Raw genomic sequence first — 53,666 nt, forward strand, 5'->3', positions numbered from 1 at the left:
ATCCATCACACATACAAACTAAATAACAATTTGAAATAAATCTAGCTTCCCTTACCTCAATCAAACTTGCACTACTCAAGATTACTCCGACCTTGCCTTGCACCGCAAGGAATTTCTAGAAACACTTATAAATTACCAATTAGTGATAGGAAACTACTTTTAGAACTTAAATGGAACTAATAATCAAGAGAAGGAGATTCCAAACACATGCAAGAGCGGAAATTTAGTGTGATCACAGAATTAGGGAAAACCTAGAGAAAAGGAACGAAACTTACCTGCTCAAATCGAGACATTGATCGGGCATATATGTAGACTTTGATGCTGTGATCCCCTAGGTACCTCCTTATCGTCAAACAGTGGATCAAGGAGTGAGAAAAAGTAGAGAGAAGTGAGGGAACTCAAGGAGGATAGTGTTCTAGAGAGATAGAGATGATTTAAATAATGAACCGAGTTTTAGAAAATTATATTTATATTATAAGATTATTTTAAAATAAAATACTCGGTCTCATTATTTTAATACACATATCTACTCTAATACTCTATTTTCTAGGTTCTTACAAAAATTATTTATACATTTATACAATTGTTATTTAAAATTTAAAAAATTAAAATAATAGTAAAATTTTATTATTTTTAATTTATAATTATTAATATTATTTTTTAAATAATTATTATATTATTCTTTTATTATTATTAATATTATTATTAACAATATTAATAGTATTTATAATTTCATTATTATATTATTATTAATAATAAAGAATGGAAATCAATTATGTAAAAAGTGAAATTGATTAAATCATTTATATATATATATATATATATATACAACTTGAAGTTGTAATTTAAAATAAAAAAAATAAAAAAAAAAATTATTATTATTATATTATTATTACTAATGTATAGGAGGGAAAAATGGAATTGATTCTACCTCTTATTAATATATATATATATGATAAAAAATAAAAAGTAATTAATTATATATGTATATATATAAGAAAAGTAAATAATTTTTATACATTACAAAAATATGACTATTATAATTATAGTTATTACTATTTTTATTATTAATAATATATATGTACATAAATATATATAAAATATCTTAAAATAAAATAAAAAAAATGATTTAAAATAAGAAAAATATTATTATTATTATCATTAAAATACTGATAATTATTTATTTTATTATTGTTATTATTAGAAATACAAAAAAATAGGTGAGGTGTTAATTACAATATTTATCTGCAGAAGTCTTTTGATTTTGAGAAGATGTAATTCTAGTGATCTCCTTCAAACCTGCGTTCTATAAAAATTCGTTGAAACAAACTCGGGAATGACCCCTCTCACTGCGTAAATATGTTGAAGCAAAGAGAGACTTACTCATCATCCACCTGAAGAAATATTTCGCAGCATGTTTTCTAATATGCTTCACCTTTGTTATATGCCAAACGTAGTCACCTCCTATTTCAGACTGTTAACACTGTGAGTGAAGGAAAGTAATAATTGAAAAATTTAAGGAAAATAAAGAGGTAAATGGATTTCCACACCTGCTTCTACATCACATTTTACAACATTTTTCTTAGATTCTACCAATATACATTTTGGAAACATAAAATTTACTTAGAATTTGGAATGTAAATTTGTATTAATGATTATACAATCCATAATATAATTTACATTTTAGTTTATCTTCAAAAATTACATTATAGATTATATAATTCAAAATATAAATTTATATTATAAATTATATAATTTATATTCTAAATTATCTTTCAAATTTACATTACTTTACTAATTTTGAATTCAAAATGCATATTTATATTTCAAATTATATAATTTGAAATGTAAAAATTAATATTTGTGAATTCCATAATCCGAAAAAGAAAAACTTAAACATCCTTTTCTATTGTTTTAATAGGGGTATAATTGAAAATTTAAAATGTAACGAGGATGAGTAAGAAACCCTAGGAAAAAATTCCGAAACAACAATTGTCTATTAAAGAAAAGAAAGGAAAATACATCATAGCCCTGTCAAGGTCAAGATGAAGAAAAAATACAATCAAAATTTCAAAAGTTTAAAATAAAAATAAAAAGAAATATGCTAAAAGAAATTTTCAAAATAAAATGTGTTCCAGTATTGTATCCAATAATCAGAGCACTTACATTTTGCAGAAAATTATTTTTTACTACACCTCATCAATTTCTTTCTGCAACCAATATTTTTTTGAATTCCATTTTTATTCTTATTTTTTTTAGGCTTAATACGTTATTTAGTCCCCAAGTTAAGAGCTGAATTTCTATTTAATACCCGGTTTTAAAAATAAAGACATTAGGTTCCCAAGTTACGAAAATTGTGTAAATTAAGTCATGTCCATTAGGGTGGTAGCAACGACGTTAAAGGTTAAAAGATGTGACAAATTATTTATCCAACGTGGCAAATGCACATATTTTAGGCTTGGCCAGGTATGAAAATGTCCTTTTTATTTGGAAGAACCAAATGCATACAGATTTGGCTCAACATTTTAATCTCCAACGAGCTTAGGGGAAGGAGGTGATGTGAAGGTTTGGAGCTGAGGTAGGGTGCCCTAAGTTGTTCGTCCTAACTCAGTCTCTGAAGTTCACTGTTTTTGAGGTGGGTGCCCTAAGTTGGGTGGTTGGGATTAAGGTGGTTTTGTAGGTGTTGAGGAAGCAATATTGTGTGGTTGGTGGAGGCAATGTCAATGAATCAATGCTCGTCTTGCTCATGGGGGACCTCACGTAGTGATTCATCAGGAGGAATGGTTGACAGCCAAATATGCTACTACGGAGAGCTTGCCGTATTAAGAGTCGCAAAAACTGTTAAGAATAAGAGGAAACATTTTTTGGGGTGCCCTAATTACAAGGTATTTTTTGTACGTTGTGTTTTGATTTTGGGGTACATTAGTTTGGTTTATCCTGAGATGCTTTGGGTTGGATGTTTTGAACAGCGGAGTCGAAACGAGGAAGTGCGAGGATGTAATTTCTTCAAATGGCGCACTGAAGATTATATAGATGAAAGGGATAGTACAATTGGATGGCAAAGGAGAAAGATAATTTGTATGGAAAAATCACTTGTGGTTTCTCAGAGAAGGGAGAAGGTGTTGTTGGGGTTTTTATGTTTGATGGGGTTGATTAACATCATCTTTGTATGTATTTTGTTTTAATTTTGTTCTAGTGGTGTTTGATGGGGTTATAATGTAATGTTTGTTAGTTAATGAAGATTGTGGTTGTAATGACATTGTTCGTGTAATGAGATTTTGTTTCTGTTATTGTTCAAGTCAATGTTATGTAATTTACATTGCCCTGTCCTTGACAGCCAGTGAATGTTATGAAGTGAATGAACATCACATAAAATTATAGACTTCCTTGATTTTTCATCAGCATAAAGGTATACAAACCATCAATATTAATAATGTGTTGAAAGCATCAATATTGACAATGTCTACAAAGTCATTAAACATCACATAAGAAGCTGCCAAAGCATCAATTTTAACAACCTGGCAAACATTGCAGGTTATAGTTTTAGAAGATAAAACATTAGAGTTGTTCCAAAATGATATCATACTGATGATTAAAGATCACTTAAGAAATTACATCACAGATAATCCATAATACATGACATCCAAAATATAGTTATATAGTGTAAAATACATCACATCCAAAATAATATTAAAGGTCAAACATGACCTGAATATGTCTTAGCAAAACTACTTAAAGTTGAAATTACATATCCAAAATACAAGTCAAAGTTGAACAATTTTTAAAGTGCTATTGTAGTGTGATCGGTCTGGGGTTCTTCAGTAACTTGACTTGGTTGAGTGAGTTGTGGTATAGCTTGGTGGTCTTCTTCTTGAGTAATCTGACTTGCTTGAGTAGGTACTGGTGTAGCTTCCTGGTGTTGTTGTTCAGTTGGTTGAGTGGAGTGTGGTGTTGCTTGCTGGTGATGTGCTTGAGGGCAATTAGTTCTTCTATGTCCTAGTTGTCTACAAATGCCACATCTCTTTGGGATTCCAGTTTGGCCAAGTTGTGTATCATCCCTTATTTGCTCCCAACTCTCCCATCTTCTTTTCTTTCTTGGTCTACCTGGCAACACCCTTTTCGGAGTAGGCAAAACATCAACATATTAAGTCCTTTCCTATAGTTCAGGTCCATTGACAGGGAAAATTAATGGAATGTAAGTTTCTTCATAAGTTGAGGTTCTAAACCAAATTGGGATGTAGTCTTCTACATTGATGTTTAAAAACCTCATGGCAGTCAGTGCATGACAACAAGGTATTCCTGTTACAGTCCACTTCCTGTAGCTACAATCTCTTTTCTCTACATCAACCACAAACTTTTCAACAATATTGGAAGTATGGCTGATCTCAAAAACTTGCATACCTGACCAACTGCCAAAGTATTCAAAAACAATATTAGGAAGAAATTTACAATGGAATCAGTCAAATAGAAAATGAGTAAGTGGTTTTGTAGTTTACTTACTTGGGTATCCAATATTGTGTCTTCTGTAACTCCTTGTGTAGTCTATTTTGAATTTTGGGACAAATGGGACCATGAAACAACCTTATATTCTCTCTATTGGATGCCCACCTCTTCATTAGGTAGCTACGAATCTCTTCCAACATAGTTATGATTGGTTTCCCCTTAACATCTAAGATGACGCTGTTAAAAGCTTCAAATATGTTATTGACAAGTGTGTCACAAACAGGTGTTCCAGAAAATCTTGACCTAGACCAAAATCTGCAACAAGAGAAACTTAAGTATTTGTAAAAGAAATATGCATTCAGCCAAATATGAAATGTAATGTGAACTTGAAATGTACTTGCCTTGGTGGAATATCTATCAAGTATTTAAAGGCTTCTTCGTTGACTTCATTGATCTGTCTCATCACTGATTCCCAAGCTTGGGGGTGTGTTGCTGTTGCTGCCTTCCATAGTAATTGTCTGAGATTTATGCTAGGATATTTCTTCCTAAAATTTGCATAAATGTGCCTTACACAGAAACGTTGGTCCACACCAGGTAAAAGTTGTTGTATAGCTGGTAGAAGTCCTTGTCACAGTAATGAATGAAAGTCAGTTTTATATTGGGATGGTGAACATCCATAATCAATGAAAAGGTACTTATTTACTTACTTTCTATTGATCTGACACAAAGGTACACCTTGAACATAATCCCCCTCCTCCAAGATCATCAATTAACCATTCTAAAAACCATGTCCATGTTTCCTTACTCTCTACTTCAACAATAGCATATGTCAAAGGTACCATCTGGTCATTACCTCCATATTTTCCTTTTAAAAAACATCCATCCAAATGTATAATAGGTCTACATGAGACAAAATTGTCCTTACATGCTTTGAAACACACATAAATTCTTTTGAATATAACCTTATCTTCATATCGTTCCACACTCAATTTCACTCTTGACCCAGGATTTGACCTCAGTAATTCTTGTGCATAATCATACAGTCTTTCATATTGTTGTTTGAAACAACCATCAATGTTGGTTGTTGCCATTGCTTTTGCCTTAGTTGATGTAGACCTTGAGACACCAATGTTCCATTTTTTAGAAAACTTACTGTGTAGATTTTTCAGATTTATATCTGGATTTGCTTTCATGCTCTTCTTTAATTTGCCACTTAACCATTTCGAGGTAACTAAACCAATGTTGAATTCTCTACTACATGTATGCCTGTCTATGATCTTCCTTAGTTGCCATGTACATTGGGTACTCCTATATGCACAATATGTATACCATAGACATTTCCCTTATGAACCACAACATTTAACACAAATTCTTCTCTTGTAATTCTTAGAAATCTTCAACTTCCTACCATTATGCACTCCATAAGTTCTAATTGCATCAGTGAAATCTCTTTTTTCAGGAAAATAGGTCCTCAGTTGCCGTTTATATTCTTTCATACTTACGGGCTCTGAGAAGATCCCAAAATCTCCATTTTGGGGACTTTCATCATCTAAGTCATCACTTCCATATATACTGCCACAACTATCAGATTCTCACTTACTATCAGATAAGCCCCTAGCTTGTGCATGGAAGTTTGAGGTAGTGCATCCACTTCCTGTACCCATTTCAACAAACACATTACCTTCGCAATTTTGCTGTTCAAGTTGTTCATCAACATCCACACCAACATCCACAAATTCATCTTCACTCAAACAAGCCTCTTCATTAGACCCTATCCAACTACTAACATCAAACTCCTCCTGCACTTCGTCAACACCTTTTTTCTCATGGCCAACTTTACCAACATCTCCAACTTCAGCACCTTCACCACCTTGTCCAACTTCACCATCATTACCACCTTCACCCTCTTCTCCAAGTTCAAAAACATCACCACCTTCACCCTCTTCTCGAAGTTCAGAAACATCTCCAACTTCTCCAACTTCAGCAACTTCAACACCTTCACCACCTTGTCCAACTTCACCATCATCACCACCTTTACCACCTTGTCCAACTTCACCATCATCACCATCATCACCACCTTCACCGTCTTCTCCAACATCTCCAAATAAACCATCTTCTGTCTCATCACTATCATGTCCAACATCACCAACTAAATCATCTTCAGCACCTTCACCTTCACCATCCTCACCACGTTCTTCTTCAATCCCTTCAACAAGTTTACCTTCACCATCCTCACCACGTTCTTCTTCAACCCCTTCACTAAGTTTACCTTCACCATCTTCACCATCCTCACCTTCTTCACCAACATCATATTCCAACATATTAATATAATCAGGTTCAGATACCATGTGAACCACAAACAAATGAGCTTTACCATTCAATAACGCAATGCTCACAATATGCATTGCTCCTATGTCATCACTTAACAATTCCAACCTATCTTCTAATACACGATCACCCAGGGAATACCACAACTCCTTAACATTTCTATATCCCATCTCCTTTAGTATGGCCAAGATTTCAAAATAACTCCATCTATCCATGTCAATGACCAAAGTACTGGTTTCACCTCCATGGTATCTAAATGACCCATCATTCAGAAACTTACCCCCATGGTGAAACACTACCTCAATATCAAGTTCAGTCATTTTGTTTATTTGACCAACTATTATATGCCTATATAAAACAAAGTGTCAGACTACATGCACTTGGTTAATGACCTTCACATGCATCTACTATCACTATTTAATGACCTCCACATGAATGTACATTGTAACCATGCCACGTTACTAACAACTATGACACCTGTAGCCATACAAAAGTAATCACACGCATTCAATGTATCACCTACAACATTCCATCTTGGCTTAAACCTTAAATCAATATGCATCAACCACAACTTAAACAACAACCACACAGTCAACAAAACCATATCCAAAATAGTACTACGCACTAACAGGACAAAAGCAAAAAATAGTCCCCACTAATTGGGGACCAGAACCAGACAAACAATACCACTACAAATCAAACGTTATTAGGGGGACCACAACACAACAACAGGGACCACAATACAACATAGTAAGGGGACAACAAGATAACATACTTCCATGGGGAAAGCAACTACATAAAAAACTCATAAAAAGCGTACCTTGGACCTTTCCGCTTCGAACAACTATCACTGCAACGTCAATCCTTTTGGCTAAATAATCTCCTTCACTAACCCTTTTCGGTCAACAATGTCTTTCCACACCGTAAACCCTTGCACACCTTCAATCCTTCGAGAACGTCAAAAATCCCCAATCTATGACCTCACTTCTCTAATCTTTTCATTCCAAATAAAGAAACCCTAGATTTTAATTTCCCCAATTTGATATGAGGTTTTTTTCATTTTCCCTGCCACGTCAAGTAACCTACCCCAAGTCATTGCCACGACCACATTTCTTGCACACCTCACATCCACACTCAGGTCAACATTTTCAATTTTAATGCCGTTAAACGATGAAGACTTAATTTACACAATTTTCGTAACTTGAAAATCTAATGTCTTCATTTTTAAAACCGGGTACTAAATGAAAATTCTTGGGACTAAATAACCTATTAAGCCTTTGTTTTATTTGTTGTTGTCTCCTTCATGGAGACTTTGTCTTTGTCAGATTTAATGTGGCTAGAGTGAATCCTGTCCTGAATGTTCCTCCTGCAAACCTATTTGGTTTCGCTTCAAAGCTTGGACCGCCGCTGCCACCATTCTCGTCACCAGGAACCGCTGCGAATCCCCGACTAACCATTCCTCCTTGTATCTACGTTGCCGGTTCTGTTCACCAGGGTGTTCACTGCTACTCACCACCAAACTGGATCTTCGACAAAAGCCACCGGACACCACCTCTGTTTGTACTTGCTACAAACTCGCCGCTATTGGACCCTGCATCTCTTTGCTGCATTGCGAAGTAGGAACCCTTGGCAGCCACTGCTATCTCCGGTGAGATTTAATCATCATCTCCATATTCTTTACTGTGTTTCTCTACGTCTCCCGCTCGTTAAGGGTTTGCCTCCGGTGAAACGTCGGCATGCCTTGCATGTTAACTAGGTTTGAGGGTATGGGAAGGTAACGAGTTGACTCACGATCTTGATAACATTGTTCGCAACCATTAGGGAGCAAGTTGTTTCTGACACTGATGCTGCTTGGAAGCAAAAGAGTAACTTTGAATGCTTCAAGATTTCTCTCTCTCTCTAGTTTCCCTTGTCTTCATCACATGATGGGTACTTCCATAGTCGCTAGCACAAACACAGATGACGCTGAGAGGCACAACAAGGGGACGCAGTTCTTGATTTTCATGAGGCACCTATGTAGGGCAAGTCAAGTGAAGAACTTTGACGAAACATTGGACTTGTTTCAAAGAATGGCCAGAATGAAGCCTGTGCCTTTTGTGAAGGACTTTACTTTATTGTTGGGTGTTATTGTGAGGTTGAGGCATTACACCACTGCCATATCTTTGGTTAAGCACATGTATTTTGCTCTAGGCATAGAACCCGATACCATTACTCTTAATATTGTGATCAACTGTCTTTGCCGCTTAAAGTTGATATCTTTTGGGTTCTCCGTCTTGGGGACCATGTTCAAACTTGGTTTGGAGCCCACTGTGATGACTCTTACCAATCTCATTAATGGGCTTTGTGTGCAAGGCAATGTGGCTCACTTATGGGGGTGTTGGTTAATGGGTTGTGTAAGACGGGAGACACTTTGGTGGCAGTTCGATGGCTAAGGAAGATGGAGGAAAGGAATTGGAAACCTAATGTGGTAGTTTACAACAGTGTTATGGATGGTTTGTGCAAGGATGGATTGGTATATGAGGCATTAAATTTGTTCTTTGAAATGGGTGCGAAAGATGTCTTGCCTAATCTTGTCACCTATACTTGTTTGATTCAAGGCCTCTGTAATTTTGGAAGATGGAAAGAAGTTGGTTCTCTTCTGGATGACATGATGAAAATGGGAATGAAGCCGGATGTCCAAACACTCAATAATTTAGTGGATTCTTTCTGAAAAGAAGGAAAAGTAATGTAGGCTAAAAGTGTGATTGGGTTTATGATTATAATGGGCGAGAAACCTGATGTCTTTACATATAATTCACTGATTCATGTTTATTGTGTGCAGAACCAATTGAATGAGGCCATGCGAATATTTAATTTTATGGTTAACGGGGGCTGTTTACCGGACATTGCAGTTTTTACTTCACTTATCCTTGGATGGTGCAAGAAAAAAAACATTAACAAGGGTATGTATCTGTTGGAGGAAATGGGAAAGATGGGATTTGTACCTGATGTTGTCACTTGGACCATTATTATAGGTGGGTTTTGTCAAGCAGGTCAATCATTAGTTGCGAAAGATCTATTTTTTAACATGCATAAACATGGTAAAGTTCCTAATATCCAAACTTGTGCTGTTATGTTGGATGGCCTGTGTAAAGGAAATCTCCTTTCTGAGGCAGTTTCATTGGTTGAGGCAATGGAGAAGAGTAATTTGGATCTTAATATTTTCATTTATACCATTTTACTTGACGAAATATGCAGTGCTGGGAAATTGAATGATGCATGGGAACTGTTTTCTAGTTTTCCTGCTAAAGGCTTGCAAATTAACATTTATACGTATACCATTATGATTAAGGGTCTCTGTAAACAAGGATTGTTAGATAAAGCTGAAGACTTGCTGATGAATATGGAAGAGAGCTGCTCGCCAAATAACTGCACTTACAATGTCTTTGTCCAAGGCTTGCTGACAAAAAAGGAGATTGCAAGGTCAATAAAATACCTTGCAATTATGAGAGACAATGGTTTTTCAGTGGATGCTGCCACCACAAAAATGATTATCAACTATTTACCCACTAATAAAGGAGACACTGAAATTCAAGAATATTTGTTTCCCAATAGATAGCACATTTCAAGAGTTTCACTAGAGCTTTATTCAAATCTAGTTCATTCTGGTTTCACAATTCTTATTTATAGGACCCTGAATTGAGAACTGGAATGGTCTCTACGTTAGAAATTAATTGTTAAGAATACAAAACCATTTCCGTTAAAGTACTTCCACCCGACAAATTATGTGAGTAGGAGAGCTGGTCCTTAAAATGTTATCATAACTTCTATAAATAAGGACTTGTGAGTTTGATCCTTGTTGTTTCTAGTCTTCATAATTAACTCGGGAAGTGCGTTTGTGCTCCGTCCACACTTCAAGCTCAAGAAGCTGTTGTTAAGGTGATTTTAGATGAAATTTTCTTTAGCTCCACTAAACAGCTTAAGCTTTTAAAGGGAATTACTCGTTGACATTTTTTTTTGGTAAGTTTGTTCATCTCGGCATGCACATTTATTTTGATATATCCTCAAGAGCATATTAAAATAACTTAGAATAAATAGACTTCTATGCAATTTAGATATGGAGCAGTATCCTTGCATTTTTATGGAGTTGGGTAGTTCTTTTTATTTGAGTATGTTTTCCTTCAAGTAAGTTTTTTGATGAAATTAGAGTAGGATATTTTGTTTTCCCACAACATTAGAGATAAATTTCTCAATGTTGCTAGGAAATGATAATTGACAGCCTAAAATTCTGCTAGAGTAAATCAGTATACGGATAAACTGTGTTTAGTTCATAACAGGACTATTCAATTTCTGGGTGAAAGGTCATAATTACGTAAGATTCAGTTACCCTGTTTTAGGTAATAACATAATATAAAATCAATCTAATTGATCATAACATCAATTGATCTTAATATTATTGGTTATTATGTTTATAGGATTCTAACGGTCTGCATCAAGGTGGTGCTTTATTAGTCCTTCATTATATGGAAAATATAGATTCCTAATGTTTTTGTCTTAACCATGTATGAACTATGTGCTAACATAGGCTCAAAATTTGTTACACTTTTATTGCAGGAGCTTGTTCCTTCAAGACTCCTATTTTACTGAACTGATTATCATTACACATGTCATAGGTAAAACCATGTTTTGCTCTCCCAATTTAAAATAATTTGTTATAAGGAGATATATTTATCCAATTGCTTAACCATTTTAAGAGGACTATACATGATTGCCTAGCATAATACGCATTAAGATATGCACTCTTTTTATGTCTGATGTGGTATTTGTGATGACTATTATTATACAGGTTCGGTAAAGAAGCTTCCTGTTTCTCTGCCCATCATGCATGATTGCTCAAAATGTAAAGATAATATCGTTGAGGAGTTTGAATCCACACTCTCTTATAAAAGACTCTAGGGTGACCACCAATGTGTCTAATTGAATTCTTAACCCATTTCAAGTTCTTTCACTGTTTAGAAAGATGCTTGGGAGGTAAATATTTATATTTATATTCATTTTTTTTGGGTTTGATTTGTCTAACTCCTTTTGATTTTTATTTTAAGAAAAAAATCAAATTCTCTGTAATTTAGTGGACATTATGTATAATAAGGTATATTTTCTAGCAAGTTGAACATGTTTGCTACATTTGGTTGTAGGAATGTGAATTACTTTATGTTGCTGAAAGACCAGAGGAACTTAGAATAAGAAACATTGTTGTGCCTCCTATATAGCTATTTGACCATCAGTTGGAATGGGTGAACTTTTGAGGTAGTTCCAGTGTGGCTATATTTTGTATTTTCTCACCTTAATTAACACAATGCCTTTCTTTGGTGTATATTTTGAGGGACTAGAGAGCTTTAATGAGATGAAACTTGTACATACACAGTTTCTTTTCCCTCTCTATTTCAGGACAATTCCAAATTTTTCCTTAACTCAAACAGTTCTTTTATAGAAAATTATGATAACTAATGCTTATGGTTTCTATCTTCATTTATTGTAGCATGACAATGTCATAATTGAGGCTAAAGAACATAATCCAAACAAATGTTGTTCTGTGCCAGGAATTACTGTAATCAATTGTTTCATCCAAATATCTCGTATGGTAGGGTGATAGGTCTTTGAAGGTTAAGTTAGGAAAAATAAAACATAAGTTAGTAAGAAGTGGTTAGGGGTACTAAGGAGGAGTTTAAACAACAGTTAGGGGAAGTTTTAATTAGTAGTTAAGCGGTTTTTGTCTCTTAAGAAGGGGGGCGTGTACTAGTTCTGATTGTTGAGTGTTTTATTTCTAAACAGGGACTGTCCTGTGTAGAAGGGGATGTTTTCCCTTGGAGGTTGTTGATTGTTTTTAGTATTTTTCTTTTTCAATAGGGTGGATAACATGGGTAGAAAAACTCTTCGAAGTTCAAGAGGTTACGTCTAGAGAGAAAATCAGATTGTCTTTCATAAGTATGGAAGGAGGAACTAGTCATTGGTTTTGGTTTTGGAGAAGAAAACCAAGGATCCTACTTAGGAGGAGTTGACGGAAGAGCTTATTAAGAGATTTGGGGAGAAGGAAAGATGTTCAGTGTTCGAAAAATTGGCAACTATTAAGTAGAAGGGCGAAATAGAAGAGTATATTCAAGAGTTTGAAATGTTGGTGGGATAAGCAACCAAGTTGACGGAGGAACAATTGATGGGATATTTCTTTGCAGGCTTACATTCTAACATAAGAAGTCAGATAAGACCACATAATCCCAAGGATCTTTTGAGGGCCATGGAAGTTGCTCGGGATTTAAAGGAGGTTTCGAAAGGGATTGGAATGGAGAGAGAATAATGGACAAAAGTTGAGGTTATCAATGATGTTATTAAGGTAACAAAGGTGTAATTTCCAGGGTAGAAACTTTAAAGGGGAATAGGAATGAACCAGGAAGTTCTAGTAATGTCAGTGGAGGCTATCAAAGTTGTTATCAAGGTAACATAGTTGTAATTTCTAGGTGGAAACTTTAAAGGGGAATAAGAATGAACCAGGAAGTTCCAGTAATGTCAGCACAACTAGAAGGGAAGGAGGAACCACGGTGGAATCTAGAGTTGGAAGCACTAATTCAAAGGGCAGCCGAAACAGGGGGATGAAGAATTTGCCTTATCCTGAATATATTAGAAGAAGAGAAGAGGAAAGATGATTCCATTATGGAGGACCTTATAGTCCGAGACATAAGTGCCATGAAAAGAATATTAGAGTACTCAAATGGAAGACGATGAGGAAGTAGCAGAACAAGAAGACGAAGAGAAAGAGTGATAAAAGATCAATTTCCCGACTTCAACTTTGCGGACAAGGTTGTTTAGACCCTGATAATATTGATAAGTCTTTGAAGGTTTAAGTTAGGAAAAATAAAACATAGAAGTTAGTAAGAGGTGGTGAGGAGGGGTTTAAATAGCAGTTAGGGGAAGTTTTAATTAGTAGTTATGCGATTTTTGTCTTTTAAGGAGGGGGGCGTGTACTTTGGTTGTTGAGTGTTTCTAAACAGGAACTATCTGGTGTAGAAGGGAATGTTTTCCGTTGGAGGTTGTGGATTGTTTTTAGTATTTTCCATTCAATAAACTACTACCTCACAATGAGGATTCATTTCTTGTCACTAAGAAACCTAACATAAGGCATCTTAAGTGTTAAGATTTTCTTTGTCAAGCTTCAGTTTATGTTAAATTTGGTTTTTGCTCTTTAAGTTGCGCATATAGACAAACAGGTTTTCCATAGATTATATGCACAAAAAAGGTTCTTAAGCTCTGTCCTTTGTTTTTTAAATAATATTATGCAAATGTGTGTATTTTAGTCTCTTATAGTTGTCCTTGTTTTAGTATACTTTATATGTCCTTTTAGGGATGAATTGCATTTTGGATAGACGCATATGTCTTGGTAATTGTTGGAAGTTCTATATCGATTAAAGAAAATGCTAATTCGTAGTATATAAGTGGGTGCAATTCTTATCTTACAAACCGATTTTATAAGGTTAAGTTAGGTTTAAAGTCCACTTCTTAATATGATATTAGAGTCATGGTTAGAGTTTATCCTTGCGAAAATTGTTGTTTGTTGCTTTTATTGTTTCACATACTATTAGACTAGTCATTAATGTCTAGTCTTACATTCCATATGCATATGTTTCGACATGAAGGGGTGCATCGACTAGAGATGATGGGATGCAACTTTTACCTTTACCTTACAAACAAGTAAGATTAAGTTAGGTTCAAAGTCTACTTCTTAACCATAATGATGAGGTGGTTCCAAAGGAATTTGAATCTTTGTGTTTCAGATAAATTAATTTGATATAGAGCTTGGTTTAGTAACTGAAGTGTATATTGTTGATTCATTATCGTTTCTATTTTTATAAAGGTTAAATCATTTTTGAGGTCCCTATTTTGGGTTACTTGTTTCAAATGGGTTTCTCAATTTTTTCAGTTATAATTGGGTTCTTCTTTTTGAAAAATTGATGTATTTAAGACCTTGCTATCAGGACCATAAAGGGTGTCACGTGTCACTGTCATGTCTATGTCATTGCATTAATATTAATTTGGTTTCTGTATTTTTTTTGTCTCAATTTGTCCTATGTTTTTTTTTAAATTAAACAATTTTGTTCCTCTTAAATTAAAACAAAATTTAATTTGTGTATAAATGTTATGCAAATATTTTTATTAAAATTGATATTTTTATTAAATATTTTAATAAGATTAAGTTTATTTATAATTATATTTAGTTAATCATATGTTCTTTAAATATACTTAAAAGAGTTAAAAAAAAGAAAATAGTGATATGACATGCTGATGTGAATTTTTCAAATGACGTAAAAAAATGAACAAATCGATAACGTGAAAACTTTTGTGAAACTATAGGAACTCTAAGTAAAATAAAAATTAGAGAAAATTCATGAAAATCATAATTTAATGTTGTATGTTATTTCTTTTTTTTATGCTCTTTCATGTTAACTAGGGTTTTCACATTAAAATTTGATGAAAACCCTAATTAATGTAGAAGAACACGAAAGAAGGAATAACATAAATGACCTTTAATTATGATTTTGACGAAATTTTGTCCCATTTTTTATTTTAATTAGGGTTTCACGAAAGTTTCCAAATCTCCAATTTTAACATAAATGACCTTTAGTTATAGTTTTAAGGAAGTTTTCATGTTGTCAATTTGTTTATTTAGTCACCTTATTTAAAAAATTGTTGTTTGTTGCTTCTATTGTTTCACATACTATTAAACTATTCATAATGTTTAGAATGTTTAGTCTTACGTTCGATATGTATATGTTTTAGCATGAGGGGTGTATCGACAAGAGATGATGGGATGCAACGTTTACCTTTACCTTACAAACAAGTAAGATTAAGTTAGGTTCAAAGTCTACTTCTTACTCGTAATGATGAGGTGGTTCCAATTGAATTTGAATCTGTCTCAAATAAATCAATTTGATATAGAGCTTGGTTTAGTAACTGAACTGCATGTTGTTGATTCATTATCGTTTCTATTTTTATAAAGTTTTGACGTATTTAGGTTCTTGTCATTAGTACCATGTGTCACGTGTCACTGTCATGTCATGTGTCATTACATTAATATCAATTTGATTCCTGTATTTTTATTTTGTCTCAATTTGTCCTATATTTTTTGAAAATTAAATAATTTTGTTTTTCTTAAATTAAAACAATTTAATTTGTATATAAATGTTATACAAATTTTTTTATTAAAATTGATTTATTTATTAAATATTTTAATAAGATTAAGTTATTTATAATTATATTTAGTTAATCATATAAATGTTAATTATGTTTTATAAATATACTTAAAAGAGTTAAAAAAAGAAAATAGTGATATTACAAGCTGGTGTTTCAAATGACGTGACTCATAATGTGAAAACTTTTATGAGACTCTAGTTAAAGGTAATCTTTGTTAAAATTGGAGATGTGAAAACTTCAATGGAACTCTAATTAAAATAAAAAAACTTTTATGTTACTTCTTTCTTTTTCATGCTCTTCCATGTGGTTTTCACCTTAAAATTTTATGAAAACCCTAATTAATGTAGAAGAACATAAGAAAAAGAGTAAGACAAATTTTCTCTAATTTTTTATTCTAACGAGGGTTTCATGAAAGTTTCTCATCTCCAATTTTAATAGAAATGATCTTTAATTATAGTTTTATGGAAGTTTTCACGTTATTAAGTTGTTCATTAAGCCATGTCATTTGAAAAATCCACGTATCACTATTTTTTTTAACTCTTATAAATATATTTAAATAACATAATTAATATTTAAATAATTAACTAAATATTATAAATAAATTTAATCTTGTTAAAAATATTTAATAAAAATATAAATTTTAATAAAAATATTTGTATAACATTTATATAGAAATTAAATTTTGATTTAATTTGGGTGAGACAAAATTGTTTAATTTTTAAAAAAATTTAGGATTAAATGGAAATAAAATAAAAATACAGGAATCAAATTGAGATTAGTGTAATACACGTAACAATGACACATGCACTCTAATATCATTATGTTATTATCACATGACAAAATGTCACTTTGACATGTGACCAAGTTTAATTTTTTAGAAATAAAATATAAAAAAATAAAAATATTTAAAGAAACTAGAAACTAATATCTGACACCTTCTTTAAAGGTGTAGTACATTACTAACTGTAAGTATCTGATTAAATTAAAATTTAAAATTTAAAATTTCAAATATAGAGACTCGGTTGAAAAAAAAATTTAAGAAATCCATTTGAGACAAGGAACCAGAAATAGGAACTAGAGATTTTATAAAATTTATTTTAGCAAGTATAATATCAAGGCTTGCTCTTGTGTAAAGTTATGCTATAAAATTTATTCCTAGTATAACGTTATTCCAATTGTGTACATTCTAGATGCCGATTGTTGTTTGCCTGGGATTATTTCCATTTATTTGGTATCATCTATGTTTTTGTTATTATGATAGTTAGTCCACCCATCATAATTTTATCATTATGGAATAATGACTATTGGAATAATTTTTCATCTTGATGTTCAAATCCTTTATCATATCACATTATTACTTTCTAAGGCAATTTACTTTGGATTTCTTTAACTTTTACTGCATAATTGAAATACTAACAGACAAATTTTCTTTTATTGTTTCTCCAAAAGTTTTGATGTCCTACTAAAAGTAAGGAAAATATTATATGAATATAGTCCCATTTAAATGTGAATTTCTGTAAGGCTTTCCCATAAAACAAAGTAAGAAACAAACAATACAGCACATGTATTTGATGCGCATAAAGTGCTCGTAAGAATTGCTAACTCAAATGTTTGAAATCTCACACAAATTACTCAATTTCTCCAACTGGGTCGACCCAAGTGGTGTTGAATTTTCACTCAGGATTGGTTGATATAGTTGATGGTGAACAGGAAGTAACACTTGCTACAATCTTGTTGTCTTTATCCTTTTGCCAGCTTGCTAAAGATGGATTGGTAGAGTGGATTGTTTCACATTGAACAGAGTCTTTTGAGAACACATCGTTCTGCTTCATCTGTGTTTCCTTGCTTTTTCCCCACAGCAGCAGGTACAATCCCCCCACAACCACCACTGATCCTGTAACACTGCACAGCATTCACACTTTAAGTGAAAAACTTGAAGGTTCTCATACAATTTCACAGCTAATTTAGTTGTTTAATTCACCTTCCAATGTTGGGACATTCATCTAGTATCAAAGGCTCGAGAAGGGTCACAATCACCACCATTAGAGGACTAAAAGCAGACGCAAATAGTGGTCCCTTCCTTCGCACACACCACGCTAAAAGGGTGTAACACACTCCAGAGGCCAAAATTCCCTGCAAAACAATAAATATAACAACCAGTTATACCTTGTAATTAACTTCATTTTAACCATGCAATATTTTGGTTGTATGTGTGTGCTGGTCATGGCAAAGCAGAGTGTTTAGAAAGCATAAAAAGCAAATATTTAATCAGTTACCGCAGAAACTGCTGTTACGAGCCTAAAGTTCCAACCAATTTTCCACTTGCTCCAATCTCTCTCCGTAAAGAGAACAAATGAAACGGATTGGATTGAGGCTGTTGAAGATGTCATAGCCGCAATCGAGTAGTGCCACGGAAATTTCTCGCTCATCTTTGTCTGCGACAAAATTCAATTTCTGACTAAGTTTAGGCAAAAAAGTGTTGGGTAAACGTTAAATGGATGGGGCCCACTTGTTGAATAAGGAAGCCAATGTTTCCTACTTTGTAAAGTGGAGGATTTTGAGGAAAGTGTTTTTCCTTGTCTGCTGAACCACCGAAAATCTGCACCAATGTCTTCTTGGAGTTTAGCTCTTTTATTGGTTATAAAAGGAGAGTAAGGTGTGCAAAGAAAAACACACCACCGAGAAAGAAGTAGGCATTCTTGCACAAGAGAAGAAAGAGAAGAATATTGTGAGTGTGTGAAAGAGAGAAAGCTAGAAGAGTGTGGTGTGTGTAGCGTGAAATTCCAGAGAAGGAAAAAGAGTGGGATTGTACTTTGTGTGTTGGGTTAAGTTATTGTGAGTTGTGATGATTGTGTGCATCATTGTGAGAGTGAAGAGTGTTTCTTGTATTTCTGAAAGCTTTTATTTTCAATAAAAGTATATTTGGTACCAACAAATTGGTATCAGAGCTGTGAGAACTTGAGTGTCCGAGAAATAAAAAAAGAGAGTGAGAAATGGCAAACCTTGCAAACAGTGTGTCCCTTCCTCAATTGACAAAGAAAGTCAACTTTGATAATTGGAGTGTGCAAATGAGAGCTCTTCTTGGATCCCAAGACGTATGGGATGTAGTGGAGAGTGGGTACAAAGAACCCACAGATGACGAAGGACAGACGGCTGCCCAACTTGCAGCGTTGAAGAAAACGCGTGTGAAGGATAAATCAGCTCTATACATTTTGTACCGAGCTGTGGATGAATCTGGCTTTGAGAAGATAGTAAATGCAAAATCTTCAAAAGAAGCGTGGCAGATTCTGGAGAAAGTATACAAAGGTGACAACCGAGTCAAGCAAGTCAGGCTCCAAACTCTCAGAAGCGAGTTTGAAAGTTTGAGAATGGAGGAAAAAGAAAGAGTATCCGAGTATATATCTCGGGTGGAAGCAGTGGCAAATCAAATCTGTAGAAACGGAGAGGAGTTACCAGCCAGTCGGGTTGTGGAGAAAATTCTGAGATCGTTAACAGATGATTTTGAGAGCATTGTGTGTGCCATTGAAGAGTCAAAGGACTTGTCAAAACTCTTGGTTGAAGAGCTTGCAGGATCTTTGGAGGCCCACGAACAACGGAGAAGAAAGTTGTATCAGCCACTTGATCAGGCACTTCAGGCAAAGTTTGATCTGAGGAGAGGAGCTCGGAACACTCAAGGCCGAGGTGATCCTGGAGGAAGAGGCCAAGGACGAAGAGGTCAAGGCCAAAGTGATTATGAAGATGAGGAAGAGCAAACCGGTCAGCAGAATTGGCGTGGCCGAGGACAATGGAAAGGCCGAGGAGATCGGTCAAGTGTAGAGTGCTTTAGATGTGGTAAGCATGGTCATTATGCATATGACTGTAGATCGGCTGAGTGCTATAATTGTGGTAAGCCCGGTCATATAGCAAAATATTGTAGGGCTGAGAAAAAGGAGGAGATGAATCTCCATACAGAGGAAGCGGAGAAAGAAAGTGAAGAGTTAGGAATTTTGTTGATGGCAAGGAGCCCAGACGCAGCGTTGCCGAGAAAGAGCCCGGACACTGCATTGAGGAGTTGGAGATCGAATGCTGAACTGCGTCCAAGTTACGTGAAGATGTGGAAACCGGATGCCGAGATGGGTCCGAGGTGTGAAGAGTTGTGGAGATCGGATGTCGAGACGAATCCAGATTATGCAAAGTCATGGAGATCAGACAGTCCAGAAAGGTGTTTGGTCAGTTTGTATAGCTCGAAGGAGCTTGCAGAGAGCGTGGTGGATAGCTCAACAGAAAGCACAATGGAGAGTTTGCTGATGATTTTGCCAGATAGTGTAGAGGAGCAGGTGGAGAGTCCGGAAAGTCCATCAGAGAAAGTGGGAAACTCAGATTATGTTTCTGTAGAGAAATTTCAAGAGGTTCTTGCAGAGCTCGATCGAGAGCGTCGAGCCCGTGTTGCCGCGGAAAATACGATATCCGAATTGCATGATTCATTAAAGCAATTAAAGATGATGGATCAGGATGCTACAGAGAAGCGTGATAAAATTGACCACTTGGGAGATGATATTTTTCGTGAGAAGAAAGAAATGATGAAGCAACTAGAAGAAAGTGCAACGGAAAGTGTCGTACTGCGATCGGAGGCTGAAAACTTCAGCAGTATGGCGAATAAAATAGATGAAAGTGTAGAGATGAATCCAATTAGTGAAAAATCAGTTATGGTCAAGAAGAAGAGAGTCAAGGTCAAGAAGAAGACTACCGAAGCAAAAGAGATGTTCGACAGGAAGAATCCAAGTAATAATGGAATGAGTAAATTTGGTATAGGATGAGAAAAACTCAAGACCCATTTACGTTTACGGGGGAATTTTGTTGGGTAAACGTTAAATGGATGGGGCCCACTTGTTGAATAAGGAAGCCAATGTTTCCTACTTTGTAAAGTGGAGGATTTTGAGGAAAGTGTTTTTCCTTGTCTGCTGAACCACCGAAAATCTGCACCAATGTCTTCTTGGAGTTTAGCTCTTTTATTGGTTATAAAAGGAGAGTAAGGTGTGCAAAGAAAAACACACCACCGAGAAAGAAGTAGGCATTCTTGCACAAGAGAAGAAAGAGAAGAATATTGTGAGTGTGTGAAAGAGAGAAAGCTAGAAGAGTGTGGTGTGTGTAGCGTGAAATTCCAGAGAAGGAAAAAGAGTGGGATTGTACTTTGTGTGTTGGGTTAAGTTATTGTGAGTTGTGATGATTGTGTGCATCATTGTGAGAGTGAAGAGTGTTTCTTGTATTTCTGAAAGCTTTTATTTTCAATAAAAGTATATTTGGTACCAACAAAAAGTTGTCTGAATTTGGAGAGATTTAGGATGTCTTTAAAATGTAAAGGTTTTGGTAATGTTATTAAGAAACAGTCTTGGTGTGTTCAGACTCATTTGATTATTGATCCTGAAAGTAACTGTTCTAAAATCTGTAGATTTGCATTAGTATCATAATGCTATTGTACTTTTTAACACACTTTTTGTAAAATCTCCAGAATGCTATTGAAGGCTATTATGAGTTGAACCTGGATTATCAACCACACTGAGTAACTCAAAGCGGCTCCAAAGGCTAGTATGCAGCCCCACAAGAGAGAACCTGTGGGGGCACCATCTGGTGATGGTGCATGGTGCAAGAAGCCAATATGTGATGACCAAAGGCATAGCTTTCTTCCTTTGTAGAAAGTGATGATCATGGCACCACCTATTCCTGTTAAAGTTCCCACCAACTTGGCCATGCCACCTGCTGTTCCAAGATTAGCCTTCTCAAGTCTGCATAATTTAGCAGGGATGGGGATTGTGATCCCCACCATTTTATCAAATGCTAGTCATAATAAACCTTTCTATTCGGTATAATTTGTTCAAAATTGAAAATCACCAAACATTAAACAACTTGAATACGGTTGAGTAAGTGTTATTTGTACTGATTTCTGATTATAATTGAAGATTTTCACAGTATAGTCTGCAAAATAAATATATATATATATATATAGTATTTTTTTAAATTTTTTTTCTTCTGAACTAGAAGTTTATTGTTTGATATGCAAGGTTACATGGAGCGTACCCGAGAGAAATAGACATAAGGTAGGTGACACCAGGGACGAGATTCAACATGGCTGAAACATATACTGCAGACGTCAAGGCCAACGATTTAACGTAGAGACCTTGTAGTAAGGATCCCCTGAAAAAGTGTAAATCATCATCTTACATATTTTGGTTAAATTCTATATTAAATGAATTAGGGCATTAGAAATTTTACCCAAATAACCCACAGAGAAAACCTTGGAATGCAACTTGCCCAGTAACATCTTGCAGATGTTTCCTGGTGAAACACGTATCAAAATAAAAGTAGATAGATTCAAAATAACATTAGCTTTTATTACTACATAAGATTATGTTATGTGCATGGGAAATGAAACTAACTGTTTTTGGTTCCTAACTCTTAACTTATTAGAGAAACACCTTTCAACGATGAGAGCTAGGGGAACAATGAAGGCAGTAGCAAAGATGAATCGGTAGGCAACAAGAATACTTAAGCTCATTCCATCATCTGCTACTATCTTTAACATGATATTCACCACTGCATATAGAGTCTGGAGCAGTATCATTAACAGTACAGCCTTCACATTACCTGTGCCTTCAACTTTGTTTAAATCATCCATATTCCAGCACCTATCACCAATATGCAATTTTCCAAAGTATGCAATACTCGGTGAAGCAATGCAGCATGAATAAGAATAAGAAGCATCAGCTTCTGATCCCACTTTTGTTTTCACAATACTAAACTTTGGCTAGTGTTATTCAAATTAAATAATGGGCAACAGATTTGTGAACTTCTTTTATGCAGAGAATATGTATCTTAGAAGAATGCCCCTTTGCTATATCTTGCAGACATGCAGTTTAGATTTGATAAGGAGACAAAATGAGTTCAACTTGTGGGAGTTTTTATTTGTTTTTGGTCCCTTCCTTTACATTTTAAAGTCTTTTATAAATTTTATTATATTTTTTAATATCTTTATTTGCAACACCTGATGACGTATGGTTGCCTTTTAGAAAGTTCCAAAAGGTCTGCAGGCGAGAGTTGTTCAAGTTATAACTCCTACGAAGTTTCTATGATGCCCTTCATCTTGAGCACTGGTTAATCACTGATTTCATAATCTTTGAAAACAAATTAGGCAAAAGAACCGAAATATACTTCGCATCTTGGTTTTAATTCAAAGTTTGTATTTGCCTATAGTTTTGAATTATATCTTATGGGGTTTTGCTTCCTGTACCCTATCATTTTCATCTTACACCCTATCAATTTATTTAATTTCCAATTTTGCCCCTATTTGGAAGTTAGTTCTGGAAAATGTAATCCGGAAATAGAAAATATATTCTAAGATTTTATTTCTGAAAAAGAAAAATATTTTTCCGATTTTTTTTTAGAATTGTCTTTTTGATTTTTTTTTGAATTTAACTTTCGGAATTTATTTTCCGGACAATGAGCTACGTCTTCCGGAAAGAAAATAAAATAACTTACCTCTTACTTTTGTTTTAAAATTATTTAAAAAGACGAAGTTACCTCTAAAGCTTAATAATATTTTTGTCCTTATATCTGTAATAATAATTCAATCTATAGATTTTGATTGAATATGATGTTTATATTTAAAAAGGAGAAACTGAGATTTATTAATATAGTTACTGATTTTGCGTGTTTATTGTCCACGCAGGAGCAAGGGAGGAATAGCTTTAATCTTTCAACTTCTCTCATAGGTGTTGATGTAGAGTGAATGTACGTAAAAGTCACTTAGACCACGAACTACATAAATAAAGGAAACGATAAGAGTAAAAACTCATAAGAAAAACTACCAAGAATATTTTTAGGATTTTAATTCTGCACTCCTCTTTGAAGTAATTTTCTCTTCTAGGCTTTAATTAGCATGATTCTAAATCACTATGCATACTCCACTCACGATTCCATCCATTCCATTGCATCAAATCCATCGTATCCGTTCTGCGCTATCCGTTTTGCATCAAAATGCAAAACTGGATTTGATGCAATGATACTGTGTTTTATTTGGTTCATATCCTCAAACACCTTTTTATTGTGTTTGACCTAAATTTGTTACCCATCTCTCCTAAAACAGATTGATATATATTAGGATTCATATTTTCAATCCTAAACTTGAGAATTTTTATTTTAATAAAAGTTGTATAATTTTTATTTTATTTCTTTATCTTTATATCTAATACAATAAACCCATATGTAAGTTATTTAAGGTATAATAGAATTGAGTAAGTGCTTTTTAGAATAGAGATAATAAAAAGAAACAGTGCAATATTTTATTAAATTTTCATACACTAGTAAAAAATGACGTTTTTAACTCATACATTATGACTCAGTTTTTATGGAACCGAAGCATATCAAATCGCAGTGACAGTTTGGTAATTTTAAAAGCATTATATGCCTCGATTGTTAAGCAACCGGTGTCTAAAAAAAATACTGGTTTGGTTGCAGAGTGAACCGAAGCATAACCCTCACGTAGCAATGAAACGGCCTCGGTTAGCAGATGGACCGAGGCATATTGGGCTTGGACTGTACAACTTAAATGGAGAAAAACCTAGTCTGGTAGCAAAATCTTTTCCCAAAAAACCTAACACCTCTCCTCTTCTCCTGCGTGTGACGACCTCCTCTTCTCCTGCGATGTGCGATGACAGTGGACGCGGCGAGGACGCGGCCGCTAGGACGCAACGACGACGAGGACGCAGCGGCGGCGAGGACGTGGCGACGAGAACGCAACGGCGACGAGGACACAGTGGTGACAGAGGGAGGTGACGGAGGGCAGATCTGCGCGCTTGGAGGGGCGGAGGGCAGATCTGGGCGCATGGAGGGGCAGAGGGCAGATATGCGCGTATGGAGGGGCGGAGGGCATATTTGCGCGTATAGAGGGGCGGAGGGAAGATTTGTGACGAGCGGAGAACCACCCGAGGATGGAGGATTCGTGGAAGGAGGGGGAGCAGAGGAAGTCAGTGACGGTAGCGAGGAGGGTGGGGACGGCAGAGGATATGAACACAGTGGCGGTCAGAGACTTGGAGGTGGCTCTTGAAGTGGTTGATGGTGGATGCTGGCAAGCTTCGTGGGGGAGATGGTGGTGGTCAGAGATGCTTCTATCGACGGTTTAGGTGGCGCGAAGAAGCTAAACTATGGCCTCTGACCACGCCGTTGGGGGAAGAACATTTTGTGTTTCACCATGTGCGAAGAGGAAGAACAAAGAAACCCTATTGTAATATTGTGTCTTGTTTGATTCATGTTGTTGTAATATTGTGTCTTGTTTGATTCCGGTTGTTGTAATATTTTGTCTTGATTGATTCCTATTATGGATTTCTTGTTTGTTTTAGATTCTTGAACTGAAACTGAGAAATCTTGGGTTTGTTTGGCATGACAGAATGAATGAAGAACCAGAGTCTAAAGTCTGAAAAAATAAAAAAGAATGAATGAAGAACCAGAGTCTAAAGTCTGAAAAAATAAAAAAAAACGCGCTACTGCCTCGGTTATCTAAGAACCGAGACATATTCCTGTGTCGTTTTATCTCGGTCTATAACCGAGACATAAAGCTTAATCTTTTTACGTCGTCCACATATGTCTCGGTTGTAAAACCGATGTCGATAAACATAAACAACCGGTGCCTTTTCTCTTTATTGTACTAGTGATATTTTCAGATCAAAACATGTATTATATATATATATATATATATATATATATATATATATATATATATATATATATATATATATATATATATATATATATATATATATATATATATATATATATATATATATACCTCCTTTCAAAAGATATTAATTATATATATATTTTTTTTATTCTTTTATTAAATCTTGTATTTTATAAATTTATATTATTAGTTTTTTTTGTCTTTTGTTAACATAAATAGTATGGGTGTACCATTGAAGGCAGAGGGTCTGAGCACATTAAAAAATGGTATGATTTGATATAATGATTTACGGTGTGTGGTCCACCCTTGTGTGTCTCGCCAAAGGCATTGAGAAGCTCAATTGAAACTTTATGTAGCATTTACAAAACCACAGAGGTTCACCTGTGTACAGAAACCAAGGCAATTCAGAAACCATAAAAAAAATAAGTTTGTCTTGTGATATAATTAACAAAAACACATTGAGCTTTGGTTTGTTTTGACACCATATTCATAAACAAGAGAATGGTTCATAAGTTGAAAGCATACATTCTAATGGTGTTTGTGCAGATTGCATATGCAGCTGTTAACATCATCTACAAGCTAGCCATAAACGATGGAATGAGCATGAGGGTAGTCACTGCCTATCGTCTGCTTTTTGCATCGCTTTTCACTGTTCCCGTCGCTCTTATATATGATAGGTTCTTCATTGCTTTGCCTTTTCTTTCTTTTACTTTCTCACCTCATCAATCTTACAATGTTTTAGACAATATTGCCGAATTGCTTTTTCCATCAGGAACAATAGCTCAAAGATTACTTCCAAGGTGCTTTTCTTGGGATTCCTCTGTGGATTGTTTGGGTATGCTGCTGATTCTTCATATAAGTGATTTCACTTTCATATATGTAAACGATGCTGATATATATATGATTATTTTTTTTTTCAGAGGAAGTTTATTCAGTAACCTTTACCTTGTGGCGATGGATTTGACATCAGCATCGTTTATGTTGGCTATGATCAATCTTACTCCTGGCATTACCTTCATTATGGCCTTATCCTGCGGGTATGCTCATACCTATCTTCTTCTCAGATCTTCTTACTATTTTTAAACAAAGTATTGATATAATAAAGATGAGCATTGCATAAGAAACATATATTATAAATCTCATACGTCCAAAATTAGATTTTTATAATTAGATAACTTAAGCAGTGCTAGAAATTGTGCCTTTGCTATCCTCGGAGTTCATCAATTTTCTCCAGATATCCGTTCTACAAATTTGGTTTGCACCCTAAAGCTGACATTCTAAACAATGATTGATAGAAGAGAAGCACATCTATTACCGATTCTAGAAAATTATTATACTTCAAAGGGTTTCCTCCAATTGAGATTCTCAAAATTCTGAAAAATATGCTTATGGTGTTGCATTTCAATACTACACAGAAATATTGAAATGTAACGTAAATTTTAGAATAATGTAGAAAGTCTAAGATATGAGATAAGTATCGATAATATTCTACATAATAAAAAATTTAGAACATTGGTAGTTAGGATTTTATAGAATAATCACATGGGTGAAACGAGGTCTATAAATTCGTGTACACTACCATTTGATGTAAGAAAACATCTAAAACAACATATTCCAACTATAAAATACACTTCTTCAAATATTACTTTTACATTCTACTATCTCAACATTTTCTCCATCATATCAACTTCAAAATACTAATCGTGGTACTAGATAAATTCAAGGGCTTTATATGCTTTTTAACAAGCAATTGATGACACAATCTTTCCAAGAATAAAACAAGCTTGGAATATAACACGAGGAGTTTCAAGGAAATGATGAGGTACACAATGTTAAACTTCATTCTCTAAGACAAGAGTTTGAATTAATAAGAATGAAAGAATCTGAGACCATTAAAGACTATTATTCTAGAATAAAAGAAATAATTATTCAGGTGAGAGCCTATGTGCAAAATATTCTTGACAAAAGAATTATTGAGAAAATTTTAATTTCTATTTTCCAAAAATATGATACAGTAGCAACCATGATTGAACAAACAAAAGATTTACCTACATTGTCAATAACACAACTAATGAACTCTCTTGGAGTTTATGAGCAAAGATTGAAAATGTATGAAGAAGACTCAGTAAAAAATGTCTTTTCAATCAAAACTAAAATTATAGTCTTATAATAAAGAATATGAAGAAAATAAAACTTGGTCAATTTCTAGAAACTAAAATAGGAGAAATTTCTATAAATAAAAGAAATTCTAGAAGCTTCTCTATGACCTGTTAAGAAAAAGACAAGTCACTTGGAAAAAGATTGTTGACATCATGAAAAACCTCAATGTTAGTACTGCATGAAATTTGGTCACATGACGAAGTATTGTCGTAATAAAAATAAACATTAAATAAACTTTACGAAGAACATAATAAGGAGTAAAGCCTATTCTATGCTAATAAAGAATCTCCCAGCAGAGAAGGAAACTAGTACTTGGTGTTGGCTACAAAATCAATGACAAGTACACCGGTCGTAGTGTAGCAAGTAATATTGTTATCTCCCAAGAGACTTATGTAACACTTGACAACTCTCGTAATTCACAACTTAATTATAGACAAAGATAACAAAAACACAAGAAACTCATTTTGTTTTTTTATCAAACAATTTATGTCTAAGGAAATGTAACATAAAATATTTACAATTTGTTAAGACTAGAATTTATCCACTTCATTCTTATGTATTAACGAACACCTCAATTCCATATTCAAATCAAAATCAACTCACTAATATACTTAAATCCTATCCCTGGTGACTTTGAGCCTATTATAACTCATCAAGTTCCAATCCCTTGAATCCTCAACAAGTAATCATGCATTAAGTTCAAAAGTCTTAAGATTACTAATAAGTCATGTTCTATCCCTAGATACAAGTTTCATTAGGTATCCAATTTCAATTCTATGTTCAAGTCATATTTCCCAATACATCAAAAGCCACAAATCAAGCATGGAACCAATCCACATCAAGCATTAAGCATGGGAATTGAATACTAACATGAATTGGAAAAGCATATGTTATTAACAACAAAAAATTACATAAGAGTTTCATGTTTTAAAACTAATCTCAAAAAATTGGAATGACCCTTTGTGGTGGACAACTTAGGGTTCTAAAAATTAAAGAGATAGGGAAGAAATGGAAACCAAAGAGCAGATGCAAGCCCTCTCCCAAGGTTCTTGGCAGTTGCTCCATGTTCCAATTGTGCCTCCCTTCGCATCAACACCTTCAATTCATAGCCTATTTTCCTCTTCAACTCCCAAAAGGGGGGAAAAGCTCCATGGATGAACCGAAGGAGGATAGGGAGAACTTCCTAACACTTCAAGCAACCTCCAAAAGCCTCTCCCAAGCACCCTAGGTGATTCTATTTGTGTAAGAATAAAGAATAATGAAAACCCTTGCAAACACATGATTAAATACCCATTTTCGTGTATCACAGTTGACAGATTCGCCTACCAGCTTCATTCTCGCCCAATGAGGCCTAAAAATTGATGCTCTCTTACTTATAACTCGTTAGGCGAGCCAAATTTTTTTTCTAGCGACTCGAATACTATAGGTTTGGTTTGTCATTTTCGCCCATCGAACAACTACCTTACTTAATGAGTCGTTCTGGCACCCAATGGTGATTTTTTGGTCGTCTAGGGGCGGTCCATGACAATATAACCTTACAGGTGAGTCTTTTCTTCATGTTTGCAGCTCTGAGTGCAATTCTAGAGCCCTTGAAGTGGGTATTTATCTAAAAATAATTGTATTTTATACAATCATGCTTTCTTGAGTTACAATTTGTTTTCCTAATTGATTTCTATTTTCTTATTTCACACACTCAAAAAAAGATCAGAGGTAGAACAAACATATACTATGAAAGAGTTTATTTATTCATGAAACTATACACACAAAAACATTTTAAATCAACAATTATTGCTTGGATTGTGGATGCATCAGTCACAAGCATCTTCAAAGACATTGATAAATTTGTCAATGTCAAAGTTCGGTTGGAAAATGACACCGCAATAGAGTCTCAAGGCAAAGGAACTATCATGGTGGAGACAAAGAAAGATACTAAATTCATTAAGGATGTTTTACTAGTTCTTAATTTTAAAGAGAATCTTTTAAGTATTGACCAAATGATGGAGAATTGATATTACCTTCACTTTGAGAAAGATACATGCAAAATTTATGATAGCAGAAGGTTAGAAATTGGACAAATAAAAATGGAAAACATAAATAAAAGTTTCCTATAAGCTTCGAACTTGAAACTAGTACTGCCATGAAGATTGTGACTTTGGTATTGGAGATTTGGCCACTTGATAACATCTTTCCTTAAAGCTTCTATATCAGAAAAACATGATGAGATATCTTCCATGCTTGATGGAGAATAATGAATCATGCGAAGGATGCATCCTCCGCAAACAACACTGATTACCATTTTCTCTAGGAAAAACATGGATAACAAAAGCCTTACTAGAGATGATATATACCGATGTTTGTGGACCAGTAAAGAAGCCTTCACATCACAACAACAGGTATTTCATCGTCTTCATTGATGACTTCTACAAAATGACAAGGTTTTATTTCTTAAAGAAAAAGTCAGAAGTCTTTTGAGTATTCAAGAAATTCAAGGCTTTTGTTAAGAAACAAAGTGAAAAGCAAATAAAAGTACTTTAAAGTGATCATGGCAAGGAGTACACATCTTGCGAGTTTGAAAATTTTTGCAAAGATGAAGGCATAAAGCGACAACTTACAATTACATATACTCAACAACACAATCATGTGTCAAAGAGAAATAATCACACAATCATGGAGACAACAAGATCGATGTCGAAGAAAGGACTATCAAATACATTCTAGGCTAAAGCAATCTACACTACAGTCTACCTACTCAACAAATGTTCTACTAAAGAAGTTCAAGACAAGACTCCAATCGAAGCTTGGAGCGGGAAGAAACCATAAGCTAAACATCTCAGAGTATTTGGATCTGTTTTCTATATTCACATTCCATACTAAAAGAGACACAAACTAGAAGATAAAGATCGTACAAGGTATCTTCTTGGGATACAATACACAATAAAAACGATACAAAGTCTATAATCTCCAAACAAGGAAGCTAACTATCAACAAGGAAATTAAAGTAGATGAAAATGCTACTTGAAACTAGGAAGAATAACAAATTGAGAGGAAGACAATCTGCATGCCCATCAATCAATCCACTACAAGCTAAGAAGATAACAATGTACCACAATCTCTTGCAACTCCAACATTAATTCAAGATCAAGAAGAATCATCACTTGAATTTATTTCGAGGCGAGTCAGATCTCTAGTTGACATATATGAATCTTGCAACTTGGCCATACTAGAGCCTACAAGCTTTGAAGAGGCCGCAAAACAAGAAGTATGGGTTAAGGCAATGAAGGAAGAAAATCGAATTGTAGATATTTTCACAAAGGTGTTACCAAGACCAAATTATTGAGCACTATGTTTGGAGTTACTGAAATTGCATCAAAGAAGAGTATTAAAGTGTAATGCAAATTCTTAAACAATATGGAAAAGCTTAAGATAAAAGTATTGAAATGTAATGCAAATTCTAAAACAGTATAGAAAAACCTAAGATAAGAGGTAAATATCAAGGACATTCTACACAAGCAAAAATCCAGAGCATTCCATATAAGTGGTTGTAGTTAGGATTTTCTAAAATAATCATGTTGGTGAAATGAGGTCTATAAATACCCTTGTATACTACCATTTAACGTAAGACAACATCTAAGACACAACACATTTCAACTACAAAATGCATTTCTTCTAACTACTACTTTCACATTTTACTATCTTTACATTTTTTTTCTATCTTATCAACACTTTCCTTTCACAAACTCAAAATATTATCATCTTTGAAGCTAACTTAAAACATCTAAGAATTCATTTCAATCCCAGTTTCACCTCTTCAACATCTTTTTTTGTTATTGGTCTCACAACGTTTGGTATTCCTTCAATTATAGTCAAATACATGAAAGGTATTGGGTTGTCACATATATGTACATGACAAATTATCTTTTTTAGTTAAGTGAAAAGTTATTTTTTTTTTTCGCTTTTCTTTAGTCTAGCCCATTCTCCTCATCTAGTATATCTAACTTATCTTTTACATGATAACGTGTTTTATTTGGTTCACATCCTCACACACCTTTTTATTCCATAACAGCCCATCAAGCATTTCGTTTTCTCCTTTAGGCTAACAATACCATTTAACTTATAGTTATTGGTATTCAATTGTTTGAATAAAATTTTGTAGTAAATAACACCCCATATTAAGTTTTAGAGTTGATATGCATTAATTCAATTGTTTGAATAAAATTTTATACTCTCGTAATTTCTATATGAATTTACGATATGTTGGGCACTGTGATTTTAATTTATACTAGTACTTTAGCGAAATTAAGTTTTGATTATATAGATTGGAAAAGTTAAATCTGGAAGTAGCAGAGGGGAGGGCAAAGGTGATAGGCAGCATAATTGGAATTAGTGGGGCAATGTTTGTGACCTTCGTGAAAGGCACAGAAATTAATATCTGTTCGTTTAAAATCAACCTTATGCATACACATCAGAACCAAAATGGGAATGCATCATCACCCACTCAGTTTCGAAATAAGTTGTTGGGAGTTCCGTTGGCCATTCTCAGCTGCTGCTTTTATTCTCTCTGGTTCATCCTTCAGGTAATATAATCTTCTTTCTTATCAGTTATTATTAACACAACCACATAATTAATTTGTTAACCAAATTTTTTATACTATATATATAGTCATTATAGACAACAACATTAACTTTGATGTAAAAACACACATAATGGTTTTTAATTCCTTGTTTGAGTAGTGTTAATTACTTTTTTGTGATGCGTCATAAGGCTAAAATGAATGAAGAATACCCAAGTTCAAATTCAAGCACAGCTTTAATGAACACAATGGGAGCACTGCAGGCCACCATTTTCACTCTCTGTGTCGACAGAGATTGGAACCACTGGAAGCTGGGTTTCAATATCAGGCTTCTAACTGCAGCTTATTCGGTATGATCCTAATTTACGATTTCATATTCTAAGTATAAAAGTGTGGTTTTTCAGAACTTTTCTAATGAAAAAGACTATTTTCGCAGAGAATTTTTCTGGATTACTTCTAACCTGCATTAAAAACAGGAGTATAACACACACACTTTGAAAATTAAATGCATATATATAGAGAGAGGTCATTTATAATTTAAAATATAAACCCGCAGGAATGAATTTTTCTCTTTAGATTGACTGAAGTTTTTTATATTTGTGTAAATTTTGAAGCTAATGAATTAAAAGTGTTACGGGATGAATTTTGTTTATCTCTAAAATATTTTTTACCTTTTAAAATTTGAAATCTTAAAATAAGGGAAATTTTTATAAAATATAAATTCATTAGTTTTATTTCTTTTAAAAATTTAGAATCATTACCTATAATTTTAACATTTTAGAAAAAATAAATAATATTTACTTTTAGAATTAAAAAATAGTAAAACTTACATGTGTACGATTACTTAGGTTTATTTAGTGTAGTCTTCAACAAGATCGATCTCAAGTTCACTAGTACAATATCAGGATATAACACCGGTTACTTTTGGTTATAGGCACCGATTCTACAAACGGTGTATATACCAGTGAGGTAAAAAAGGGTAAAGGTTAATTATGCCTCGGTTGTGACAACTAGCCAAAACAACAATTTTCATTTGTTGTCATAAATATAACTTAGACTCAATTATCCAAATTTATGCATTCACTCAGACACTAGAAACCTAGTTTTGTCATGTAAAATGAAATCCTCAGTGTTACAATTCTAGTAATGATATCTGGTTCTTCCCTATCATAACAAAATGAGTTCACTTATAATATAAAAGAAATGGAATCTACGATCCAAGACCAACTATAGGAATCTCTTTCTCTCTTTACCACCTAAACTCTTTTCTCTATATAAGTTTGAGAGTCTAGTAGAGTGAAAGATAACTTCTCATGAGTATTTTTAGTCAATACATAACACTAGGCTTACTTGTCATACCTCTTTAGTATGACCATACAACCAATCACAACATAATCACATTCATTTTTATTTTGGAAACACCTCCTTGAAACATTTTTCTCCTCATTCATATATCCATCAATCCTCATTCTGATATGTATTCTTTGTATTTTAACATTTAGCCCACACTCTATTCAAATAAACTTCAAACACTATCCACCACATACACATACACTCATATACTTATTTCATCACATTTACATGTTTTACATTTTATATCACACCATAATTAGAGAACAAGAAAGAATTAGCGAGAATAATCTTGAGTCATATGTATCACGTTATGACCTGCATACAACTCAGGAGTTAAAATAACTAAAAGAAAACAATAAAAATGTACTTTGTCACTAGTGCAGCGAGGGGCTTTTACCGCGGTTCATTTTCACTATACGTCGCGGTTTCAGAACCGCGGCATATGCAGCCGCGGTAGTAAGTCAGAGACTTTATGCCGCGGTTATAACCGCGGCATATAGGTTGCGGAATATGCTGCGGTTGTCGAGGGAACCGCTGCCTAAATCCATTTTTTAAAAAAAATGAAATAAAATTTCCACTATATGCCGCGGTTCAACTGCGGCATAAGACTCCAATATATGCCGCGGTTCTAGCACTAACCGCGGCCATATGTCTCGTTTTAAAAAAAAACGAAGCACTATATGCCGCGGTTGTGGTTAGAACCGCGGCATATTCCCCTGCAGTTTTTTAAAATTGCAGGTCTGTTTTTGTGATATCCACTACCACAAAAACAGACCTGCATATAAAAACATGTACACAAATTCAATTTGAACATAACAAACACATGTTCAAATGTAGTTCAACATCAAATAAAGTACAAAGTCTAAGAAAATTCTATCTAATCAAATGCATTGTTTAAATCTAAGAGCTATTGTATAATCTAACTATATACTTCGCAGCAGCGTTCCTAATGAATAATAGTGACTTCTCAGGAACTGGTGTAGTAGTCTTGAATCTCTGCAAAATACAATTCATTTTATTTAGTGTATATGAATTCAACATTTGTTAAAAAATCTAAATTTGTTAAAGTTAAATATTACCGTTTCCCAGCGACTTGTGATGTGAGAACGAACAATATGGGTCATCCAATACATTACATAGTATCCACACTCATATGACCCATTTTGTCTGTTACACTACAATATATCATCACAGTTGATAATAGTTAGTTAATAACATTTGTTATAAAACAATTATAACAAAGTATGACTTTAGCATATGTCAAACCTTGAGAGAAATCCAAGCAATCTTTCTACTGTTAACAATTGATCTCCCACCCATCATCATACTTGCTGGAATAGAACTGTATATAAAAAAAGGTTTTAGCATTCAGTTATATAACAAAGAAAGTCCAAACATTGAGGTTCTTACCAATCAATTGCTTGTTTGAGTTGTGTGGGAGGAGGCCTGTGCAATGAGCAGAACCACAAAGCATAGTTGTCTTGCATAGACATAACAAGAAGTTGCCAATGGCGCCTGAAATTCATAATAACGTAACTATTAAATATTAAAATCACATATGGAACATTATTATGTTAACAAAGTTGACTTACCCGGATATATAAGGCAAAAAGTATATTTTCTTGCCCCTTCCAAAACTTCTTATCAGACTCATGTTGATATGCTCAAAATCATTTGATTCATGAATTGATTGGGGATCAATGAATCCATAATCATCAGAACGCCCCAACTTATTAGTGACCCCAGACATATACCTGAAATCAAAAATTAACTTTGATATAAGGATACTTGATATACAAATGAATTTTATATATAAATAATTGGTCATAGACTTACATCGTCCATAGTTGAATAATTGAAATATTCAACTCTTGTGTTCCCGACGCAAGCTCACGGACATCTTGGCTATTAAGGTATATTGGGACCTCAGAGCCTGCCCCAAATACATTAGCATCATACTCAACCTCCAAAGGCTTATCATCAAGGATGTCAGCAAGTAGATGCAATGAAGAAAGAGGGTCATCCTCAGATAGAGGAATCTTCTCTTGTGCCTGCGTCTGTTGTTACATGAAAAGATAAGATAAGTTTTGACATCAAAAACCTTTAAAATTGAGAAGTGTAAAGAATAATTTCATACCGAGGGGTCAGAAACTGGTTTAACCAAAAATTTAGGCCAACTGATAAACGACTTATATGCTTGTTCCACAGTGAAAATCTCTTCCGTGGACAGAGGAACCGAGGCATCTGGTATGATCATTTCATCCACTGAGACCTTCACCTCATCCTCTAATAGTTGCATACCATGACATACAGTCGCTGACCTAAACTCTGTTCCACGAGCTACCAGCACCATCTCAGTATCCTCTAAAATGTATAGCAGACATGGACTACCATCGTCCATGTCATCCTCTGGGATGGCTGATGCGGAACAACTTCCTTTCGCGCTTCTCCCTGTCAGAGTAAATGTTAGATTATACAAAAGATAGAAATAATTGCACATAAATGTTTATTAAGTTTACTTGTGGGAGGGGGAGGGATAACATGTTCCTCTATAGGAGACGGCACCGGGCGCATGCTCTGAAACTGCTGCTGGTATAGCATCTGGAATTCAGCCCTCACCTCGGCCCTGATCTCCTCTCTAAGGTCTTGTCGGACCTTTTTTGTGATCTCTTCTGTCATCCTTTGTGTATCGATGTATGAATATGAAGGCTGACGAGAAGAGCTCCCAAAATAATCTGTAATTCCTACTCCAGGACCTGCAACACGTACACGTCCAGGGTGCTCAGGTCGTCCAATCGCAGCAGCAAGAATATCCTGGCGACCCTCTGGAGTGAATTGGCCTTGGGAGCTCTGCTCAACCAAGGTGTCCTGTAACATCACAAAACACCACTATTCTTTAAATAGTTTAATGTAGTATGTATAATGACAATACTTATTATTTTAGGAACAGTGATAACTTACAATTCTTTCAGAAATCTCTCGTGCAGTGTCGGAAGAGTAGGTGCCCGATGGTCGCATACGGGCCAACTTCCATTTCTCATGTCTAGACGGTGGAGAAGGAGGCTGAGGAGGGCTACCACCCTGAGATGGTGGTATAGCATCTGTCTTTTGTTTGAGGATTTTCTCCTCAAGCTTCCTATACCCACCACGAGATAATAGGTGGGGGTTTTTGTTGTGAGCACTTGTTCCTTGTGCTTTGCTTCTAATTGCCTGTCACATACACATTAATTAATTAGTTCATATGATATATATTTGTTAATGAGGAATTGAACAATATGAACTACACAAACCTGCCATTCCTCTGACATCCGACTCTCTTTAAAAAGCCGCCAAGTCTCCTCATCAATGGACTTATATGCACTACATGGACTTTTATGTTTAAGGTGTCCAAAGATGTATCTTGATGTCAACTTGCTTTTAAAGTTTCTGAAATTTTCTGCAACAGTTGACAAACACTTATTTCTAAGTGATGTGACATTTGGAATGTCAAATTTCATCTGAAAAAAACATAATAAAGTTGTATTAGTGCAAAATTATCAATATAAACAAATTTTAATTCAAATGCTATTAACTAACTTACCAATATATCTTTCCAAATAATGTTCCGATCACCCTCGGACACATGATCAAAAGATGGAACGAGAATACTAATCTTATCACGTGCCACTACTCCAAGGTATGATCGGAAGTCATCTGCATAGGGGCCAGTTGCCACACCCGTGGTGACATTCACATTCACCGGAGTTCTTTCACCACTATTTTTCCTGATCAATAGTTGTTTCATCCTAGTGGGTCCTCTAGTGATTTTGGTTGGGGGAGCCTCATCCCCTGAAGAATGTGGATGATCAGCCATATATCTGTCAAAATAAATAACAACATTAAATTTATTTCAAGACTTATGTAATATCATATAAATTAACAAAACATGTAATAGTAATCATAGGAAATGTATACAGAAATTGAAAATTCATACATAAAGATATGGATTCATCATATGTATATTCCCTCATCATGATCTGACCGAATTGCATGTAAATCATCGTCAACTAGAGATTGGTCATCCAAATTTGTTGTAGTTTGAAATGAATGGTTGTTAGGAATATAAATATTAATCACATTGTCTTCGTTAACTTCAATTTGTTTTTTGCCTTGAAGAGCAACATACCAATGGTCAGACGCAGTATCTTTGACATAAAAAACTTGAGATGCTTGATGTACCATGATAAACGGTTCGTCTCGGTAACCCACCTTGCGAAAATCAACCAGTGTCATACCCGAGTCATCTATTTTCACACCACTCTTATTGTCAAACCACTTACACTTGAACAATGGAACAAAAAACGCGGTGTAATGAACCTCCCATATCTCTTCTATTATACCATAATATCTCATTGATCCAAGTACAGGAGATTGATCTTTTGATGTGGAAAATTGAAGTGACTCAGCTTCTAAACTGACTCCACTATTTTGTACTGTGCTTTTATCATCCAAAGTCTTCGTATAGAATGTGCAATTATTGACTTCATAACCTGCACAACACACGACATCAAACTTCAAACCATTTGCAAGCCACAATAAAGTTTCAGAAGAATGTGGCTCTTTGTCAATTTCAGATTTGAACCAAGACATAAATGTTTTGTTATGCTCCATCAATTGCCATTTCTCTGATTGTCTTGGATTTTTATTCTTAACAATGGCTTTGTGTGCTTCCAAAAAAGGGATCACCTCATCTGTGTTGTTCAATATATAAAGATGCGCTTGCAACAATTCTTCACGATCTTTTGTCACCACATTGACACCTCGGATGCTTTTACTTGTAGAAAATTTATTCAACCATGCTGTGCGAGGAACTCCTATTGGATTCGTTGATGTCATGTAATCTGAACAAAACTCGATACTTTCTTCAGCAATATACCTTTCAATCATCGAACCTTCAGGACGATATGGATTTTTAACGTACCCTTTCAAAATCTTCATATAACGCTCAATAGGATACATCCATCTTAAGTATACCGGTCCGCACAACTTGATTTCTCTAACCAAATGAACAAGTAAATGTATCATGATGTCAAAAAAAGATGGAGGGAAAAACATCTCTAGTTGACACAAGATGATAACTATCTCGCCTTGAAGTTCATCTAACTTTGTAGGATCGATGGCTTTACTACATATTGACGAGAACCATGAACACAACCTGTTTATGGTGTGCCTAACATTTTTGGGCAAAATTCCACGAATAGCCACCGGTAACAACTGTTGCATTAAGACGTGACAATCGTGAGACTTCATGCCAACAAGCTTTAAGTCCTGCATTGACACTAAACTCTTCATATTTGAAGAGTATCCTTGTGGTACTTTGATACTCTTTAAACATACACAAAAACTTATCTTCTCTTGTCTAGACATTGTATAACATGCAGGGGGCAAATAAGTACGTTTACCAATCTCCTTGGGTGCCAACTCTTCTCGGATATTCATGTCAACCAAATCCAAACGAGCATTCACTCCATCTTTTGTCTTTCCCTGAATGTTGAGTAATGTACCAATCAAGCTATCACACACATTCTTTTCTACATGCATCACATCTATGCAATGTCGAACATCTAACTTTGACCAATATGGAAGATCAAAGAATATTGATTTCTTCTTCCAAGGGGTCGGGACAGATGACTTCTTCGATGTTTTCCCAAATACATGATGTATTTTATTAACTTTTTCAAGAACTTCAAGGCCAGTAAGTGGATTTGGTGCTTCGTCCCTCTCTTGATCTCCATTGAATGCTTTTTTTAACCTTCGATATGGATGATTACGTTTTAGAAATCTCCGATGACGCAGATACACCGTCTTTCTTCCATGTTTCAATTGATGAGCTGCAGTGTTTTCTTCACATATAGGACACGCTTTATGACCCTTGACACTGTATCCTGACAAATTACCATAAGCAGGAAAATCATTAATGGTGCAAAATAACATTGCACGCATCATAAAAGTCTCTGAAGCGAATGCATCAAATATTTCAACCCCATCAACCCACAAAACCTTCAAGTCTTCAACTAGTGGGCTTAGATAAACATCTATGTCATTTCCAGGCTGCTTTGGACCAGATATCATCATAGACAACATCATGTACTTCCTCTTCATGCACAATGCAGGAGATAAGTTATAAATTACCAATATAACTGGCCAACAACTGTGATTGGTACTCAGATTACCAAATGGGTTCATTCCATCAGTGGCTAAACCAAGCCTAAGATTTCTACACTCTTTACCAAATTCGGGGAATTGTCGATCGATATTTTTCCATTGCTTTGAATCAGCTGGATGACGAAGCAGCCCGTCAATTTTTCTCTCATCTGCATGCCATCTAAGATTTTTAGCATCTTTGGGATTCGCAAACAAACGCTTAAGTCTGGGCACTATTGGAAGGTACCAAACTACTTTCAAAGCAGATCCATTTTTTTCTATCTGACCATTATCTTCACTATTGTTTTTTGACTTGTATCGTGATAAGCCACATTTTGGACACTTTGTCAAAAATTCAAACTCTTTCCTATACAAAATGCAGTCATTGGGACAAGCATGTATCCTTTTATACTCCATACCCATTGGACAAAGAATTTTCTTCGCATCATAATTACGAGTGGGCAGTGTATTTCCATCTGGCAACATTTCATTCAACAACGTCAACAGTTCTGTAAAACTCTTATACAGGGGTATATGTCGCGGTTCTCTGGACAACCGCGGCATATACCCCCTGTAACTTCTGAAATTCTCTGACTGGCAGAGAAGTTAAGACGTTACAGGGGTATATGCCGCGGTTCTCTGGACAACCGCGGCATATACCCCTGTAACTTTTCAAATTCTCTGACCCAGTCAGCACCTGCAATAAATTGGAAGGGGTATATGCCGCGGTTGTCCAGAGAACCGCGGCATATTCATACGTTATTTAATTTTTTATTCATACGTGGCGTTAGAGGCAATGGTTGACTGGAGTATATGCCGCGGTTTGGAGCAGAACCGCGGCATATATGTTCGATTTATTTACAAAACTGCCACCGCGCACCATTATGCTGCGGTTTTCGTTGAACCGTGGCATAATGTGCGCTGTAAAAACCCAATTTTTTACTAGTGTGTGTTGAATGAGTGGTTATGACCTGCATACAACTCAGGAGTTAAAATAACTAAAAGAAAACAATAAAAATGTACTTTGTGTTGAATGAGTGGTTATGTAAAATTAAAATCAAAGAGAGAAAGTGTGTAGAGAGAACCTTAGTTTTGATAAGAATTGAAGTTTCCTAATATAACTTTTTTATTATTAAAATATTCTAGTGTTTTTTTTTTCTAAAAAAAAACTACCTTTTCGCCTAGTCATTTTCTTGGTTCTTTAGATTTAGAGAAAAAAAAAGAGAAAATCTTAGAAAAATACCAGAAAAGCTGTTGATTTTAAGAACTATATTCATAGAAAGAAAAACGAGCAAGAAACTTTGAAAAATATAAATGGTATGTGAGAAATTGAAGTGTTTACGCAGGGAATTGTGGCCTCTGGAATAATGGTTGTGATCATTGCCTGGTGCATAAAGAGGAGAGGTCCCCTATTTGTGTCTATTTTCAGTCCTCTACAGCTTGTGCTAGTGGATATAGCTGCATATTTTATGTTAGATGAGAAATTATATGTAGGAAGGTATTTTCTAAATCTTACATTACTTTCTGTCTTCCATGTTCATGATTTGATATGATTAATCTAATTTGGTTAAGTTGAACAGTGTGGTTGGAGCAGTGATGATCGTGTGCGGTCTATACGTGGTGCTTTGGGGTAAAGCCCAAGAATTGAAAAAGAAGTCTGAATTAGTGTCATCGGAAAACACAACAAGAAGAGAGTTCGAAAATGTTGAGGTTGTAAGCTTACCACCTAGGTCACAACAACCATGAATGTTGCTCTTCACGATCAGAGACTACTTACAGGAAAATAAGCATATTTTGTTCTTTTCTTCAGGCGTTGTTTCTGTCTTGGTTTTCTCAATACATTTTATGATTGATTAACGTATTCAACTTAAAAGCAGTTAATATTAATCAAAAGATTTTAACACCTAATTGAGAGATTTTTTTTTAAAAGTGTCATATTATCATTTATTATTTTTTTCTATTCCATTTTGTTTTTTTGTTGATCTTTTTAGTTCTCTTTTAAATTATCTTTTGTATTTCTGGTGTTTATCTTGTATTATTGGTTCTTTGACTATATTATTACGTAGGTAGGCATAGAAACACACAATACATATTTATTGTATGCTTTTTCAGGTAAAGGCGTGCCGGAGCACGTCAAAATATTTTATAAAAAGAATATAAAAGAACGAGAACGAATAAGATTAAATATATAAAAAATCTATCATAATCCAAAATTTTAAGACAAATTTATATATTTATTTTTCATATTACTCAAAATTTTTATTTTCATTCAATATAAAACTCAATATTTAGGTTCTTAGTATAAAAAATACAGAAAATAATATTGGGAAGCATATAATAATATGGTAAAAATCTACTTCCAACTTTTGAGGCTGTGGAAGAATTAGTATGAGTTATTTGGAGAAGTAGAAACAATATTATTTATAATCTATGAAAGATGCTAAAATGTTTGATGCTAAAATATATCCAAACCAAAGTAAAGACTTGAATTTGAATTATAAATAAAATTATAAAAATTAGGTTTTCGTATTCTGATTGATTGATGTTTGTATCTAATTTTATATATAAAATTTTTGGATAGCTAGAATCTTATAAAAATCTGGATAAATATCAATTCATATGATCTTAAAAATACATATTACATATTGAGACAAAAAAAAAATTAAATAAAGCTACAACGACCTTAAATTATATACATTTAAAGGTAGTAGTGAAGATACACATTTCAATATAGAGTTACATATTTATACAAACCTTAATTTTGATTCTTAATCATTACTAATATAGGAAAGGGCTTTTATACTGATTATTTTGAAAACTCTACTTCAGTTTTTTAATCGAAACATATTTCGATGAGTATAAAGGTAGACTTTTAGGCTTTGGTTAATAACCAAAGTCTACTATTTACTTTATGCTTTGGTTTTTTTAATAGAAGTTTATTCTATTTACTTTTTAAAAAAAAAATTATTATTTTAATTTCTTTCCATAATTTAAGATATTCAGAAAGAATCATACACAATACTAGATACAAAACACAAACAGAATACTATTTTCAGTCTATTTAGTTGTGCAATATATATAAAGTAAAATAATACTTAATCAAAGAAACTACTCTATCAATTTGTTATACAAATTCACTATAACTAACTCAATAATAATCTTAGAGCCAAACACACGCCTTATGAATGTTCCGAGCACCAAGTGAGGAAATACGTTTTGGGTAAAGAATCTAAACCCTAAACAAAAAATAATTTCATTAAGAAAGGATTATGAAATAGAAAGATAGCAGAGGATGGTAGTGAAAGTGACAACTTGGCATTTGTCGAAAAGGAAAGGAAGGGAGGGGAGGGGAGTGGATGATAGGAAAATCTCACGATACACACACTCAAATATTTTTCTGAAATTGAGTCTTCTATTCATTGATAATTGAAGGGCTTTAAATAGCCGTGATACTTACAATATTACGAGAATAAAAGTAAAATCTGAAAATAAAATATCAACTATCTTAAAAATAAAATCTCCTTAATCTATCACAAAATAATATTGTTTCTAGATAAACCGAAAATCATAACTACGTATCTCTATTTTATCTCTATCAAATCAAACTAAATATTACTGTTTCAGTTGTAGGGGCTGAGTCGTCTACTACCTCCACGTTCTTCTCTTCCAGTCTCTCGGCCGTGCGGTCTCGCTTCCTACTCTTCGTTTCACTCCTTTGCGTGCGGGTGGGGCAGACCTGCCAAAGATTCTCCGATGCCAAAGTCAGTTTGAGAGCAATGGCTTTTCAATAGAACAGTAATAAATGTGCAGTAAATGCTTCCTCCTACCACTCACCTTTGACCTGTATTTATAGTTTTTGTTATGGGCTTGGGATTAGTGAAAAGTTAATCACGGCCCAACTTCGACCCAATAGCTTTTAGTAGCTACTTACCTTAATCTTAATCCTAATCTGGTCAACTGGCAATAGGGCCGGCCGGCCTCTTGATATTTGGTCTTACAGCCGGCCGGCTCATATGAGTTGCTGTTCATCCGGGTGACGAGCGACAAAGTCGCGTGATTGGGTAATCACTGGCCATACGGACGTCCGGTCTATATGCTGCCCGGCCCCTCCGGATGACGAGTGGCAAAGTCAGGTAATTGGGTAATCACTGGCCATATAGACGTTCGGTCTATATGCTTCTCGGCCCCTCCGGATGACGAGTGGCAAAGTCGCGTAATTGGGTAATCACTGGCCATACGGACGTTCGGTCTATACGCTGCCCGGCCCCTCCGGATGACGAGTGGCAAAGTCGTGTAATTGGGTAGTCATTGGCCATACGGACGTCTGGTCTATACGCTACCCGGTCCCTACTGGTACACAAGCCCCCCAAGCCCTAGTATACGCAGTGTAAATTGGGCTTTGAGTGCGGCGTTTACCCTGATTGTGGAGTAGCGAGGGTCACTAGACTGGTATTGGGCCGGATCCAATGGGCTTTGGGAACTCGACTTTTCTAACTTGGATATGGGCGGGAATACACGTGTCGCGCTTGTAGAGGCGGAAGTTGAAGCGGCCTCGCATTTGTAGCGTTGATCGTGCTGGCCTTCGATGGCGCAGATGTGTTGACGGTTACGAAATTTTTTTCTATAAATAGGGAGAGGTGGTGCTGTCATTCTCACTTTCTACGTTTTTCTTCAAGCTCTGTATTCTTTTTTCCTCAGGTAATAAATGATTGTTGTCCATATTGATTCTTCTTTCGAGTTGTCGGGCGGAGTCGATGGGAGTTCGACGGGGGGTGATGGTGAGCGCGGTGCTTCTTCGAGTTTGGTGTCGTCTTCATTTTTGGAGGAGGCCGTCCGGTCTTCTGGACGGGAGCCTGGCTCTCCTAACGTTGTGGGTAGTCGGATCATCAACGGGATTCCCATCTTTTTGCTCAAGGGCGGCATTCGTATCGACGACTCTCCTTTTGAGCCAGACGGTGACGGTACTGTGGTGACATAATACGACTGGGCTCCTTATGGTGCCAGTCTGTTTGCCTCGGCGTACGCCTCCAGCGACTTACTAACCTGGAGGGTCAATCGTCTTCATATGACTCGAGACGTGAAGGATTCTAGGTTGATCCGGGCGGGGGTTAGTCTGAGGAATGAAAGAGTTTACTACGGGAAGAGGTCGAGCCCGGACGACTTCTTCTATATGTATGTTAATGTCTTTGCGCAACTCTGCGTTCGGGTGCCCTTTACCGAGTTTCAGATGGCCGTCCTTCGGGAAGCCAACGTAGCCCCGACACAGCTGCATCCTAACTCCTGGGCGGCCATGCAGGCATTTTTGGCAATGTGCCTGGCCGTGGGTGTTACTCCGACAATCCCCGTCTTCTTCCACTATTTCGAGGTCCGTCTGCCCCCTTAGGGTGGTTGGGTGTCTCTAACTTCCGTTCGGGATAGGACACTCTTCTGTCCGTACTCCGACTCGTTCAAAAATTTCAAACATCATTACTTCAAGATCATCATCGATGCCTCCGGCCGTCGTGAGTTCCATGACGCTGCGGGGAATCCCTTGTTCCCTTTTTATTGGACAAGGGAACCCTGAAAAATAAAGGCGTTCCCCGTGGGAGTGTTGAATCCGGCTGACTTAGAGGCCGTGCGCACCATCAACGCCCTCCCCTGCCGCATTTCCGCCCGTCACTTAGTTGAATGCCTTCATCATGAGGATTGTGAACGAAAGGCGTTTGGTATGGTATTATCATGTTGGATTCGTTTTTCTTTAGTATGTTGACCTTAACGTATCTGAGTTTTCTTGTTTCTTCCAGATCTCATGACTGCTCCTGCCCCCCGCCAATCCAACTTTATGGCCCCCAGGAAAGGAGCCGGGGCCAGCTCGTCGTCGACCCGAATGAAGTTGACGCCGATCGCTCTTCGCCCTCCTATTGTACGGCGGTCTTCCTCAACTAGCCGAATGCCTCCGGTAACCGTTGTGGAACCACAATCGGCCCCTCTCGTCGAACCGACTAGGGGACCCGTTCCTGTAGGCCGGGCGCCTGTTGTGGAACCTGTCCCGAGCCTTGGGGCTGTGTTCGTGGATCCGTCCTCTGAGGCGGCCACTGCTTCTGCCGCCCCCCTTGTGATGAAAAGGAAAGACCCTGCGGGCGAGGTTCATAAAGACAAGGAAGCTTCTTCGTCCCGGTCGGCGTCGAAGAAAGCCCGCAAGGGGAAGGAGAAGGCCCCTTCGCCGCCACTACCGGGCGGGATATTTAGTCCAGCATTCAATATGAGTGACCGGACGAAATTCAACATGAGCTCTTCTCAGCGAGCTCTGATCGAGCCGCTATCTGAAGTGGAGCTGACCAACGCTATGTTGGAGATTTCCACTCGGGCGGCTTCGCTCGCTTGGTATCTGAGGGAGTTCGCTGATCGCCGGGGGGTGGACGACGTTCGTGCTGAACTCTTGGCAGAGAAGAAGAACTCTGCCTCTCTTCGGTCGGCCATGGAGTAGATGATCTTGACCCATGACGACTATGACAAGAAGATCGAACAGCTAGAGGCTGACCTGGAAAAAGCCAAGAAGGAGTCGGCCGATGCGATTGACCGCCTGACCGGCGCCTAGAACGACTATGAACGGCTCCTCAAAGAGTGCAGCCAATTGAAGGTGAAGGTCTCTGTTAGGTGATTATTTCGGCAAGTGTACCGAATCGCTTCAAGTAATATAAAATGGTAAGTCCAAGTATCGTTTTCCCAAGAGACTCGTAATACTAAAGAATTGTGCGATTAATAACTCATCCAGACTCCAGAACATAACATCAATTTACAAAACAGGTGCAGAAACATAAATTCATACATAATTACAAATTTGGACTCTGGTAATGAAAACACTGAGATATGGAAAAAGGTCTGAAATGATACGGATCGGTTTTGCTCAGATTAGATTTCACCACTTTCACTCTTGTGCATAAAAAGTTTCATCTCCTCTCTATTAATTACTAATGTCAATCCACTAAAACATTTTACCCCTAATCTCTTAGGTGAAAAAGTCTAGGTTTTCCTTATGAAATCCCAATGTCTTGGATAATCTAACAGGTGAAACCGCATTAAGAACTAGGATCTTAAGACAACAAGCGATCATCTTCCATCTCTAGAACCAATAATCACTAGGACTCCTATTTCAGTTCTGGGTCCATCTTACGTCTCCATAACCCATGAAACCCAAAGTTAGTCCATGACATGAACGTCTCCATCACATGCATGCTTTAATCTCGGAAATAAGAATACTAGAAATTAATAGAGCAGGCATACATATAATCAAATCATTCTTCAAATACACAAAAATTCAGTAATTACATCAATTCTTAACAAAATGAAACTGGTTCTCCATTTCCATGGAAGAACCTCAAGCCTACAAACATGGTGGATGGGAGAAGAAGAAGACCCAAGGACGAGAAAAGAGATGCTTCCACATGCCCCAAGCGGCCTCCATGAGCTCCTGCAGTGAAGTCGCGCCTCTACACCTTCGTCCTTGAGCTCTGGGAGGGTTTCCCCCCTCCAAAAACTGCCTTCTCTGCCTTTGATTCGCGTTCTTAAAGAGATAAGTCGTAAGTGATTTTTCGCTGGGCGAACAGGGTCGGGTCGCTGGGCGACTGGAGCAAGCTCGCTGGGCGAGCGTCATTTTTCGCTGGGCGCGCGCGCTCGCTGGGCGAGCGTCCATTGCGCGCTGAGCGAGCGTCCACTGCTCGCTGGACGAGCGTCCTCGCTAGTCGACGAGCGTCCTCTCGCTGGGCGAGCGTCTACTTGCTGATCACGGGTGAGCACTCGCTGGACGAGCGTCCGCAACTCGCTGGACGAGCGTTCTCGCTGGGCGAGCGTGCGTCCTCTCGCTGGGCGAGCGTCCACTTGCTGGTCTCGCTGGACGAGCGTCCGTTCGCTGGGCGAGCGTCCGTTCATCGCTGAGCGAGCGTCCTCTGCGTCCTCTGCGTCTTGTGCTCGCCAGTTCTTTCCAATCCTTATTCTGTTGCAAAGTAAACACACAAAAACACTCAAATTGATACAAAATCAACAATATATACATATTATACAACTTTTCATGAGATTTTACTCCATAATGCATCAAAGGAGATTAAAATAAGTGCTTAGGATAGGTAATTCTTGGCACTTATCAGTCTCCCGTCAGAAGAACTCTGAGAACGGGCTTCTTCGGTCGAATCGAGTTCTGACCGATGATCTTGTTAGGGCTAAGGAGAAAATATCCGAATTGGAGGTGGGTATCGTCTTCGAGCATGAGGAGGGTTTCAACAAGGCCCTTCGTCAGGCATCCGTCCTCGCTGGTATTTAGGAACCCTTCGCCTTGGGCTTCGACATCGAGAAAGATGTCTTCGATGGCATCCTGGTCGACCTCAACACTATGGTTGATGGCGAGGCGCCGGAGATTGAAGGGCCTCCCGATGCCGCGGTAGCTGATGAAGCAGTGGAGGTCGAGGACGTGGATGACGAGGCGGAGGATGGTGATAATTGATTGCCTTTGTTTTTTAGCTTTAGGGATTTTTTTTTTAGACTTTTTGATGTATTCGTGAGGTCGTCCGTCCAACATCTCGAATTGTCGGGATGTTGGCCGGGTCGTCCTTTTGCCCGCTCTGATGGCGATTTTGGTGCATTCGTTTGTTAATGAATACAATCTTTTTCCGGTTTGCTATCGATTTATTTTTTTGTCTCGCTGATCGGCCAAGTTGACAGTTGTTCCCGGGGGAACTCTCCATTAATCAACTTGGCCTTTTTGGATGCTCGAACGGCAGTGGTTCTTCGGAAAGAACTCTCCGTTCACCGTCTGGCCAAGTTGATAGTGGTTCCCGGGGGAACTCTCCGTTCATCAACTTGTTCTTTTTTGATACTCGGACGGTAGTGGTTCTTCGGAAAGAACTCTCCGTTCACCGTCCAGCCAAGTTGACAGTAGTTCCCGGGGGAACTCTGCGTTCATCAACTTGTTCTTTTTGAAGGTGCTTTCCACGTGCTTAGTAAGATTAGTCGTGGAAGGAGACGGACGTCCTCTCACTGTATTAATCGTCGAAAATGAACATACAATTTCCAAGAATAATTCAACTGAAATAAAACTTTAAATGTGTGGTGTTCCAAGTGTTTGGAATCGACCGTCCGTCCGCATGTTGTAGTCTGTATGCTCCATTTCCCAGTGCTTCTATCACCCGGAAAGGTCCCTCCTAATTTGCCGCCAATTTGCCGTGAGTGGTCGCTCGGCGAGCCTTTCCAACCTTCCTCCATACTAGGTCGCCTCCTTGAAAACTCCTCGGTCGAACTTTGGAGTTATACTTCCTTTCCACTATGCGTTTGCACGCTTCAGCTCTTAGTGCCGCCCGATCCCTTCGTTCATCCAAAGAATCCAGCTCGACTCGCAGCTCTTGGTCGTTCAACTGTAGGTCCTCTACCTGACGCCGTAACGAGAGCTCCCCCAGTTCGATTGGCAACATGGCGTCAGTGCCATACGTTAGGTTAAAAGGGGTCTCTCCGGTCGTTCCATGGGGTGTGCATCGGTAAGCCCACAATACTTCTGGTAACTCATCGACCCAAGCTCCCTTCCTTTCCCCCAATCGCCTCTTTAGCTCGGTCACCACGGTTTTATTCATGGCCTCTACCTGACCGTTTGTCTGTGGGTGCTCCACCGAACTGGTGACGTGCTTAATCCCCAAGTTTTTGAAAAATTCGGGCAATTTTTTATCATTGAATTTCCGGCCGTTATCCGTGATGATTGTTCGAGGAAGACCAAATCGACATACCAACTTTCAACAGAATTTTTGGACCTGGGATGCCGTTATGGTCGCTAAGGGTTCGGCCTCCACTCACTTTGTAAAATAGTCTACTGATACAAGGAGGACCTTATTCTGGGCCCGGCCTTTGGGGAATGGTCCAACGATATCCATGCCCCATTGAGCGAACGACCATGGCGACGTTATTGTATGCAAGGTATGGGGCAGCAGGTGGGTGTTATTAGCGTGCGCTTGACAACTGAGGCACTTCTAGATGAACGTCTTTGTATCCGCTTCCACGATCGGCTAGTAGTACCCCGCTTCAGTACCCGGGCTCTCAAAGCCCGCCATCCGGTGTGGAAACCGCAGATTCCGTTGTGGAGTTCGTCCATCACATAGCGTGCTTCCTCTTTCCCCAGGCACTTGAGGATGGGGGTGGAGAACCCTCTTCTGTATAGGTCGTCCCCCACAAGGAGGTAGCAGGCGATGCTCTTCTCTTCTGCTGGTTCGATTGGCCGTCCTCGTCCTATCGGGACATTAACCCCCGGATCTCCGATCTCCAATCCCTCTCCTTCTTGTTCGACACTGCCAGACATTCGACCGAGGGTTGCAGTAGTACCTAGCGTACGACTGTTGTTAACTGCCCTTTTTCCTTTCCCGTGCTGAGCTTGGATAACATATCCGCCCGGGTATTATCTTGACGGGGGATGTGTTGGATGTCGACTTTGTCGAATGATTTCGCCAGTTCTGTTGCTCGATGGAAGTACCGCAACAATTGTTCCTCTTTCACTTGGAAATTACCGTTCATCTGGCCCACGACCAATTGGGAATCTGTCCGGCACACGACCTTTCGAGCCCCCATGTCCTTTGCCAATTCTAGGCTGGCGACCAGGGCTTCGTATTCTGCCTGGTTATTGGATACCCTTGAAGTTGAATATCAAAGAATGTTCCAATAGGAATACGTTCGGGCCTTCCAGCACTATGCCCGCCCCACTTATCGAACTCTCGGAAGCTCCGTCGACGTACAGGCTCCACTCATCTTGGATTGTGTGGGGTAACTCTGCCGCAAAATCGCCCAAGTGTTGGCCCTTGATTGATCCCCTGGGTTCGTAGCGTAGGCCAAACTCCGATAGTTCCACCGCCCAAGCCACCATGTGCCCCGCCAGATCTGGTTTCCTAAGGATTTTAGAAATTGTGAAATCGGTTCTGACGATCACCTGGTGACTTTGGAAGTACGGTCGGAGCCTTCTGGATGCGTTTAACAAAGCCAATGCCACTTTTTTCACTTGCTGATAGCGAGTTTTGGCGTCCATAAGGGTGCGGCTAACGAAGTATACGAGCCTTGGCTCGGGCCGCTCTTGCGTTAGTGTTAGCTCTTTGGCAAGTGTACCAAATCGTTCAAAGTAATAAAACCGGTAAGACCGGATATCGTTTCCCAAGAGACTCGTGTAATACTTTAAAACCGTATAATAAGTTAACTAACTTAGACTAAGAATACATCATTTTGGTATGATTCAAGTGTAATAAAATTCCAATTCAAATATATGCGATAAAATGAACGTCTTAGAGGCTAAAAGATTGGAAAATGGTTAATGAATAATGAAACAATATGGATGAGATGTTGGAGAATGATTGTAATTACTATGCTATCATGCAAATGCACATTACTACTTCATCAATTGATTGCATTTGTCAACCTTCCTACTATACTTAGACCCAATTCCTTGGTAGAAAAAGCCTAGACTCACTTTTGCAGTCCCAATTCCTTGGTAACCTAGAAAGTTCATCTGCATTACAATTAGAGGTTTATGACAACTAAAGGATCAAGCTCCATTCCTAGATACAATCTCCTATAGGTGTTAATCCCAGTTCAAGATCCACACAATACTTTCCAATATCTAGCAAATCTTAGAATCATGCTATGGTTGATCAAGTCACAACAAGCTTTAAGAGAAGGAAATTAAACACTCACAATCAAATGAAAGAAGCTTAAATTCATTAAAACTCAAGTGCATTTACATGAAAGTTTCGTAACTACATCATTCCCCAACAAAATGAAATTAGTTCTCCATAGTCATGGAGAACTTGAGCTTACAATGGAGAAAAATGGAAGAATGGGGATCCAAGGAGGAAGGATGGAGAGTTTCCACTGCCCAAAACCAGCTCCCTTAGGTCCGAAAATGGTGTTCCAAGCTTCAGCCGCCAAGATGATACCCAACTTCAGGTTCAGAATGCTTTAAATAGAACTAGGGTTCCAGGTCAGCAGAGGTCGCGCTCGGGCGCCCCATTTCTCGCGCCCGGGCGTGAAACTCTCTGGAAAGTGATTCAAAGCTTACGAAAGGTCGCGCTCGGGCGCCCCATTTCTCGCGCCCGGGCGTGAAACTCTCTGGAAAGTGATTCAAAGCTTACGAAAGGTCGCGCCCGGGCGCCCCATTTCTCGCGCCCGGACGTGAAACTCTCTGGACTTGGACGAAGCGTCCCATGCACGAGGACGAGCGTCCACTTCTCCTGGGCGAGCGTCCACTCGCTGGCCGAGCGTCTTCTTTTCTCCCTCTGGACGAGCGTCTGGCTGGGACGAGCGTCCTCCCTGGACGACGAGCGTCCACTAATTCTGGCGAGCGTTCGTGTGGGCGAGCGTCCTCTGAGAGTCTGACGAGCGTCTGGACGAGCGTCCTCTCGTGCTGGACGAGCGTCCTCTGTGCTGGACGAGCGTCCTCTGTGCTGGACGAGCATCCTCAGTGGTGGACGAGCGTCCTCAGTGCTGGACGAGCGTCCTCACTTTGTAAACTCGCGCCTGGGCGCCCCTCTGTCGCGCCCGGGCGTGTTATGCCTTCGTTATTTCTTTAGTTTCCTGCTTTTGAATCTTTTCCTTGATTCCCAAGTACTTCTCCAATACACACAATTTGCCTACAAATTTGAGGAATTAATGATGAAAACTTAAATGTAAAGCTTAAGCTAGACATATTTACAAACTTAGATAAAAAGAGAGGATTAAACATGTTTCAAGCTTCAAAAGGGTAGATTTGGTACGAAAATTGGTTCAAAGATAATGGTAAAATTTACCGTTATCACAACCCCAAACTTGAAATCTTGCTTGTCCTCAAGCAGAAAAAGGAATGAAATGGCTTGAACAAACAACTCAAATTTAATGTTTCAACACTCCAGAAGAATAAAATTCAATCTTGCTTGCTCATCATGTTGACTTGATTTTTGTCACAAGAAGTGAAGCTTTCACTGATGGTACTCACAAAATTACATAAGAAAACTGCTATGTTCTATGAGGGACCAACACACATGGCAATAGTATTTTCTTAACTAACATGGAACCCTTCCTCTGAAAAGAAACTGTTTCACTCACTTTCACAGGTGTATGGGGATGTGTGTCTCTCACTCAAACATCACAATATCACACAATTGAACTTTGCCTTTCATTTCCCTTACAATGAACACACTTACCTATAAATTTGAAGTACAAGAACATTCAAGGCTTTACAAGGGTTAGGTTAAGAAAGAGCTTTAGTTTTTTTAGGCAAAACTAATACTAAGAGAGCATTCATTTTAGCACAAGATAACAAAGTCTTGCGTACTTCCACCAATTGTAAGCAAATCTTACTTCTTTTTCCCTTTTTGTAGTACTTTAAATATATTTTTTTTTTTTTAATGTCATTTTTCTCATGTCACCTCAAATACCCCAAACTTGAACCATTTTCCTGTACCCCACTTGAATGCTCATCTTAGCTTAAGGTAGAGGGATTACAAATTTTTCGGATTGCTTTTTAAGGTTCATGGATGGGCTACATAAGGTTACAATAGGCTTTGGGTTCAAGAACTTAAGAGAACAAAGGGAGAACAAGACAACCTTGATCATGTGTATTGAACAAGTAAATGATCCACTTCCGAGAAAATCAGGCAAAACTCAATTGTGCTTCTAAAGTGATATCATTCAACAATAATTCTGGAGCACAATATCTCACTAGGTTACTC

At 36.9% G+C, this 53,666-nt stretch overlaps 4 protein-coding genes and 1 pseudogene across 5 annotated transcripts; 3 read left to right on the forward strand and 2 right to left on the reverse strand.

Annotated features, from left to right (window-relative positions):
• The first annotated feature begins 8,627 nt into the window (after positions 1 to 8,627).
• LOC108326634 (putative pentatricopeptide repeat-containing protein At1g12700, mitochondrial) lies at positions 8,628 to 10,683 on the forward strand (annotated as a pseudogene).
• A 6,806-nt stretch (positions 10,684 to 17,489) lies between these two features.
• LOC108326645 (WAT1-related protein At1g68170) lies at positions 17,490 to 22,813 on the reverse strand. Of its 2 annotated transcripts, none has more exons than XM_052873489.1 (7): positions 22,428 to 22,813; positions 22,240 to 22,302; positions 22,045 to 22,161; positions 21,509 to 21,752; positions 18,267 to 18,425; positions 17,972 to 18,123; positions 17,490 to 17,892 (listed from the first exon to the last, which is right to left on the reverse strand). In XM_052873489.1, exons 1-7 carry the CDS (start codon positions 22,640 to 22,642, stop codon positions 17,664 to 17,666), a joined length of 1,179 nt encoding a protein of 392 aa, XP_052729449.1. In that variant the 5' UTR covers positions 22,643 to 22,813; the 3' UTR covers positions 17,490 to 17,663. The 2 variants fall into 2 exon arrangements, with proteins under 2 accessions (XP_052729449.1, XP_017415741.1); XM_017560252.2 differs by having other exon boundaries at positions 22,443 to 22,812.
• Positions 22,814 to 24,673: 1,860 nt separating this feature from the next.
• LOC108326656 (uncharacterized) lies at positions 24,674 to 25,069 on the forward strand. The gene has a single exon (XM_017560264.1). It carries the CDS (start codon positions 24,674 to 24,676, stop codon positions 25,067 to 25,069), a length of 396 nt encoding a protein of 131 aa, XP_017415753.1.
• A 1,041-nt stretch (positions 25,070 to 26,110) lies between these two features.
• Positions 26,111 to 41,862, forward strand: LOC108325140 (WAT1-related protein At1g68170). The gene is made up of 7 exons (XM_017558156.2): positions 26,111 to 26,376; positions 26,472 to 26,534; positions 26,620 to 26,736; positions 32,175 to 32,433; positions 32,622 to 32,780; positions 41,313 to 41,464; positions 41,547 to 41,862. Exons 1-7 carry the CDS (start codon positions 26,201 to 26,203, stop codon positions 41,710 to 41,712), a joined length of 1,092 nt encoding a protein of 363 aa, XP_017413645.1. The 5' UTR covers positions 26,111 to 26,200; the 3' UTR covers positions 41,713 to 41,862.
• LOC128193969 (uncharacterized) lies at positions 34,928 to 35,626 on the reverse strand. Its single transcript, XM_052868178.1, has 3 exons — positions 35,376 to 35,626; positions 35,194 to 35,298; positions 34,928 to 35,125 (listed from the first exon to the last, which is right to left on the reverse strand). The coding sequence occupies exons 1-3, from the start codon at positions 35,609 to 35,611 to the stop codon at positions 35,044 to 35,046; spliced, it is 423 nt and encodes a 140-aa protein (XP_052724138.1). The 5' UTR covers positions 35,612 to 35,626; the 3' UTR covers positions 34,928 to 35,043.
• Positions 41,863 to 53,666: the final 11,804 nt, after the last annotated feature.

The sequence above is a fragment of the Vigna angularis genome, chromosome 1 (genome assembly GCF_016808095.1).
Source record: "Vigna angularis cultivar LongXiaoDou No.4 chromosome 1, ASM1680809v1, whole genome shotgun sequence".
Taxonomy (NCBI): domain Eukaryota; kingdom Viridiplantae; phylum Streptophyta; class Magnoliopsida; order Fabales; family Fabaceae; genus Vigna; species Vigna angularis.

Bases quoted from the DNA above. Each gene is read 5' to 3' on its own strand.
- LOC108326645 (XM_052873489.1), bottom strand. From the start codon at position 22,642: ATGGATGATTTAAACAAAGTTGAAGGCACAGGTAATGTGAAGGCTGTA. The intron at 22,303-22,427 runs GTTAAGAGTTAG...GTGTTTCACCAG, and splicing joins GAAAGGTGTTTCTCTAATAA to GAAACATCTGCAAGATGTTA. The intron at 17,893-17,971 runs GTGAATTAAACA...AATGCTGTGCAG, and splicing joins GAATGTCCCAACATTGGAAG to TGTTACAGGATCAGTGGTGG.
- LOC108326656 (XM_017560264.1), top strand. From the start codon at position 24,674: ATGACAGTGGACGCGGCGAGGACGCGGCCGCTAGGACGCAACGACGAC.
- LOC108325140 (XM_017558156.2), top strand. From the start codon at position 26,201: ATGGTTCATAAGTTGAAAGCATACATTCTAATGGTGTTTGTGCAGATT. The intron at 26,377-26,471 runs GTTCTTCATTGC...TTTTTCCATCAG, and splicing joins GTCGCTCTTATATATGATAG to GAACAATAGCTCAAAGATTA. The intron at 26,737-32,174 runs GTATGCTCATAC...TTGATTATATAG, and splicing joins ATTATGGCCTTATCCTGCGG to ATTGGAAAAGTTAAATCTGG.
- LOC128193969 (XM_052868178.1), bottom strand. From the start codon at position 35,611: ATGACCAATTATTTATATATAAAATTCATTTGTATATCAAGTATCCTT. The intron at 35,299-35,375 runs GTAAGTCAACTT...TATGAATTTCAG, and splicing joins TTTTTGCCTTATATATCCGG to GCGCCATTGGCAACTTCTTG. The intron at 35,126-35,193 runs GTAAGAACCTCA...TTTTATATACAG, and splicing joins CTCAAACAAGCAATTGATTG to TTCTATTCCAGCAAGTATGA.